Genomic DNA, 72,089 nt, shown 5'->3' on the forward strand with positions numbered 1-72,089 from the left:
TCTCTTTCAGTTCAGCTTTGTCCAGCCACTGGTATGATTTCTTGATATCAGTCACTTCTTCTATCTGACAGTGGTACATACCATGCAGAAACCTGTCCTCCCAAGATGGTTCCTCTTCTTACTCCTCATACTTATTAGATTTCTGCTGACTGAGGTATTCACAAAGCACATGTATAGTTGTGGCCATTTGGCAGAGGACTCAAGCCTGAAGGGTAATGACCACCCGCAGGGCAAGTGGGGAATTTATATATGAATTCTACATGATTACTATTAATAAAAGTAAATAAATACATGTTAAAAACTAAACTCAGAGAAAATAAAACTTTTTGATACCTTGTTGCACATAAAAATACTTCACATCTTTACAAAGCCTTTGCAACACAACACAGTAAGATGTTAATAAAACAAACCAATAAGAGTCAGAAGTAAATAAAAGAGTTAAAAGACTAAAGTTAAGCACCTAGGATAGGAGTAGTAAAATTAATGACTAAGATGTATTTTTACTCCAATAAAAAGTATATCAAAGCTCAAGAACAGAAGATGGGGAAGTTGTTATCTCTAGAGTCCAGAGTCTACCTGGCTATATCTCAAAGCTACAATAAAACACTTGTGATTACTAGATGCGGTGCCAATAACAATTGTGTAACAAAGTAATAAAAAGGAAAAATATTGCTGTTAAATAGCTCGGCTACACTCGAAAAATATCAGTTGTTCTGTTTTTGAGCCACAATGAAGAAGTTGTTGTGGGTCTTTTGTCTGTACATTTTTTGTCTCTGTAGTTGTCAGAGCAGTGAGGTGAATGGAAGGGAGGACTTCATGCTTCTTGCAGGGCCTCTGACAAAGCAGGTGGTCAGAAGCTCAGACAGAAGCACAAATGATGCCTTTGACTGCAGTCATCCCGTTCCTCCTGGCTCTAAGCAGTACTTTGAGTACCTGCAGAGCAGAGGGGTGACCCACTTCAAAGTACCGCTGTCATGGGCTCAACTTCTTCCTACCGGCCACCCCAGCCAGCCCCAGCAGGCTGTGGTTAGATGTTACCAGACCCTGCTGAAACAGCTGCTGGAAGCAGGTCTTCAGCCTCTGGTCATCCTTCATGGATGGACAGTTCCAGAGTCTCTGCAATCAAGGTATGGAGGCTGGGAGAGCCAGGAGCTGGCACAGATGTTTCAGCAGTATGCAGAGTTTGCCTTCCAAGAGTTTGCACCACTTGCACACTCATGGGTGACACTGGATGATGTTTGGCAGGACGGGCAGCCTGCACATGCTCCCAGTTTTCTGCAGAACATCCTTCAACTCAACAAGAACATTTACCAGATGTACCATCAACACTTTCCTGACAAGGGTGAGTCAAATTAACAGGAAAAAGTGAAGATTAAAGACAAAAGTGACGTCACTAAATTTATGCTTTCAGAATTATTCTCTTGTAAATACTTTTCTTATTTCTCTGAGGCTTGAGTTCACTTAAAGTATTGTTTATAAGTAAGAGTCTTGAGAAATCACCTGTAAAAATAGATCATATTTTATAACCAACTGAGGTTGATAAAATCCTTCAGCACATGTTCAGCTGTTCCCAATAGTAAAAGAGCCTTTCATGCTTGCATATTTACAGGCAGACGTCTGTCACTGGGACTGAGAACTAAAGATGTGGCTTCTCTCTCCCACATTAAAGCTTCAACAAGTGTAAGTTTTTTCTTTCCTTTTCTTTATACATATCTTTTAAAAACTAATATATGTATTGTCAGAATTGCACCCCCTTTCATGGTTTTTATTTAGGATCCTAATAATATTTTCTGTATTTGATATTATTTAGATCATCGGCACGACCATGAAAAAAATGTTTAGTTAAAGTTTAACAATGCCTTTCTGTAATTTAACAGCTAGCAATTTGAAACATGTGCATGTGGTCATGTGGTTGGCAAACTCTTCTAAACATTCAACTGGGAGACTCCCATCCTCAAAATCATAAATAAATAAAAATAGTCATTAAGCAGTTAATTTTTATCATTTTTTCCATAATCAAAATGAAATATTTTGTATTTATAACAAGCTCCAGTCATTTATTCAATAAATATATCAGTAACAAAATCCTTCCATGGCCTCAGAAGCGACCTTCAGAGGAAACAGGTTTTGTTAATTTCTGCCAGTAATGGACTACTTCTTGCTGAAGTTTAATCATGTAAGTAATGATGCAAATTTTCTTTGGTTGCAAGATATTTAATGATTTTTTTGCATTTAAAGCTTGTTTTTAAATCTCTCCAAAATATTACAATGCTCAAATTCAGCTTTTTACTGGATTCACCATCTGCTTAAGATCACTATTCCACTGAACGCCCCCATTGATGGCCGCTCACATGATCTTTACCACTCATCGATAATGACACTATATGATAACATATAGTTATGTGGTCACATAAATTAATCAGTGACCATATTAAAAAGCTTTCATGTCTCCCAGAGGCCATTTTTACTGTGGTAAAACAATGAAATCTCAAAATATTTTGATGACAAAACATTATTTCCTTTTTAAAACTGAAAATTAAAACTGTATGCCATTTAGAGCCAAAAATGTGCATAAATTGCACATTAATTGGCTGTTGTGAAATCTATATTTGCCTCTTGTAGAGGGTTTTTCCTTGTTATAAAAATTATTTCAAACCATTTAAATAATTATTTGATCCAATTTATTTTATTTATTTTAATTTTGGATTTGTTGAAGGCATCCAGCGACTCTACACCACACACTCTTAACAGTAATAAGAACAGCAGCACTAACATACCTGAGGTTAATCATTCCCAAAGGAAATTGGAATGATTGTCACCAAATCTGAAATGTTGTATGGATTTCAATTGGTCATATAATTATATACTTTTTTTGTCTCCAATATGATTGATTACTGAATTACTGAATTTTCCAGGAGGAACCCACCTGAGGGATTAATAAAGTTCTATCTAATCTAATCTCTGTTTTTTTGTTTATTTAAAGGATGGAAATGGTCACCTTAATCAAGTCAAGTCTTAGTAAGTCGCCTTAATCAGCTTAAAATGTCTGAAAAATGATGAAATAATGGTTCAAAAAGTCTGTCCCAAAATTTCCTTTTTTCCCCATGACCGTTCCTGTTTTTGCAGGAAAGGTTTACTATAATACATTTCACATTAAGTCTCTTCTCATTATGTCTCAGAATGACGTATGACAACATGTTGTGTATCTCCTGTTTTGAACAGATGGATTTCTTGTCAGTGCACATTGACTACAACTGTGCCATCTCTTCAGAGTTTTATAATGAGCTGAGGAACTTGCAGGTACAGTAACCATAATAAGATGGGTTTTTTTTAATGGTAAATGGTAAATGGCTTGTATTTGTATAGCGCTGTTGCATTTAACATTTTGTTGATACAGCAAAGCTACATATGTTTCATTTTGAGCGGGAACATGCCTATCCTGATTTACAAGATAAGTGCTCATGATTGTTCTCCCAATGATTACAAGCTTCTTGGAGATTTCCTAAATGGTAAATGTCATTACAGCTTTTTGACTTTCCAAATGTAAGATATTAATAATTAATTAAAATTGATTTCCCATAACAGACACAAGAACAATACCTCATTTTGTGAATGTGCAGCTGTATATGTAAAAGAAACAATACGACTTTCAGGTAAATGTCTTAGCAGAGATTCATGTTTTTGTCTACATTAAATACATACTCATGGTGCCTAATAAGCTAGTTACCCAGAACACCAAATAAATATGTATACTTTCAATTCAATTCAATTTTCAATTTTATTTATATAGCGCCAAATCACAACAACAGTTGCCTCAAGGCGCTTTATATTGTAAGGTAGACCCTACAATATTACATACAGAGAAAAACCCAACAATCAAATAATCCCCTATGACAGGGGTCGGCAACCTTTCTGATGATGAGTGCCATCTAAAATTTCCTCAGAAGTCAATGTGCCATATAATTGCATTAGCAATAAATTTAATAATGCTCTATGTCAACAGTTACACACTATATAGACCAACTTTATAGAATTATATTTGTTCGCAGATGTTGTCAGCTATCAGCGAATAGTTATCAGCTATTTTAAAACAAAAAAAGACACTTTTTATCCATAACAGCAAATGAACTGTACAACAGAAAATGCAAATGCTATTTATGGTCTCCTCACAACAATGATAAGAAAAATAAACTGGGCCAATATGGCATGTTTGTTAATACAGAGATACACATGTTAATGTGATCTCTGGGCTCCCACTCAGAGACACAGGTCTCCGAGTGTCCAGCGTTCAGACGGCTACCTGAGAGAAAATCTGCTCACACAGATATGTAGAGCCAAACACTGTCAATAAGGCCTCTGCAATGTTCTGAAGATAGTTAACCTTGTCAGGTAGTGATGTCCAGCAGCTTAAAATGCAAGCTCCATGAACACGCACAGCTATGGATTCCAGCTGCGTTTGTAGTTCTGCAAACTTTGACCCCCACAGAGTCAAGCTTTTCAGTTCAATCAGCTGCATTTCGATGTCCTCTGTGTCCAGCCAGTTAATGCGAGACAAACCCAGCTGCTCATTAAAGCTTTCTGGTTTGATCAGAAAAGAAAACATTGGTCCATACAGCTGAAAGTCCCGAAAACACATTGTGAGTTCTGTCTTGAGTCTACGGATGTATCTGTGTATTTCCATGGTGCTGATGCTGCGCTGAACGGACAGCTCCTGAAGCATTTGAAGTGTTGGAATGTGGAAATTTCAACATCACTTGAAAAAAATGCCATCTAGCAACGTCGCTCTCATTGGCTAAAGTTATTTTTAGCCAATTACAAGTTGAATCTGGTAGTTGGGGTTGTTAGCTAAGATACTGTCATTAAGAAGCAGCAGAACTAATGTGTCTATTCGAACTAATTTGCGATGTGCACCGCTGGCCTGGCCATTTATTTTTTAATGCACCTTCTCAGATTAATTCACTGCGTGTCGTGCCCAGGGCTGGACTGGGACAAAAAATCAACCCGGGCATTTTGACTAGAGACCGGCCCACCAGGTATTATAGGAAAAGCCATAAAGCCTTTGAATGAAAATTAACGCTGTTGTGACAGTGATGTACACTGTCTTGTTGGTATATGTATGATTTCTATACATTTGACATCAGATAAAAACTTTGGTTGTAAGATTCGGATAAGTATTTATTAAAAGCTAGACATTTTAGATGAGAATAAGAAAGAAAAGTATTTCTTTGTGCCCTACCTGGCCCCCTGGCAAAACTTTGCTAGACCCACCCATGCACAGCTACCAGCTGTCAGCTACTTAGAAAAGGATCCTGGTGTTATTTGTCTCTCAGAAACAGTTCATAACTTCCCTTCAATTCATTCATTCAACACCATAATTAATCTCAGTGTGTGAAGAAGACTCTCCATTTACACAAATTGGAGTCTATTAGATAGATATGATACAAACCACTGCAGCACAGTACCTGTAATACCTACAGCATGTTCTAATCACTCTAATAGGATATTATGATCAACAGTATCGAATGCTGCACTGAGGTCTAGCAGGACAAGCACAGAGATGAGTCCACTGTCAGAGGCCATAAGAAGATCATTTGTAACCTTCACTAAAGCTGTTTCTGTGCTGTGATGAGCTCTGAAACCTGACTGAAACTCTTCAAATAAGCCATTCCTCTGCAGATGATCTGTTAGCTGTTTGACAACTACTCTTTCAAGGATGTTTGATATGAAAGGAAGGTTGGAGATTGGCCTATAATTAGCTAAGACTGCTGGGTCTAGAGATGGCTTTTTGAGTAAAGGTTTAACTACAGCCAGCTTGAAGGCCTGTGGTACATAGCCGATTATTAGAGATAGGTTGATCATATTTAAGATTGAAGAATTAATTAATGGCAGGACTTCTTTGAGCAGTTTTGTAGGAATGGGGTCTAAAAGACACGTTGATGGTTTGGAGGAAGTAATTATTGAAGTTAACTCAGAAAGATCAATTGGAGAAAAAGAGTCTAAATGAATATCAATGGTACTGAAAGTAGCTGTAGATAACATTACATCTGTGAGATGGTTATAGGTAATTTTTTCTCTAATGGTTAAAATTTTATTTGTGAAGAAGGTCAAGAATTCATTACTAGTTAACGCTAAAGGAATGGTTGGCTCAACGGTGCTCTGACTTTTTGTCAGCCTGGCTACAGTGCTGAAGAGAAACCTGGGGTTGTTCTTATTTTCTTCAATCAGTGACGAATAGTAAGATGTTCTGGCTTTCTTATAAAGCAACAAACTATTTCTCCAGGCTAAATGATGATCTGATAAATTTGTGACACGCTATTTCCTCTCCAGCTTATGAGTTATCTGCTTTAGGCTACGTGTTTGAGAATTATACCACGGAGTCAGGTACTTCTGATTTGAGGCCTTAGTTTTCACAGGAGCTACAGTATCCAGAGTCATAGGTAGTGAGAAGGTAAAATTATTAACAAGATGACCGACCTCTGTGGGTGGATTATATTCTTAAACTTATTACAGCACTTTCAGAAAGACATCCACTGCGATTAAGTCTGCTCCCCACTGCTGTGTAATCAACAGTGTTGGGTAAGTTGCTTTAAAAAAGTAATTAATTACTAATTACTTAGTCAATATTGTATTTAAAATACTTATCTAATTACTGTGTCAGAAAAGTAACTTAATTACTAAATAAGTAATTAAACTAAATACTTCTTAAAATCCCTACAAATCCTGAGTGGACAAACAATAGAAATTAAACTCTTTAAATAATAAATAATTTTTTTAAAGACGGAGACTCTACAGTATGCAGCGGTAGCATGTCTTCCACAATGTAGCCTGCAATAATTTTTTTAAACTTACCTTCAGATGCTTTCTGTGCTGCTGAAGTAAAATCAAGTTTTGCCTGCTTAGCAGGAGTTGCCGCGGTGTTATCCATGGATGATGAACAAGGATCACTCAGAAGTGTTCGTCTATGCTCTCGTGTCAGGTGCTTCAGTAGATTACTCCTGCTATTAACAGCAGCCGATAGTTTTTTCTCCCCAGGACATAGCTTACATATTACTGTAATGTTCTTGTCTGCTTGTTTCAGAAAAGTGAAGAGACGGGAATATGTCCATTTCATAAAACAGCCACACGCTTCAGCCGAGCCCGACATCTTCCGCTTTAGAATACGACTATGCAGCAAACTGGCGTGAAATGACGTGCAGCTGCACTACAGCGATGTTAAAGCGGCAGAGTTTACTTCTACGTTTAGAAGATAAATTATTGAAATTAAATAATGATATTCAGCGAGTTTAATTATTTTACAGTGTAACGCAAGTACATTGTAAGTAACTGTAATTAAAATACCTAAAAATGAACAGTAATTAGTTACTCTACTTTTTCAGTGGAAAAGTAATTTAATTACAGTAACGCGTTACTTAGTAACGCATTACACCCAACACTGGTAATCAATTATTGTAAATGTAAATGTTATTAGGAAGTGATCAGACAGGAAAGGGTTTTCAGGAAATACTATTAAATCCTCAGTTTCCATAAGTTAAAACAAGACCTAGAGTGTGATTAAAGTGGTGGGTGGGTTCTTTTACATTTTGAGAGAAGCCAATTGAGTCTAATAACAGATTAAATGCCATGTTGAGGCTGTCATTTTTAGCATCTACATGAATGTTAAAATCACCCACAATAATTATTTTATCTGACCTGAGCTCTAAATCAGATAAAAAGTCTGAGAAATCAGAGAGAAACTCTGTGTAAGGCCCAGGTGGACGATAGATGATAACAAATAAGACTGGTTTCTGAGTTTTACAGCTGGGGTGGACAAGGCTAAGCATCAGGCTTTCAAATGAATTAAAAGTCTGTCTTGGGCTTTCATTGATTAATAGGCTGGTGTGAAAAATTGCTGCCACACCGCCCCCTCGGCCTGTGCTTCGAGATTTCTGGTAGTTAGAGTGACTCTAGTGTTGATTCATTTAAACTAACATAATCATCCTGCTGCAACCAGGTTTCTGTAAGGCAGAGTAAGTCAATTTGTTGATCAATTATTAAGTCATGTACCAACAGAGACTTGGAGGAGAGAGACCTAATGTTTAATAATCCACATTTCACTGTTTTACTCTTTGGTTCAGATGTGGAGACTGTATTGTTCTTTCTTTGTGATTTTTTATGTTAAGGCGTTTTTTGCTGGTTTTTAGTTTGTTTTTTGTCTGTTTGGGAGCTGACACAGTCTCGATGGAGATGGGGTTTTTTTTTTTTTGGGGGGGGGTAACAGGAGGAGAGAAGCTGCAGAGAGGCGTGTAAGACTGCAACTCTGCTTCCTGGTCCCAAATCTGGTCTAGTCATATTTTGGGAGGTTTAATAAATTTGTCCATATTTCTAGAAATGAGAGCTGCTCCATCCAAAGTGGGATGGATGTCGTCTCTCCTAACAAGACCAGGTTTTCTCCAGAAAGTTCCCCAATTATCTATGAAGCCCACATCGTTTTTTGGACACCACTCAGACAGCCAGCAATTTAAGGAGAACATGCGGCTAAACATGTCACTCCTGGTCTGACTGGGGAGGGGACCAGAGAAAACTACAGAGTCCGACATTGTTTTGGGAAAGTTACACACCGATTCAATATTGATTTTAGTGACCTCCGATTGGCATAACCGGGTGTCATTACTGCCAACATCAATTATGATTTTACTGAATTTACGTTTACCCTTAGCCAGCAGTTTTCAGTTTCCCTCAATTTCACCTGCACTGGCCCCTGGAAGACAATTAACTATGGTTGCTGGTAGTGCTGGGCGATATGACGATATATATCGTGTGGACGATAGAAAAGTGTCTATCGTGCCATTTGTCTTCTATCGTTTCTATCGTTTCTAACCCGAATTTTACAAATTATTACAAAAAATATATCATTAACCCTTTACAGCAGGTACACTCCGTTTTCCCTAACTATTTTTAAAGCCCTGTAGAACTGTAACCACGTAAGGTAGCGCAATAATGTTTTTTTTTGCATATGAAACCGTAGGAGTTGTACTTACATCTTATTCCATTAGCTTGTCCTAGGTCACGGTTTTCTTCCACATATAGTTTTGCAAAAATTGCATAAAAAGCACTTCCAGCAACAAAAACATAATATTCCAGACTTGCAGTAACAAAAACAATATTCCAGAAACAGGCTTTGCCGATCTGATCAGCTTTTCATAACACTTCCTATGCTGGAATATAAGTCAGCGCGAACTATCGCATGTCCGCCATTACCTAACTACATTTTTCGCGAAAAATGTAGTTTTTTAAGCTTCAAAGCCTATGTTGGTTTTTTAAAAGTCATGTTTGACTTTATGCTTTTCGGTATCGTTTCTGGGATGCTTAGAAGTCAAATTACACTGTTGTAAATAGTTTATTTTGATGCACATGCTGTGTTTTTGCAAATTTGCATTTATTTATTTTCATTTTTCCTGTAGTATATAAAAATTTGTGTATCTCAAAAATAAAACTATGAAGACACTAAAAATAAATTTCTTGTGGTTGTAAACTATTTTGTGCAACTTTTTTGTATTTACAGTTTTGAGGGATAAGCCTCTTAAATTTCTCTAACTAGAAATATATGTAAAAAAAAAAAAAAAAAAAAAATTTCAAAACATATTATTAAAATTTGGGCTATAACGGTTGTATTGATGTATAGCAACTTGAAATGCTCCCAAAAATGGCACTACAGCATGTAAAATGTAAAGATAAGCTCTTGGCGGACTTGGTTCTATGGTAGGTCTTAAAGGGTTAAATAGCCTGTGCAAATATATTAGTGTTGTCTTCTCACTATACATACTCTGAACTTTATGCAAGAGAAAATAAAGTATAAAAAAATGATATTTTTCGCAAAGAAACTCTGTCTTGTGGTTTTGCGACATGGTGCTGCTTTACGTGCACCCGGATTTGCGACATGCTTTACGGTAACTCAAAACAAAGACTGCACCCTCTCCACTCGCTGTTTACAGACTGCATACTTTCCAGATGACCACAGGTCAGGTGGTATATCGTGATATATATCGTTATCGTGATATAAAATAATTCATATCGTGATAAATATTTTTTCCATATCGCCCAGCACTAGTTGCTGGTGTCTCTAGCTTCACATGTCTGAGAACAGAATCACCAATTACCAGAGTTTGACCCCCGGCGGGTGTGTCGCCGAGGGGGGAAAAACAGTCAGACACATGAAAAGGTTGGTGATGTACCTGGGGCTTCTGTTTAAGACTATGCTTCCTCCTCACCGTCACCCAGCAGCCCTCTTTCCCCAGCTGCTTGGGGTCTGCCGGAGTACAGCTAGCGGGGCCTATGCTATCTTTGACTGCACTGCCTACAGGGGTCTGGCTAGCTACGGGCGAATCGAGGGTGCGAAGCCGAGTCTCCAATTCAGTAATCCTGGCCTCCAGAGCTGCAAATATGCTACATTTGTTACAGGTATCATTACTGCTAAATAGGGATGGGTATCGTTTAGGTTTTATCCGATACCGGTGCCAAACCGGTACTTTTGAAACGGTGCCGGTGCTTAAACGGTGCTCGAACCAGTGCTTAAAGAATGGAGAACACAAACTTTGTCCAAAAACCTCTCATGTTTAGCTGTTTTTTTGTAAAAAGATAACAATGTTAGCCTTTTCTGCAGCTATAGGGCATATATGGTATCACTCTTGGCTGGAAGCAGTGCTTAAACAATGGAAAAAACACAAACTTTGTCCAAAAACCTCTCATGTTTAGCTGTTTTCCACTTTTTCTTTGGTCATTTTAGCCTTTTTGGCCAGGGTGAAGGGAGTATCTGCCATCAAACAACAAGACAGCCGCATGTAACTACGATGGTGTTTGCTAGTTTACCTTACATGCATTAATTTAATAACGTGGTTAGCGTACTCAACATAAATTACACACGAACAACATTAAGCTACTCACCCAGAGAAGAATGGCTGCTGCTGCCATCATCATCCATCATCATTTCTGCTACACTGGCAGGGCTAGGGGCCAGGACTCTCCTCTTTGGGTTCTTGGGGGATGTTGCTAACGCCGGGTCCGATAACAGGCACCACACCCGTAGTAGGTACGGTGCATTTCTCGGCTTTAAAAAAAACGCTATGCGTCGCCAGGTGTTTCATCAGATTTGAGGTGTTACCTCCTTTGCACAGTATCACCTTAAAGCACTTGTTGCAGGCTGCTGAGTTTGAATCTTTTGCTGTGAAGTACAGCCAGACTTTTGACCGCTTCGCCTTGGGCATTTTTAATCTGTAACTCTGCTCTAAAAGAACGTGGGCCCGCCTACTATCCTTGGAAGGGTAAAATGATTGGGTAAAATGATTGGCTAGAAAAAAGCACCGAAATGTGCGCTGCTTTTAGGTCTGGTTATTACCGTTTATGTTAGAACCAGTGCCATAATGGCACCGGATACCGGTACCCATCCCTACTGCTAAAGGAGGCCGAGGAGTAACTAAACATCTGACACAATGAGCAGGAAAGTGCAGGAGGGACAGGTGAAGAGGCCATGCTGCTAGCGAGTCGGCTACGAGCTAAGCTAAGCTAGCGAAATAGTAAAGACACAGTGAGTAAATACTTTGGCTATAAATTAGGTGTCAGGCTCAGGAGAGACTCAGACTCAGAGGCAGACCGTCTCAAAAGTTCACAATTTATTTACAAACAGACACCAGGTGCAGATATATACAGGTGGGGGGGTCACAGGAAGAGGGTCTCCGGGAAACACAGGCACGGGAAGGGAACACACGGGCTATGTACACAATCCTCCACTGACGCTCAGGTTTAGCTCGGACTCCGGCTTTTAGCTCACCAAACAGCGGTCCTCAGGCTGGCGAGAAATCAGGCACAGGGAGGAAGAACAGGTAAGTTGCGGCACGAATGAAACTCAGAGAAAGCTCGGACTTGCAATGACACTGACGAGTGTTACACAATAATCCAGCGAAGAAGCGTTCTCAGCAGCCGCCTTAAGAAGTGAGCGTGGTGATGAGGTGATTGCTTGCAGGTGTCAGAGCCAGGGGCTGGAGTCGTCATGACTCCGCCCCGGTAGAGCGGAGGAGAGAGAGAGACGCAACACAACAAAAAACACTTGTAGCCATACAGAGTAAGCCGAGAAGGCAAAGGGACCATGACATTAGGGAATGAGTACACAGAGAGTGTGCTTCAGATGAAGCACGTTAAGATTATACTATGAAAACAGAAGTTATCTAAAAGGTTTTAATTAAATTGCTAAGCAGATAAGCTACTCAAAAACATCACTGTGTGTTGGAACAGGAATAGGAAGTGATACTCTACTGCAAAGAGCGCGAACTTGATAGTTAACATTTAATGTTAAATGTTTATGTGAATTTAACATCACTTAATATTGCATACAGTTTACATGCTATCAAAAAATTGCTTTTTTAAAAAAAGCTATCTGAAGATATTATGGGATGGGAACACAACATCTGGTCAAATCCTCTGGTGTTGTTAACTGAACAAAATACATTAAGATAAAGTTCTAGGTTTTGGGAGTGTTATCGTGTGAGGTCTTCTTATTATGGGACAGTGAGGTTATAGAAGGCACCTGTAGACTTAGTATTTGCTAAAGGAAACAGCAAATGGGTTTTCATTAAAAATTAAGGTGGATTATTTCTAGATGTAATAAAATAAAATTCCTTACATAACCTAACAGAAGTAATTCCAAATTTACAAATAAACTAAACTTAATTAAATAAAATTTTATTTTAAAAGTAATACATTTTTCATTATCACTTATTTATGTAAGTCTTAAAACAATTCATATTTCTTGAACACAACACAGTCTTGATGGACAATGGCCTAAATATTGTGGGGTGTGACATGAAGGACATGTTAGGAAAGCTGGACATGGAAGAAGGTCTGGTCAAGTAAGAGTTCATTTTCTGACTTATATGTACTGGAATTCTGTAATTTTAATTTTTGTTTCATAATTGTTTTAAAGGTTTATTTTTAATGATTTTCATGTTTCTTTCTCTTTCCAAAAGTCCTGGCATTTCACACCACACCAGGATGAAAGGGTTAAGAAACAGTTATCAGACTGTGTGGGATAAATTTAAGTCCCAGACCACAGCAGAACGAGATCTTTTCCTTCAGGAATCATTCTCCTCTGGCTCCCAGTGGGCCACCTCCAGCGTATCCTTTAAAGTTGAAGGTGGCTGGTCAGAAGGCAGGAAAGGAGAGACTATTTGGGACCGGTTTGGTCATGAGGGCTTGGCCTTTGACAATCAGACAGCTGACCTAGCTTGTGACAGTTACCGTAAGGTAGATTATGATGTCTACCTTCTGCGAGGTCTTCAGGTCAACACCTACCAGTTTTCCATCTCTTGGGCCCGTATTTTCCCCACAGGGTACCGACAGAGCCAATCAGAAAAAGGAGCTCAATACTATGACCAGCTAATAAATGCTCTCATTGCATCTGGCATACAACCCATTGTCACTCTGTACCACTGGGATCTGCCTCAAGCACTCCAGAATTATGGTGGATGGACCAATGCCTCCATTGTAGAGGCCTTCAAAGACTATGCAGACTTCTGCTTCTCCAGGTTTGGAGACAGAGTCAAGATCTGGAACACATTCAATAGTCCCTGGGTAGTGAGCCATGCCGGGTATGGTACTGGTGTGCATGCCCCAGGAGTAAAGGACTATGTGGAATCTTCCTATCAGGTGAGAGTGATGTTATTAGAATACTACAATTAATCACTTTATTACAAGTGTAATTATTGCACTGATGCATTTAACATTTGATTTTGCATTATCAGGTCACTCACAATATTCTCAAGTCCCATGCCGAGGCCTGGCATGTCTATAATGACAATTACAGGAAAACACAAGGAGGAAAAGTGGGCATTGCCTTGAACTCTGACTGGGCTGAGCCCAGTGACCCTGCCAAACCTGAAGATGTAGCAGCTGCAGACCGTTACCTGCAGTTTATGCTGGGTTGGTTTGCACATCCCATATTTGTAGACGGAGATTATCCTGCAATACTCAAAGATCAGGTGGAACACAAGAAAAAAGCATGCCCTGACTCTGTACCAGCAAAGTTCCCAGTTTTCACTCCCACAGAGAGCCAGAGGATACTTGGTACTGCTGACTTTTTTGGTTTAAATCACTATACTTCTCGGCTGGTCAGCAACAGTAATGGTGGGTGCACCCCTGGTCCTGAGGGTGTTGGTGACTTCCATGCAACTGTGGACCCCACATGGAGTTCCACAGCTTCTGACTGGATCTATCCTGTTCCTTGGGGACTTAGAAGGCTCCTAAACTACATTTCAACAGAATACCTGCAGCTTAACAAATTGCCTATATACATAACAGGAAATGGGATGCCAACAGATTACAGTGTTGACAGTCTCACTGACACCAGCAGAATGGACTATATGAGAAGTTACATCAATGATGCCCTGAAAGGTTAGTGTTGGGGATTTCCCCAATTTGAAGGCACTTTTTTTTAGAGATAGAGTCAAAATAATTCTGACACTAATCTTGTTTTCGTGTTCATTTTGTAGCAACACTCACAGATGGAGTGGATGTGCAGCGATTCACAGTGCAGTCACTCATGGATGGATTTGAGGCAAACCAAGGCTACAGCCAAAGATTTGGTCTTCACTATGTCAACTTTGAAGTGGGATCCAGACCAAGGACCCCAAAGCAATCTGCATATTTGTACGCTGAGATTATCGAGCAAAACGGTTTCAGTTCACAAAAAAGTAAGACGTTTAAAGCTGCAGAAAGGCCATTAACTCGACGTTTAGCTGCCTTACCACCCTCAGAAGTTCCATCTCAGGCAAAGGTAGTTTGGGAGAAATTCTCTTCACAGTCAAACTTTGATAGAAAAATGTACCATTATGGCACTTTTCCTGAAGGCTTCAGTTGGGGAATTTCTTCTTCGGCCTACCAAATTGAAGGTGGCTGGAATGCTGATGGCAAAGGTCCTAGTATATGGGATACATTCACGCAGACAACTGACAGTATTCCTGATAAAGCAAATGGCAATGTAGCCTGTGACAGTTACAACAGACTTAATGAAGATCTCTACATGCTGCGGGCTCTGAGGGTGAAGTCATACAGATTCTCTTTGTCCTGGTCCAGGATCTTTCCTGATGGCACACGTAAGTCCCTCAACCAGAAAGGCGTTGACTACTACAACAGGCTCATTGATGGTCTTATAGCGTACAATATCGAACCCATGGTAACACTGTACCACTGGGACCTTCCTGAAGCTTTGCAAAAGGTCACTGGCTGGGAAAATGCAGAGATGATTGACATTTTTAATGACTATTGCGACTTCTGCTTTGCTACTTTTGGTGACAGAGTGAAATTCTGGATAACCATTAACCAGCCTCAGACAATTGCATGGTCTGGATATGGACTTGGAAATATGCCACCAAATGTTGTAGACCCAGGATATAGACCATACATAGTTGCACACAACCTCATTAAAGCTCATGCCAAGGCCTACCATACATATGATGACAAGTATCGTCAGTCCCAGGGTGGTCTAATCTCCATTGCCCTCAACGCTGATTGGTTTGAACCTGCTGATGTCAACGTAGTCCGTGAAGTGGTGACTACTGACCGGGTGATGCAGTTCCAACTGGGATGGTTTGCACATCCTATTTTTAAGAATGGTGACTATCCTGATGCACTGAAGTGGCAAGTTGGGAACAAAAGTGAAATCCAAGGTCTTCCACAGTCAAGACTTCCTTCCTTTACTGAAGAAGAAAAGAACTCCATCAAGGGAACTGCTGACGTATTCTGTGTAAATCATTACACTACAAGGGTAGTGAGCTATTTTACAGCTGCGCTTCAGCCTTACTCCTATGAATCGGACCGAGACATGAGAGAAGCAGAGGAACCTGATTCACCAACTACAGCCATTCCTAACCAAAAAGCTGTGGCCTGGGGCTTGAGGAGACTCCTCAACTGGATCAAGGAGGAGTATGGTGATCCAGAGATTTACATTACTGAGAATGGAGCAGCAGTAGAATGGGATGACTTTGAAAGAGTAATGTTTTACAAGGCCTATATCGATGAGGCTCTCAAAGGTGCAGTAATATAAGAATATTTCAGAAGATATTTAAAATTTGCCACGACTGCCATGACTGGTTGTTCATTTATTTTGTGTGTATGTGTTTGCATTTGTGGTTACATTGCAGCCTATGACCTTGATGGTGTGCGGTTGCAAGGATACACAGCAACAGCTTTTATGGATTCTTTTGAGTGGCTGCACGGGTACAAATTTCTATTTGGTCTGCACCACGTGGACTTCACAAACCCAGATCGTCCAAGAACACCAAAGTACTCAGCTCATTACTATTACAAAATCATAAAGGATAATGGTTTCCCCTTGCCAGATGATGAGAAGATGCTTCATGGCCACTTCCGTGAGGATTTCATGTGGAGTACTGCTTCATCGGCCTACCAAGTAACTTACACTTGTACTGCAATTTTACTTTTACTCAATTAAGCAATAGTTGGGGAATGATTTGAATACTGTGATGTTTCCCTTGTTTTCATCTCCTTAAATTTTTGTTTTCCATTGTCTGTGTCCAGATTGAAGGAGGATGGAGGGCTGATGGAAAAGGTCTAAGCATCTGGGACAAGTTCACTCACAGTCCTTCCAAAATATTAAATGATGACAATGGGGACATAGCCTGTGACAGTTACAATAAAATAGAAGAGGATGTTGCGATATTAAAGCAGCTGAAAGTAAGCCATTGTCACGGTCCTGGGTCTTATGACCCAGTGTTTTGAGTTTAGTTTATTTGGATGTTTATATGATTAAGCTCATGACTTTTTCTAGTTCTTTGTTATTAGATTCCCCTTGTGTCTTCCAACCCCTGTGAAGTCTCCCCTGCTCTTCATGTGTTTCATGTCTGTGTCTTACGTTGTCAAGTTCTGGTTGTCATGTCTGCGTCTCATTAGGTTTCCTATTTTATTTTGAAGAGATCTTGTGTTTGTATATTATGGTTTATGTTTTGAGTCCTTTGTTGTACGGTTTCTTGTTTCAGTTATGGTTATCATCGGTTTAGTTCTTTGGCTTCGTAATATGGCTTCCCTATGTTCCATGTTGTGTCCACTGTGACCTTTTTGTACCATGTTTCAGGTTCTTATGTTCTGTCTCCCCAGTTGCTGTTAAGTTACATGTCTAGAGTTCAGTCAGTGTTTCCTGTTTTACTTTGAAGGTCGGTGTCTCATGTCAGTGGTTCTAGTTTTGCTTCCCTTGTCTCGTCCAGTCTGATTACTCCCAGCTGTGCTCTCCTTCTGTGTCTAATTCCCTCGTTATCCCTCTGTGTATTTAAGCCCTGTGTTTTCTCTTTGTCAGTGTCGTAGTCTCCCTCATGGCTGTGTTTCCCTGTGTGTTAGTTATCCATGTCCCAGTTTAGTTTATTTATATTTTTCGTGGCATCCTGCAATAAAGCAGCCTTTTGAGTTTAATTCCTGTGTGGTGAGTTTTGCGTTTGGGTCCTTCTCCTGCCTTTACACAGCCGAAACATGACAGAAGACTACGACCAGACAATGGACCCAGCAGCTCACAATCCCTCCGCTGAGCTCCAGGAGGACATGATTTACGCGGTGGAGTTTCTTTGTCAAGAGTGGTTTGCGCTGCCTTTCAAGGAATACCAAGAGGAGTTAGCTCGCCGGTTGCAGAGAATGATTTCCGGCCTCCCTTGGTTATTCGGCTCGCTACACCCACTCATTCAGGACTTCCTCGTTACCACCGTGCATGTCCGCCCTGAGCAGCCACTCCTGTGTGAAGAGCCGGAGGATTTTCAGCTGAGTCCGCTGGAGGATTCGCAGGCCGACTCGTCCCCTCCCTCTTCCAGGAGAAAGCGGCGTTCACGCCGCCATCGCTCCACAGCAGCTGAGCAGACAACTTTCGTGAGTGAAAATGACTGTGTACCACATTCTGATTCAAAACCTTCTGCCATTTCATCCACAGTTAGTCATGCTGCTCCTATGAACACTTTAGTTTTTCAACCAGCTCCCCTGGACATAAGCAAACCTGCCCTTGTATCTGAGACTCCCTATGTATCACCAGTTTCTCAGCCTATGACCTTTTCTGTGTCTCAGCCAGTACAGGTAAATGGCAGCAACGTGCCGTCTACCATAGGTAAATTGGCTAAAAAACTTGGACTTGATGCCACTGAGCTAATGAGTCAAGTTGAATTTTGTGTTCCACAGCCAGCCATGTTCAAACACACTCACCATGTTTTAGAGTCAGACCAAGTTCAACCTGCACCTCAAGTGACTGTTTTGGGTGTGGCTTCACCCCTGGACTTTACTGCTCACCAGTCAGCTTGTTCTGAAACTGCCTTTGCAAACCTACCTACTCCTGTGACCACTCCTGAGCTCCGCTCTCCACCACCTGTCCCGGCTCCCAGGGTGAGGCCAGCCAGGACACAGCCTACCTCCGCACCCGTACCTACTCCTCGGGTGGGAGCGGCTCATGTCCGGCGGGTGCCTGCACCCATTCCTGTGCCCGCTGAAGGCTCAGGCGAGCCTATCCAGCCCCTGTCCTTGTGTTCTGTAGGCTCAGAGTTAGGTCATCAACCACTACCACAATCACTACAACCCCTCATTTTTTCCATAGTTCAGTCTGTTGCTCAGTTATTAGCTCAGTCATGTGTTCCATCATCAGTTTTGCCTCCAGGTCAGGCTTCAGTTTTGCCTCCAGGTCAGGCTTCAGTTTTGCCTCCAGGTCAGGCTTCAGTTTTGCCTCCAGGTCAGGCTTCAGTTTTGCCTCCAGGTCAGGCTTCAGTTTTGCCTCCAGGTCAGGCTTCAGTTTTGCCTCCAGGTCAGGCTTCAGTTTTGCCTCCAGGTCAGGCTTCAGTTTTGCCTCCAGGTCAGGCTTCAGTTTTGCCTCCAGGTCAGGCTTTAGTTTTGTCACCCATACCTCTTTCATTAGCCCAATCATCTACACAACCAACCGCTCAACAGTCTGCTCAGCACTCCGCAGCTCCCACGCTGCTGCCTGTTCCAGCTGGAGGGCCCGCGGAGCCCGTCCAGCCCCAAGCCACGTCAGCTGGGGGGCCCGAGGAGCCCGTCCAGCCCCCTTCCTCGTCAGCTGGGGGGCCCGAGGAGCCCGTCCAGCCCCCTTCCTCGTCAGCTGGGGGGCCCGAGGAGCCCGTCCAGCCCCCTTCCTCGTCAGCTGGGGGGCCCGAGGAGCCCGTCCAGCCCCCTTCCTCGTCAGCTGGGGGGCCCGAGGAGCCCGTCCAGCCACCTTCCTCGTCAGCTGGGGGGCCCGAGGAGCCCGTCCAGCCCCATGCCACGTCAGCTGGGGGGCCCGAGGAGCCCGTCCAGCCACCACCTGCGGCTCAATCGCCTGCAGCGCCTATGCCGTCGTCTGGTCCAGCTTCTGCTTCGGCGCCTGCTTCAGCACCTGCTTCGGCTTCGCCTGGCCCTGCTTCTGCTTCGGCGCCTGCTTCAGCACCTGCTTCGGCTTCGCCTGGCCCTGCTTCTGCTTCGGCGCCTGCTTCAGCACCTGCTTCAGCTTCGCCTGGCCCTGCTTCTGCTTCGGCGCCTGCCTCAGCCTCGCCTGGTCCTGCTTCTGCTTCGGCGCCTGCCTCAGCCTCGCCTGGTCCAGCCTCAGCCTCGCCTCGTCCTGCAGTTGCCAAGCCACCGCCTCGTCCACGTCCGGCTCAGGCTGCTAAACATCGTCCACGCCTGGTTTGGCGTCAGCAGCCACCTTCCAGGCCGCTGACTGGACTTCTTCGTACGTGCCCACGCCGCCGTCGGCCGCCAGCCAAGCCGCCTGACGGTCTTCGTGCCTGTCCACGTTGCCACCGCTGGCTCCGCGGTCGGCCTCCAGAACAGCTTCGTCTACATCGTCGCCACTACCGTCCGCACGGCCGGCCTCCAGACCTGCTTCGTCGCCACCGCTGGCTCCGCGGTCGGCCTCCAGAACTGTTCAGTCATGAACTACTGAGCCGTTGGCCTCCTGGTCGGCCTCCTGACCTGAGTTTTGGACTGTCCCCTGTGCCTTTATTGGACATTTTGTTTTCGACTTAGTTTTGGCCCTCCGACCTGGACCCCCGCCACCCGCCCTGGGTGGGTTGTTTTTGGTTTTGTTTTCCCGGCTTGGGGCGTCTGGAATCCGCCCTTGAAGGGGGGGCTCTGTCACGGTCCTGGGTCGTATGACCCAGTGTTTTGAGTTTAGTTTATTTGGATGTTTATATGATTAAGCTCATGACTTTTTCTAGTTCTTTGTTATTAGATTCCCCTTGTGTCTTCCAACCCCTGTGAAGTCTCCCCTGCTCTTCATGTGTTTCATGTCTGTGTCTTACGTTGTCAAGTTCTGGTTGTCATGTCTGCGTCTCATTAGGTTTCCTATTTTATTTTGAAGAGATCTTGTGTTTGTATATTATGGTTTATGTTTTGAGTCCTTTGTTGTACGGTTTCTTGTTTCAGTTATGGTTATCATCGGTTTAGTTCTTTGGCTTCGTAATATGGCTTCCCTATGTTCCATGTTGTGTCCACTGTGACCTTTTTGTACCATGTTTCAGGTTCTTATGTTCTGTCTCCCCAGTTGCTGTTAAGTTACATGTCTAGAGTTCAGTCAGTGTTTCCTGTTTTACTTTGAAGGTCGGTGTCTCATGTCAGTGGTTCTAGTTTTGCTTCCCTTGTCTCGTCCAGTCTGATTACTCCCAGCTGTGCTCTCCTTCTGTGTCTAATTCCCTCGTTATCCCTCTGTGTATTTAAGCCCTGTGTTTTCTCTTTGTCAGTGTCGTAGTCTCCCTCATGGCTGTGTTTCCCTGTGTGTTAGTTATCCATGTCCCAGTTTAGTTTATTTATATTTTTCGTGGCATCCTGCAATAAAGCAGCCTTTTGAGTTTAATTCCTGTGTGGTGAGTTTTGCGTTTGGGTCCTTCTCCTGCCTTTACACAGCCGAAACATGACAGCCATTATCGTTTCTCCTTATCCTGGCCGAGAGTCCTTCCTGATGGCACCAGTAATAACATTAACGAGGCTGGAATCAACTACTACCAAAGACGCACTGCATGCTGCAAATATCCAGCCACAGGTATGTATAATTCCTTGCATTTTAGAAAGATACATGGGAAGTCAGTGAATTCAGTAAGAGTCATTTTTCCTTTCCTTTCCTTTCCCCTACAGGTTACTCTGTACCACTGGGACCTGCCACAAGCTATAGAGGATTATGGAGGCTTTTTTGAATGACAGCTTTGTTAAGCTTTTCAGGGACTATGCTGACTTCATGTTTGACAGTCTTGGTGACAAAGTGAAAATTTGGATCACCTTCAATGAGCCAATCATTATAACCAACCATGGATATGGCTTTGGAAGCTTTGCTCCAGGTACGGTTTAAGTAATTTTAAGTATTGCTTTAGTGCTGCATGCTCTCTCTTTCTCTGTGTCAAATGTGTCCATGTTTGTCTCCAGGAATCAGTTCAGGTCCAGACACTCTGCCCTACATTGCTGGTCACAACCTACTTAAAGCTCATGCTGAGACCTGGCATCTCTACAATGACAAGTACAGGGCCAAACAGAACGGCATAATCTCCATCACGGTCAACTCTGACTGGTCCGAACCCAGGAATCCCTATAGGCAGGAGGACTATGATGCTGCAAGACGTGTGATGGAGGTATGCCAATTCTTCTCAAATCTGACAAAAGGAAATTGACGGCAGTTAGTTTCAAATGACTACTGTGTTTCTCTTTGTGCAGTTCTACCTTGGCTGGTTTTCCCATCCCATATTTAATGGTGACTACAGTGAAATTGTGAAGACAAGAATACGAGAACGAAGTCTAGCTGCTGGTCTACCACAGTCTCGGTATTATGAAGGCTATTATTAAATGTTTAAAAGTTTCTTTGTTATCGTTTAAGTAACTCTATAGTAAAATATTCTCCAGGTTGCGTGAGTTCACTGCAGAGGAGATTAAGAGAATCAAGGGCACTCATGACTTCTTTGGATTGAACCATTACACATCTGTCCTGGCATTCCCTGCGGACCATGGAGATGCTGCAGGCTTTGATGCAGACATGTAAGAAGTTAACATTTGCAAAACAAATGCCGTCTTGACCTTCTTCTTCTAGACCTCTTTTTTTTATTGAGTACTTTATGGAATTCTATCCTTTGCAGGGGTGTAGTTGTAGTTTCTGATCGCACCTGGCTGGATGCAGGCTCCGTCTGGCTAAAGATCGCACCATTTGGCATCCGGAGATTGCTGAACTTCATTAAGAATGAATATGGAAATCCACCAATTATCATCACTGAGAATGGAGTCTCAGAGCGGGGCCCCATTGATCTAAATGATGTTCACAGGACCTACTTCTATGAAAAATACATCAATGAGGTGTTGAAAGGTATCAAAGCTTCTCATTCTAAGAAATCTAAATCCAGGAATGTCCTGGAGAGGAAACAAAAATACAGATGTTTTGTGTGTAATATGGATGCTTAAAAATTATTCTGTTCTTTCTTTTATAATAAGAATAATAATTTTTCCTTCCCTTTACAGCTTACTTGCTTGATGGTGTGGATGTGCGTGGTTACACAGCGTGGTCACTATTGGACAACCTAGAGTGAGCTGCTGGGATAGAGAGATTTGGCCTGTTCTACGTTAATCGCTCAGACCCTAATCTTCCTCGAGTGCCCAAGAACTCTGTTAACTTTTAAACCAAAGTCATGAAGTGCAACGGATTTCCTGACCCTGAATCAGGACATGAGTGCCTGAACCCAGAGTCTGGAGGTAAAGTGATAAAAGATTTGCTCAGATACCTGTTTTACAGAACCCAGTTAAACATTTCATCTAATGACAAAATTTATCATGTGAATGTAACATTTTATTTAGCATATAATCCGGTGGCCTCTTAAACCTTTGCAACTTTTTACTTCAATACATTTGACTTCAGTGGTCTTCAACGTAGAGCAGTGTTTCACAAACAAAGAGCAGAGTAAAGCACTTCAAATCATTTTTGTTAAAGAGACCTGATGAAAATAAGTGTCAGGGTACTGTATCTGCTAAGGTTTGGACTGGACTTTACACCACATTTGCTCTACTGATTGTTGCAGTAGTAGGAGTCATTTGTGTTTCTGTTTTCCTCTTTAAGATAAAAAAAAAAGCCATGTAAAGTGAACATGTGGACAGTATCAAAATGAAGTGAAAATTGTAACTGTAAATAAGCTGATGTGCAGTATAGACTCCTGTAAACAGCATTTGATTGCAGCCCCTTAAATACTGAACAATACTTGAACTACTAGGCTCACCAGACATAGTGTGTGTAAGAGTTCCCATAACTAATATTGTAAGTTTATCATTGCTTATTCAGTTATTAAATCCTTGTACATTATAATTTGCTTGACCACTGTTTAAACTCAAAGACTTGAGAACTGATCAAGATTATTAAAAGTGTCATTTCATCCTGTAATCAAAATAAAAAAAGTAATTTTTGTAATAAAAACACTCATTATCATACAGGATGTAAGATGAGCCTCAACCATATTTTTTTTCAAATAAAACACTGTAGAAAAAAATCCAATGAATTATGTCATGATTGCTATTAAAACGATTGCTATTCATTTTCTGATTTGTTTTTTCACTTTTTTGTACAGTGAGAAGTATTGTTCAATATTGATTATGGAAAATGTTACCTTGAAGTAACCAAAATGTCACGATCCTGGGTCGTTTGACCCAGCATTTTGAGTTTTCATATATGTTGATGGTTTATGTTTAAGTTTATTTAGTTATCTGAAGCTCCTAGATTGCCCAGTTATAGTTCATTGTTTATTAGATTCCCCTTGTGCCTTCGCCCCTGTGTTTAAGTCTCCCTCGCCCTTCATGTGTTTCAGTGATGTCTTTGTCTCCCATCTCCTCCTCTTGTTTACATGTTTCTCCCTTGTGACCCATTTCATCTATCATGTCCCCCCCCAGCCATTATGTTCTGTTTGTGCTTAGTTTTGTCCATGTCTCATCTCCAGTCCGCTTTTCCCTCTGTGTGTAGTTATAGTGTGCGTGTAAATCTGCATGTCTTAGTCTGTCATGTGTTTCATGTCTGCGTGTCCTATGTTATGTCTGCATCCCATTATGTTTCCTGTTTTATTTTGAAGAGTCTGGTGTTTCCATGTTCAGTGTGTTTAGTTTTACTTCCACTGTCGTCATTATGTTCATTCATATCAGCTGTTTCCCCATGTGTTTGCACTTCCCCTCTTACCTCTTGTGTGTATTTAGCCTCTGAGGTTTCATTTGTTCCTTGTCTGCCATGCTGCCATGAAGATCTTCATTTGCTCATGCCAAGTCTTCACGTTCCAGGTTTTTCCATGCCAGGTTTTCATGTTCATCTTCCAGATTTTTTTTATGTTTTGGCTTAGTTCTCCCAGTTTAGGTTATTGTTTAGTTTCGCTTTTTTCTTTTTGTTTTCTACTATTAACCAGCCTTAAATAAACGGCTCGCTTCCTGTTAAGATAAAGTTTTGTTTTTCGCATGTCAGCACTTGGGTCCTCCTTCTCACACCACACAGTCAGCTTCAACTAACTGTGACACAAAATTAAATTATCAGTCAAAATGCAGTGTACTCCAAGTCCATCATCACTTGCATTGGTCATGTCCTGTCTATTATAGTCTTCGTCTCTGTGTTCTGTCTTTAGCACGCTCCTTAGTCTCTCTCGCCCTCTGTGTCTCCCTCTCTCTTTCTCCCTCGCCCTCTTAGTGGTGTCTCTGGATTTCATCTCCCTTACCTGTTCCCGTGTTGCTCTCCTTGTGTTTCATTTTGTCTCCCCAGACTGTCACGTGTTTCCTGTCTGCTTGTTTCCTCTCCTGTTGCTAAGTTCTCTTTGTTTGGGTCTCACGGTGCGTGAAGAAGTGCGTGAAGCTACCTTGACTCATGTGTGTTATGTTCAGTTTTGCTTCCCCTGTTCGGTTAATCAGATTTGCTCCAGCTGTGTTTAAACCTGTTGCCCATCCTCTTGTTATCCTGTGTATTTATGTTCTTCATCATGTCGTCAGTCTTGATGTCCTCCCGTCATGTTTCTCCCCATGCTGTGTGCTTCATGTTTTGCCTCTTACTTACCATACCAAGAGTTTATTGTTTGGTACTTTTAGTTTGTAGTTCTCAGCAATCGATCTGTTCATGTTTCACCTCTGGAGTCCTGTGTTTGGGTCCAACCTCTGCTTGCCACATAGCCAGGCCTTGGCAGGTCTGTAGTTCCAAAGTAAATAATTTTAAAACCAAAGGTGATCTTAAAGCCAAACATTTTTGTCAAAAGATGGTAATTATTGAAGGTAGTTAAAAGAAATATAAAAGCAACAACTTTTAATTATAACAAATCTTTCACGACACACCAACCCACTGACATAAATATGCTCAGTGATATGAAGTAAAAAGTAAGTAAAATGCAGTCAATAATAAACATCTGTGCCTTCAGTTTGTTCATTTGTTTTGCTCATGTTCATGTTTTAAAATGTATCGCAACTTTAGTTATTGCAGCAGGTAGCCATGATGAGGAGCTATTATGCAAGAGTTATAAAGTGAATAAATCCATCATTCACCTTCTGTTGCATGAAACCACAACCAGACTGCTATGTAAAGGATGTCCTGCAAAGTTTGAAATGGGGTTTAGAAGGCACATCAGGGTCCAATCAAATGTCACAGTTTATGCAAAACACTGAGAGGCACGACACACTTGAAAAAGATTTTAATGAACGCTGAAATTAGTAACAGGTAGGATTTTGCAGCAGTTCAGAACAGTACTGGAATTATTATCAATATGAAATCCTTTGTGTACAAAGGTATTCTCAATAAGACTGAGACCTGTGTACAAAAAATAATTATAAATATAATATAAAACAACATATTAAAGATGATCACAAATTAAGAAAAAAAACACATGCAAGAGTAGTTAAAAAATGTCAGACTTTAATGTTCCAGTAAAATCAGAGATTGTAATTTTAAAGTTTTTTGTGGCTTGTTATAGGAAGCAAAGTATTTAAACTTGGTTTTTCCAAGTTCACTGTGAAGAAGAGGTACAGTCAGTGTTAAAGTGTGTACATTCAGGTAGGCAGTCAACCTATGCAGTAGAGAACTGTAAATAAATATCATAAAATGTTGCGCTCTATTGCTGAGCAGCACAATCCCTCTGTCAAACAAGATGCAGTGGCGAGTAAGAAAAGAATCATCTGTGATAAATCATGATGTGATACACTAAATCTAGAGGCTTCAAAGTGGATGTAGAAGCATGCATATAAAATATATCACCATAATCAATGTAGACAAAATTGTGGATTAGATGCTACAACATGTGAATGAGAAGCAAGGTTTAGATGTAAAAATCCAATCTTTGTCTTTAATTTTCTTGAAAGGCATTCCATATTGTTTTTAAAAGGAGTCTATCATCCAGCCAGAGTCTGAAGTAATTATAACAATCAACAGTTTCAATTTTATGATCATGAAGGGTCTGAATATGGACTGTAGGCTGGGTACTTTTATGTGCGTGTGTGTGATTGCCGAATTGAATCACACACAGACTGTTAACATTACATTAAAAATAGTGTAAACTTGGAAAAACATACATAAAAGAGGTCCAAAAATAGATCCCTGTGGAACACCTTTGGTATATTACTGGTGAGTGGACTTGACTTTAAACTCAGGTTCTAATAGAAAGATAGTACTTAAACCATTTCAAGAGCTGTTTATCAAAACGAAATGAGAATACTGTTTCTAATTCCAAATTGATCTCCAAATTCCCCAGTTCACTGAGATATTGCATTTAAAAAATAATACAGATAAACTGGAGCTGTAAATGATTGGTTGTTGGTGCAGCAGTGTAATACAGTAACTTCTGCATTAGGAATTGTCATATCTATTTACGTTTTGTTGCACTGGAGTCACCAGCAGTTGCTGGTAACAGATGAATGTGATTTTAATGACATTCATTATGACTAATACCCAGTGTTGGGACTAACGCGTTATTAAGTAACGCGTTACAATAACTACGTTATTATTGTGGTAACGAGCACGGTAACTAGTTATTATGCCAAAACCAGGAACGCGTTACTCGTTACTGGGATTTAGATAGGCTCGTTATTCGTTACTTCGTGTGGTGGATATCGTGGAGCTTCCACAGATTCAGTAACATTAGCAAGTGGTGGAGGCCAGCAGGTGGATGAAGGAAAAGGGAGGCAAGAGGAGAGACCCGAAGCGGCCGCCGGTCCGCGTGTCAGGTGAACTGAACTTCAGGTAAGAAGTTATGACCTGCAGTCTATCGGAGTCAGATATAAACCAAGTTTAGGTGGAGTTTATTTTCGTTATGCTGACATTTTCGTACTGCGTGCTAGCTAGCATGACGGAGTTTCTATACAGCTGGGTGGGTGCTATGTTACTGATGTTGAACTTTATTTTGTTCATACGGTTAATTATTAAGAGTTGCCAACCGTCCCCTAAAAAACAGAATCGTCTGGTATTCAGAGAAAATATTACGCGTTTCGTACTGAGGTGAAAAGGAACACAGTTTGTCCCGGACTTCAGCTACAATGAAAAAGACACAAAGCTGGAGCTGCACAGCTGCCTCTTCTTCTCTCATTCTCTCCTGTTGCTACTTCAATCATGAAACTGATCAGTGATCAGCTGATCGGCTTTTCTCTCTTGTTTGTTTATCGCCCACTTTGCGCCAGAAAGAGGAAACCAGCGGATGTTGCGCTAAACAACAGCAGCACGTTTAAGCTTGATCAGCTGTTGTTAGAATTTATTTAATATTAATTTCTAGTATCAGCTGATGTTTGCTGGAGCCACAGCTGTAAAAGCTGCTGGTCATGATATCAGTTTGGTTATCTGGTGAGAGGGAAACATGAAGATGAAACCAGGAGATGTCCTTACTGAATCATCAGAGCTGAACAGGTGATGGAGAAACAGGTTTACCTTTTAGGTGACATGAATGAGTTGAAGGGAAGTTATGAACTGTTTCTGAGAGACAAATAACACCAGGATCCTTTTCTACATAGCTGACAGCTGGTAACTGTGCAGGGGCGGGTCTAGCAAAGTGTTGCCAGGGGGCCAGGTAGGGCATTAACAGGGAAAGGGGGGGACAAGGAAATACTTTTCTTTATTATTCTCATTTAAAATGTCTAGCTTTTAAAAAAATAATTATCTGAGTCTTACAACAAAGAATTGATAGATTGATACATATATACCATCAGAACAGTGTACATCACTGTCACAACAGTGTTTGTTTTCATTCAAAGGCTTTATGATTTTTCCTATAATGGTGGGCCGGTCTCTAGTCAAAATGCCCGGGACGATTTTTTTGTCCCAGTCCAGCCCTGTATGCAGCTCATCTGCAGTCTGGTGTTACCTACATCTTCCTATTCAGAAGGCAGAATTTCCAAGTTCTGAGTACAATCAAAAGCACCACGACTGCAGTTTTTGTGTTGGATGTAAAAAGCAGGCTAGAATCATGGCGGCGGTCAACGACGGTCCAGGCGTGGGATTTGTCTCGTGGAAATGTGCACATTATCTTTTCCTTTCTGTTGGTAGGTGGCACAGTGCACTTGTGGCAAGTAAGCAAGCTAGAAGACTGGCAGTCTGGCTGGGTATCCAGTTACGGAAGCAACACATTAACAAGAGAATTCTGAGTAAAACCAAAGTTACTTTCCCTAGTAACTAGTTACTTTGAAAGTAACGAGTAACTTGAAGTAACTGAGTTACTTTTTTAGAGAAGTAACTAGTAATGTAACTAAGTTACTAATTTAAAGTAACTTACCCAACACTGCTAATACCACATGCAGTCATTAATTTTGCTTTTCAGTGTCATGTTAAAGTATAGCACACTCTATTTTCACTTCTTCACTTGCCCACCTTAGTGGGTAAGTGACCTTTGGGACCTGTGATAAGCAGTTATGGAAAAAGCACTGTCATAAATACTGTCATAAATACTGTACATCTAATAAATGTGTTCTGGACAAGAAACTAAGACAGAAGAAAGCCTACCAAAGTAACTTTACCTCCTAATTTAGTTTTCAAAAAAGTGAAAACTGAATTCTTTTTCTATGAAAACATGCAGGGTGTGACTTTGCTGTTTATACCCCCAGAAGCATAACTCCTCTTAATTTTCATTTAGATTTGGCCCGTTTAAACTTTACTCTTCCAATGCAGTCCACTTGAGGGCATTCAGGTGCATAGCCTTGAATAGCCTTGTTTATGCAAGTCAGGAGGTTGAGTATCAAGAAGCTGATAATGGTTTATGATGGATATTTTGTTTTGACAGCTCTTGCTGATACTCCAGTTCATCTACATAGAAATTAAGCTGGTGAGAAAAATACTCAATTTTAATTCATTCACCTTGGTCTTTTGAACTGCAGAACTAACTGGATTTTAAAATAAAATATCTTCTCATGCTTGTTTTCTGCTAATTATCTGTTTTTTCCTTTTAACTGATATACTGTAACTCACACTGATATAAAAATTATACATTTTAAAAGGTATACTGCAGCTGCACATTCAAGACTTTTCAGATCACTGCAAGATAGGGATTCAATTATCAGTAGATTGAGTCCAGAGTCTTTCTGACCATATCTCACAGCTACAATAAACATGTTCACTTGCAATAATTACACAAGATACTGATCTTGATTGTGTAATTATGCAATGAGAAGGAACAAAAATTGCCTTAAAGAGCTCTGCAACCAGTGAATATTGTCACTTCGTTCCTTTTTTTTTTGAGCCACAATGAAGAAGTTGTTGTGGGTCTTTTGTCTGTACATTTTTTGTCTCTGTGGTTGTCAGAGCAGTGAGGTGAATGGAAAGGAGGACTTCATGCTTCTTGCAGGGCCTCTGACAAAGCAGGTGGTCAGAAGTTCGGACAGAAGCATAAATGATGCCTTTGACTGCAGTCATCCCGTTCCTCCTGGCTCTAAGCAGTACTTTGAGTACCTGCAGAGCAGAGGGGTGACCCACTTCAAAGTACCGCTGTCATGGGCTCAACTTCTTCCTACAGGCCACCCCAGCCAGCCCCAGCAGGCTGTGGTTAGATGTTACCAGACCCTGCTGAAACAGCTGCTGGAAGCAGGTCTTCAGCCTCTGGTCATCCTTCATGGATGGACAGTTCCAGAGTCTCTGCAATCAAGGTATGGAGGCTGGGAGAGCCAGGAGCTGGCACAGATGTTTCAGCAGTATGCAGAGTTTGCCTTCCAAGAGTTTGCAGCACTTGCACACTCATGGGTGACACTGGATGGTGTTTGGCATGACGGGCAGCCTGCACATGCTCCCAGTTTTCTGCAGAACATCCTTCAACTCAACAAGAACATTTACCAGATGTACCATCAACACTTTCCTGACAAAGGTGAGTTAGAAGAGAAAGAGACAATTAAGATGAGATACTAAGCAAATAGAATAAAAATCAGAAGTAAGAAATCTTGAGAAATTTCTCCAAAAAATTCCTTAAAATAAGCTATTTTTAAAATGTTGTTGAGACATCAGATGCAAAGGCTTTTACAAAGGGAGTTTTTAATTTCACCTTTAAAAACACAAAATGAGTATTGATTTTAAAAATCAAGTTTGATTGGAAACTACTATCAAAAGATAAATAAAACAAACAAAAATAAATGACCATTAAATGTCATATTTGCTGTTTTCCAGTTCTCATATATGTCAAACAGTTACATTTTGGTGTCATAAAATAAACACATAGATGTGTATTTTAGGCATTTTTGTAATATTTCACAACACATCAGATTTTCTGTATGTCTTAAGAAGTTAAAATACTGTTAAAAATACTTTATGGCCAACTGATACTGAAAGCCTTCAACACATTATTTATCGGACATATTACAAGAGACTGTCATGATTATCTCAGCAGCAATTGAATTCACTGAAATAATTTTGTATGCATGTCACTGTACAGTTTGACCCAACAAGCCATTTTTACAGCAGACATTTTATATTAAGATAAATATTAAAAAAGACTTTAATGCTTCTACATTCACAGGAAGACGCCTGTCAATTGGGTTGAGAGCAACAGGTATGACTTCCCTCTCCCACATTAAAGATTTAACAGCAGTAAGTTAAATACTCTATTTCATTATGTATGTAAACGTTATGTATACCTTAAGCTTTATTAAGACCAAGTCCCTTTATTGTTAAAACTGAAAAGAAAATCAATCTGGAAATAACAATGAGACATGCTTATTTGCCCAGAGCTATTAGAAATATGTGAAGCTTTTTGAGGGTACAGGGAGAATCACCTTTACCCTTGAATTGGAGATTAGCTTGCCTAGATAAGATAATCATACACAGCTTGGATCAGCAACCCAACCCAACAGCCCGATTAAATTCCAAGTGATCTTTCTCCATCACACACCCTTTCACCTTGTTGTCACATGCCCACATTCTGCTCATCAGATTTTTCTTGAGCCTAAGCCATGAGCCTGATCACAGTGGTTCGTTCACTGTATGAAACACTGCTCAGCGTGCATGAAGACTCAAGCAACAGCGCATATAGAAATTGAGTTCTCTGTCCAAGATCTAGATGCCTCATATATCAGGAGGGACCAAAGGAATTGGGGTAAAATGACATGCTGTTAAATCCAAACTCTTATTGCCTGGTATGCCAGTCTTGCCTACAAGGCAATGGTTAAAGCTTGTGATTTAAGCAAATCAAAAGCTTGTTGATGTTGCTTAGCATCTCTGAGGCTACAATCCAAGGCTTAAAATATGATATTATGTGGTTTCTTTATAAGAGATGTAGTTGCAATGCAATGAAAAAAGATGGAAAATAACATCACATTTATTCTTCTCATGGAGGGCTGTGTGAGGCAGATAGGATTTTACTCTGAACCCACTGCCAGATACTTGAACAAGAAAGCGACAGCTCAGAGTAGGCTGTATCACCTTTTGAAGCATACTTCCCCTCGTTTGTGTGTTTGGTGGTTCTGAACAGCACCGTCCTGTTTTCCTGTTTCATGCTAAAAACCAACTTGAACCCAGTTTCTGCATGGTATTAATGCTACTTTCAGAAATGATGATCTCCCCCTGGTTTGTGCACTTTGAATATTTTATGTAGATTTTATGTAGATTAAAAAATTATATTTCAACCTAATTTGGTATGGTTGAAAATGAATTGATACAGTTAGCAATGTGTTAAAGGCCCTCAGTTTGAGAGAAATTCCTGTGACAGTTCATAAAGCATAAAGATCCATGCCAAATTATACTGAACTGTCCATTGTGGTGACCCACAAAAGAAGCTTTACATTCATTTATATGACAAATTGACAATTTTTTTAATAGAAATTTTTAAACAATGATATTCTGGCACTTTGTGTTTCACATGACTATGTAATGGTATATTTTTGAAACAATAGTAGTGTGTTATATATACATCAACGAGTATCACATACAGTTTATTTTTTGATCAAGAGGCTTGAGTGTAATAGCATGCTGTTGTGTATCTTCTATTTTTAATAGATGGATTTCTTGTCGGTGCACATTGAATATAACTGTGTTATCTCCTCAAACTTTGAAAATGAGCTAAGGAGGATACAGGTACAGTAAACACATAAAAACAAATTCCTAGCTTTTCAGATTTTGCATTACTGTTAAACTGCTGCCATCTGTATATTTTGTAACACTGTAGATGTCCATTGGGAACTTGCCTATCCTGCTGTACAAGATGACTGCTCATGACTGTTCCCAGAGTAATTATCAGGTTCTTGGAAATTTTTTAAATGGTAAATACCATTATATTTTATGCTGTTATTTTCCATTAAATTACCAATGAATATGAAGAGCTATACAACTAAATTTGTATTTACAGATATATAGCATATTATTAGTTGTCTTGATGCATGCTCAATCATTCAGATAAGAAAATCTCAAAAAGTTGATTCTGTTCATCTGGACGTAGAGTTTTCAGTTGGAGTAACGTTTCATCACTCATCCAAGTGACTTCTTCAGTCTTAGCTGCATGCAGGTTTCCCCAACATTATAAAGAGTACATTTGCATACTGACTGAAACTAGCACCGCTGACTAACAGTGGACCGTGAGGTTTCCTAGCCCCATGAGCTTTCATAAATATGACAGTGATTTGCCATACAAACTTATAGTAGGATAAGAATGTGTCTACCTATAGTCATGCAGAAATTTTCTTTTTCATCTGACTGGAGGTAGATGAAGTGCATTACACTTAAACCAGAAGGTGAAGTTAATATCTTTTAATATGTGGAACTGTTAAGAGATATTAACACCAAAACAATGACCAGCGCCACTGAAACCAGTAGTCACACTGGTAATCATGGAAAAATAAAAAAAATATTAAGTCAAATAAAGAAATCATCTGGTATTTACTGAGGAAAAAACAGATTAACATAAGCTTTTACATTAGGAAACACTGTAAAGATTTTTACAATACTGCTCTCGTAAAGTGGAAGAGTTATCAAGTGAAAGTGATGAGTGTCATGTCATCATATTATGAGCCAGTAAAGTGTTAATAGAAAATGATGTGTTGGAGCACAGTCAATGCTTTCTGCATAACTGTTATGACAGATGCATTGTAGCAACAATATTGGGTTAAATGAAGAATGTGTTTGCATTGTAGATTTTAGTTGACTAAAATTTCTTTGGGTAACCCAAGTATTAGCAAATATAAGCAAATATTATGACCCATTATATTAGGATACACCATCCTAATCTGATATTACATAATGTATTATGACATTACATTCTATACTATTAAATTCTGCATTTTGTCCTCAATTGAGCTGTCAAATGTACAAATAGGGCAGGTAAAATAAGTATTGAACACATTACCAAATGTGTTTCTAAGTAAATATATTTCTAAAGGTGTTGTTGACATGACATTCTCACCAGACGTCTGTAACAACCCATCCAAAAGGAATGCATTTTTTATTTCTTTATTCTTACTGTTTTATAACTGACAAGACATAACTATTTCTTGAACACAACACAGTCCTGATGGACAATGGCCTGAATATTGTGGGGTGTGACATGAAGGACGTGTTAGGCAAGCTGGACATGGAAGATGCTCTTGTCAAGTAAGAGTTTATTCTCTGATTCACATATATTGTGATTCTATTTTTTTTAAGTTCACTTGTGATATTTATGTCTTTTTATTTTCTGAAAGTCATGCAGGTTCACACCACACCAGGATGACAGGGTTAAGAAACAGTTATCAGACTGTGTGGGATAAATTTAAGTCCCAGACCACAGCAGAACGAGATCTTTTCCTTCAGGAATCATTCCCCTCTGGCTTCCAGTGGGCCACCTCCAGCGTATCTTTTAAAGTTGAAGGTGGCTGGTCAGAAGGCGGGAAAGGAGAGACTATTTGGGACCGGTTTGGTCATGAGGGCTTGGCCTTTGACAATCAGACAGCTGACCTAGCTTGCGACAGTTACCGTAAGGTAGATTATGATGTCTACCTTCTGCGAGGTCTTCAGGTCAACACCTACCAGTTTTCCATCTCTTGGGCCCGTATTTTCCCCACAGGGTACCGACAGAGCCAATCAGAAAAAGGAGCTCAATACTATGACCAGCTAATAAATGCTCTCATTGCATCTGGCATACAACCCATTGTCACTCTGTACCACTGGGATCTGCCTCAAGCACTCCAGAATTATGGTGGATGGACCAATGCCTCCATTGTAGAGGCCTTCAAAGACTATGCAGACTTCTGCTTCTCCAGGTTTGGAGACAGAGTCAAGATCTGGAACACATTCAATAGTCCCTGGGTAGTGAGCCATGCCGGGTATGGTACTGGTGTGCATGCCCCAGGAGTAAAGGACTATGTGGAATCTTCCTATCAGGTGAGAGTGATGTTATTAGAATACTACAATTAATCACTTTATTACAAGTGTAATTATTGCACTGATGCATTTAACATTTGATTTTGCATTATCAGGTCACTCACAATATTCTCAAGTCCCATGCTGAGGCCTGGCATGTCTATAATGACAATTACAGGAAAACACAAGGAGGAAAAGTGGGCATTGCCTTGAACTCTGACTGGGCTGAGCCCAGTGACCCTGCCAAACCTGAAGACGTAGCAGCTGCAGACCGTTACCTGCAGTTTATGCTGGGCTGGTTTGCACATCCCATATTTGTAGACGGAGATTATCCTGCAATACTCAAAGATCAGGTGGAACAGAAGAAAACCACATGCCCTGACTCTGTACCAGCAAAGCTCCCAGTTTTCACTCCCACAGAGAGCCAGAGGATACTTGGTACTGCTGACTTTTTTGGTTTAAATCACTATACTTCTCGGCTGGTCAGCAACAGTAATGGTGGGTGCACCCCTGGTCCCGACGGTGTTGGTGACTTCCATGCAACTGTGGACCCCACATGGAGTTCCACAGCTTCTGACTGGATCTATCCTGTTCCTTGGGGACTTAGAAGGCTCCTAAACTACATTTCAACAGAATACCTGAATGTTAACAAAGTGCCTATATACATAACAGGAAATGGGATGCCAACAGATTACAGTGTTGACAGTCTCATTGACACCAGCAGAATGGACTACATGAGAAGTTACATCAATGAGGCCCTGAAAGGTTAGTGTTGGGGATTTTCCAAACATGAACCCATATAGCAGACAGGTCTGGCCCGGATCTGGTGTCAACCCGGCACTGCTGGCTGACTTCTGGCATGGTAAGTGGTATGTCATCCAGATATGGGCCAGGCCTGGCGTAGATGGCACTGTTTATATGATGGCATGCCACATCTGGCCTGATTATGGTTTGGTTTATGTGGCCCAGGCTCATAGAAAACAGGTCTTCCCCTGATCCGGCATCAAACTGGCATTTCTGACTGACTGGTGTCATGGCAGGGTGTATGTCAATCTGATGTTGGCCAGGTCTGGCAATGATGGCACTATTTATGTTCCTATTTTCCTTTTTTAGTTAGATTGCCATGTTGCAATACTATAGTGCTCTGGTATCCAACGTTTCAAATGCAGGTTTGATAGGTACATGAGTGTACACTTTATCCAAAACCTACTGAAGGTTTACTCATGTTTCCCACTGGGTGGCTGTAGCTCAGGAGGTAGAGCAGGTCACCTACTGATCGGAAGGTTAGTGTTTCGATCCCTGGCTCCTCCAGACTGTATGTCGAGAGTATGAATGTAGTTAGGAAGCACTCAGTTTAGAGAAAGTGTTCTTTGGTAAATGTTGTATAGAGCACTTTGAGTGTTCTGTGAGAGTAGAAAAGTGCTATATAAGAATCAGTCCATTCACTGTCTGACCAGAGTTTCCTTGTGTTATTTTTGCACGATTATGTTCTGGCACATGTTGTTATTACATGGCTTGATTAAGGTACACATTTGGCTGACATCTGGGGCCAGAGCTGTAACTGCTCTGGGCCAGCAGTGTGTCTGCAACTAGCCCGTGGCTGCAGACAACTTACACATGGCCCACATACCGCAAAGAATGACGGCCCTTTGGTGGCCCAGATCAGGTTTGCCAGAGGTAATCCACACATGCACCAGCACAGGACCACCAGTGTGTCTGCAACTGGCCTTGTGCTGGTCATGTGTGGGCCACCTCTGGCAAACCAGATCTGGGCCACCAAAGGGCCATCATTCTTTGCGGTATGTGGGTAGGGGTGGGTTTTGATTATCGATTTATCAATTAAAATCGATTCTAGCTTGGATAACGTGATATCGATTCATTAAAATCCTGAATCGATTTTTTAATATAAATTTATTTTGCCCGAAAAGCCAGAATCTCAGGTTAAACCTCACATAATTTCAACAACCACCAAACAGCTAAAACAGTAAATGTGAGCAGGTACACGGATTCTGCACAAAGACGTTAACACAAAGCGCGGACCTGATGCATCAGAATCAGTGAGATGTCGCCTTTCTCACCCGACGGCACGGACACGGTCGGGGCTGAAAGCCGACAGCTCGCTGATTCTGATGTTTCGGCCGGTCCGCGCTTTGTGTTTACGTATTTTTTGCGCTAGATTTTGAGCTGCAGGTTTTATCTCTCTCCAACCAAAATTCACTGAACCAGCAGCAAAAGAAGCAGCAAACTACGCTTCACATTTGAGAAACATCGTCATGAATTCCCTCTTACTTTTGCTGTTTTGCTTCCACCATGATAAAATCGCACTTCATGCACAGCTCTCTCTCTCTCTCTCTCTCTCTCTCTCTCTCTCTCAGTACACTTCAAGAACAGTTTCCCGTCTAAAAATCTGTTTTCTTCATTATTCGCTTGCGCACAAGTCTACCGTTGTTTACAGCGCTGTCGGCTGCTGTTTTTTTCCTTTTACTTACTTCCGAAAAGAAAGCCTCGTTTCTGCTGTGCAATAGGCTACTGAACAAATTTAAACTTTTTAAAATTATGCAAAATTGCAAAACGCTTAGCTGTGTCTCTAATAAAACCTCTGCAACTTTGCTCTGCTTCACTTCAGCAGCATCAGGTACTGTTCATATGTTGATTAATGGTTTTCTTTCATTTTTGATATACTGCAGAATATTTTTAAAAAATCCCAGGCCAGGAAAATCACCTTCATGTTTTTCTGTGTTTTATCCTCAGTTACTTTGACACAAAGGCATCTGCTGTGATGCTTACACCTTTGATAAAGTCTCGCAAGTGTCAGCTTGCTTTTTATAGATATAAAAATATGGAAATGTACTGATGCATGATCTGAATTAAAATATTTCTGAATCGGAATCGAATCAATTCTAGAAATCAGTGACGATACCCAGCCCTATATGTGGGCCATGTGTAAGCACATTGTGTGGGCCAGATCCGGGCCATACCAATTTTGCTATGTGGGAAGCCACTTTTTTATAGACAGACCGTCAAAATAATTCCGATATTAATGTTGCTTTTGTGTGTTAATTTTGTAGCAACACTCACAGATGGAGTGGATGTGCAGCGATTCACAGTGCAGTCACTCATGGATGGATTTGAGGCAAACCAAGGCTACAGCCAAAGATTTGGTCTTCACTATGTCAACTTTGAAGATGCAGACAGACCAAGGACCCCAAAGCAATCTGCATATTTGTATGCTGAGGTTATCGAGCAAAACGGTTTCAGTTCACAAAAAAGTAAGACGTTTAAAGCTGCAGAAAGGCCATTAACTCGACGTTTAGCTGCCTTACCACCCTCAGAAGTTCCATCTCAGGCAAAGGTAGTTTGGGAGAAATTCTCTTCACAGTCAAACTTCCTTAGAAAAATGTACCATTATGGCACTTTTCCTGAAGGCTTCAGTTGGGGAATTTCTTCTTCGGCCTACCAAATTGAAGGTGGCTGGAATGCTGATGGCAAAGGTCCTAGTATATGGGATACATTCACGCAGACAACTGACACTATTCCTGATAACGCAAATGGCAATGTAGCCTGTGACAGTTACAACAGACTTAATGAAGATCTCTACATGCTGCGGGCTCTGAGGGTGAAGTCATACAGATTCTCTTTGTCCTGGTCCAGGATCTTTCCTGATGGCACACGTAAGTCCCTCAACCAGAAAGGTGTTGACTACTACAACAGACTCATTGATGGTCTTATAGCGTACAATATCGAACCCATGGTAACACTGTACCACTGGGACCTTCCTGAAGCTTTGCAAAAGGTCACTGGCTGGGATAATGCAGAGATGATTGACATTTTTAATGACTATTGCGACTTCTGCTTTGCTACTTTTGGTGACAGAGTGAAATTCTGGATAACCATTAACCAGCCTCAGACAATTGCATGGTCTGGATATGGACTTGGAAATATGCCACCAAATTTTAAGGCCCCAGGATATGGACCATACATAGTTGCACACAACCTCATTAAAGCTCATGCCAAGGCCTACCATACATATGATGACAAGTATCGCCAGTCTCAGGGTGGTCTAATATCCATAGCCCTCAATGCTGATTGGGCTGAACCTAAAGATGTCAGCGTTCGCCGTGAAGTGGTGGCTGCTGACCGGGCGATGCAGTTCCAACTGGGATGGTTTGCACATCCTATTTTCAAGAATGGTGACTATCCTGATGCACTGAAGTGGCAAGTTGGAAACAAAAGTGAAATCCAAGGTTTTCCACAGTCAAGACTTCCTTCCTTTACTGAAGAAGAAAAGAACTTCATCAAGGGAACTGCTGACGTATTCTGTGTAAATCATTACACTACAAAGATTGTAAGCCATATTACAGCTCGGCTTAGCCCTGAGTCTTATGAATATGACTGGGACTTCAAGGAAGAAGAGGAAAATGATTCACCAACTACAGCTATTCCTAACCAAAAAGTTGTGGCCTGGGGCTTGAGGAGACTCCTCAACTGGATCAAGGAGGAGTATGGTGATCCAGAGATTTATATTACTGAGAATGGAGTTGCTACAGAAGCACAGACAACTTGGGATGATTCTGCCAGAGTGTTTTTTTACAAGGCCTATATTGATGAGGCTCTGAAAGGTATACTGTCAAACTGATTTCATTAGCTACATTGCATAATCATTATAAGTATTTTTAATGTACCTAATTTTTGTGTGCACTTGTTTACATTACAGCCTATGAACTTGATGGTGTGACTGTGAAAGGATACACTGCAACCTCTCTAATGGATTCTTTTGAGTGGCTAAATGGGTACAAAGTTGGATTTGGCCTGCACCACGTGGACTTCAGTAACCCAAATCGGTCAAGAACACCCAAGTACTCAGCTCATTTCTATTATAACATCATAAAGGATAATGGTTTCCCATTGCCAGATGATGAGAAGGTACTTTATGGACATTTTCGAGATGATTTCATTTGGAGTACTGCCACAGCATCATACCAGGTACCCTAGATCAGGCCACTGCACATATATTGCAATGCTTACTCTATTTTCATTGGTTTCACATTACTGTTTTATACTTATTCCTTTCAGATTGAAGGGGGGTGGAGAGCTGATGGCAAAGGTCTCAGTATTTGGGACAAGTTTGCTCACACTCCTCTCCGAATCTCCAATGATGACATTGGGGACATAGCCTGTGACAGTTACAATAAAGTAGAAGAGGATGTTGCCATATTAAAGCAACTCAAGGTGACCCATTATCGATTCTCCATATCATGGTCAAGGGTCCTTCCTGATGGTACCACCAACTACATCAATGAGGCTGGACTCAATTACTACCACAGACTGGTGGATGCACTGATTGCTGCAAACATTCAGCCTCATGTATGTATAATTACAGCTAAAAGAACTGTACTAGAATTGGTAAATTCAATAAAGTCAGTAAACCCTTTCCCTTTGCTTTCAGGTCACTCTGTACCACTGGGACCTTCCACAAGCTCTGCAGGATATTGGGGGATGGGAAAATGACACTATTGTTACCAAATTCAGAGATTATGCTGACTTCATCTTTGACAGACTTGGCCACAAAGTGAAATTTTGGATAACTATTAATGAACCCTACAATGTAGCCATGATAGGACATGGTTATGGAGTAGGTGCCCCAGGTGAGCTTTATGCTTTAGTATTCCTGGTTCTCTGCTTTATTTAACAAATAGGAATAGTACTGTTACTGAACATGCAAAACTGTATATAAGGACACCAAAATTGTTCAAAACAAAATGTACTGTTACAAACATCAAACAAAATGTCTTCTGTAAAAACAATAAAGCAATCCTTGACCAAACCCACAACAACAAAAAATATAAAGCGTAGAGGCTGCAAATGTGTCTGTTTGTCTCCAGGGATCAGTTTCCGACCAGGTACTCTGCCCTACATTGTTGGTCACAACCTGCTTAAAGCTCATGCTGAGGCCTGGCATATTTACAATGACAAGTACAGGGCCAAACAGAATGGAATTATCTCCATCACAATTAACTCTGACTGGTCTGAACCCAGAAATCCTTATAAGCAAGAGGACTATGATGCTGCAATACGCGCCATTCAGGTACACCAGTTCTTCTTATATTTTAAAGCAATATGTCATAGTGGTTATTTCAAGTGTCTTTTGTGTGTCTTTTTGTGCAGTTCTACATTGGCTGGTTTGCCCATCCTGTATATAATGGTGACTACAATGACATAATGAAGACAGTCATTCGTGAGCGAAGCCTTGCTGCTGGTCTGTCAAAATCTAGGTATTCAAAAAACTACATTTAGGCCCCAAAAGGAAAAAAAAATATTTGCTATAAAGTTACCTTTAAAAGCAGCAGGACATTTTCACTTTTTTTGTTGTTTAGTCCTTTTTTCAACCACCACATAACCTGTTGGTTTCACTTCCATTTTCCAGGCTGCCTGAGTTCACTCCGGAAGAGGTTAAAAGAATTAAAGGCACTTATGATTATTTTGGGTTCAACTATTACACCACTGTCCTAACATTCCCTGTGGACTATAAGAACCTTCAGCACTATGATGGAGACAAGTAAGCAAACGTTAGATAAATATTAATTTAGTAATCTTTCATTTTTCTTCTAATAAAAGAAACCAACAGATTTAGCACAACTGACTTTGTTCTCTGCTGTGGCCGTTTACTGAAATGTGAAACTTATTTCATTGTTTTACTCAAATTCAAAAATCTAACCTTTTTGATCTTCACAGGGGTGCAGGGTCAACTGTTGATCTCACCTGGCTGGATTCAGGTTCAGGCTGGCTGAAAGTCACACCATTTGGATTCCGCAGAATACTTAATTTTATCAAGGAGGAATATGGAAATCCACCAATTATTGTCACTGAGAATGGCATCTCAGAGCGGGGCACTGTTGATCTAAATGATATTCACAGGAGCCACTACTATGAAAAATACATCAACCAGGCATTAAAAGGTATCAAAAATTTATCTTGGAATCTATTTAGGACCAGCACAGTTAGAGAGAAGAAGGCTATAAATATGTCTCAGATAAAATGTGGCTGTTTTTTTTTCTTTCTTTTTTTGGAAACATTAAGAAACTAGATTTTAAGTGCAAAAAAGTTAACTTATCTCTTTTCTCTTCCCAGCTTACTTACTAGATGGTGTAGACATCCGTGGCTACACAGCTTGGTCACTGATGGACAACTTTGAGTGGGCTAAAGGCTTTTCAGAGAGATTTGGTTTTTTCTATGTGAATCATTCAGACCCTAATATTTCTCGAGTAGCTAAGAAATCTGTTTCTGACTACTCTAAAATCATAACCTGCAATGGATTCCCTCACCCTGCGTCAGGACATGAGTGCTTGAATCCTGTGGAAGGTAAATTGACACCATAGATTGTAAATAGTACGTAAAAGATAAGTAAGTAAGTCTATGTTTAGTTTCAGTTGTATCAGTTCAGCATTATGGCTATCACCAACTTGGTACTTTAAAGTCAGAACACACTATATTTGTGTGGGAAATTGTAATGTTTTCAGCTAATGCTGGCTCTCCATTGACACTGTTACATTGCTAAAAACTGCAAAATGCATTAAAGTTAAGAGAAGTGGAATTCCCACCTAACAAGGTGCTTCCACAGTGCAAAAGCAAGCCTTTTAGGACACCTAAACTGGACAGCTGCAATACGATATGCAGTTCCATGATCAGAAGGAACAGGGATACTGAGGGGGTCTTAAATATCTATTCCTGCATGCAAGCATTTTGTAAGTTGAGCTTAAGCGTTATAGCAGAGTTAAGCTTGTGTATTGTATGAATGTGGATCATTTAGACAGATGTAAGATGTTTGCAAGTGTGTTAGTTAACAGCAATAGCTTACTAACAAATAGCTAAAATTAGCATGATAATTAGACACGGTGCAAAAATAATGCTCTGACATAGTGAAAGCTAATGTTTTTATTTTGTTAGTGTTTTTCTTACCTGCTCACAGACACTTGCTACTTAGAGGTGTATAGACATACAAGAAACCTTGTGGTAAATAATAGCATTAAAAGTGCTCAGAATACAAAATTCAGAGGTCCAGTTCACTGACTCAGAATAGGTACAGCCTAGCAGAGTGCTAGCAACTGTAGCTGTAGTCAAACCTGCCACACCACACCAAATAAATTTAAACCTTAATGCAATTTCTGTGGGTGAATTCTAACAACAGTTAAAATAGGGCTTTGATTTATAGTTCCTGCCTCAAATGTTAAAAAATAATATGAAAACTTTGGTTTCTGTGTCTTTTCTGCAGGAACAGCTACACCACCAATCACTGACAACAATGCCACTGTGAGGTTCCTTGGTATGGAGCTCTCTATCCGCAATGCTGAGACCGGACTTAATGTCACATTTGCTCTCCTGATTGTTGCAGTGTTTGGAGCTGTTTGTGCATCATTTTGCTTCTTTAAGCCAAAAAATCAGATTTGTAAAAGTGGAAAAACATTCTAATTGCAGATAACTTGATGTATTATAGAAGCCCTCATATTGACAGATGCATTTTAATTGCAGGTCCCATGTTTAATGAATGTTTATTATTTCTTTTCCTCTTATGTAATGTTGCTGTCACTGTCAAGGTTAAACTACAATTTTAAAAAATGATCTGTGGTCCGTTTAATTTGAGATACCACGTAAGCCAAGTGTATATGTAAAAATGTGTTTGTGTGTTTTGGGACTAATTGAGTAAAATATTTCTTCATTTGCTGTTTAGTATCAGACTTTCAGACTTCTACATATAAGACTGACCTGCAAAAGCCTATTACCTGCTGTGTCAGTCAACAAAGCCAAGTACTTTCTGTTAAAAATCATCAGTTTGTCAGTCAGGGTGATTAGTTTGTCATATGGCTGTAAAATGGGTTTAAAAAGTGCTATTTAGAATATTATGTTGTTTCTTCAACTTTCTGTTCTCAGAAAGCTTTTTAAAAATGGAGTGTAGGAATCACCTAATTCCTCTAGAGGTCACTGGCTGTCTATAGTAGCCATATAAAACGTACTACGCTAGTGCTCAGCTTACTGGCTTGTGGCATGTTCAGTACCAGAAAGTAAATTAATCTGACTTACTGAAAATAAATGTATACCATACCGTACAGCATCAATAATGGTGTCTGTCCAACCATTACCAATCTTACATTATCCTTGTCAGGGTCGCAGGAGGTTGGAGCCTATCCCAGCAGCCATAGGTGCGAGAGGCAGGATACACCCTGGACAGGTCGTCAGCCTGGCACAGGGCTAACACAGAGACAGACAATCATTTGCACTCACATTCACGCCTATGGGCAATTTAGATTCACCAATTAACCTAACCCCACCAACCGCATGTGTTGGGAGGAAACACCCGGGGAGGAGAACATGCAAACTCCACACAGAAAGGCCCGGTGAGGTGGAGGAATTGAACTCAGGACCTTCTTGCTATGAGGCAGTCCCCTGTCTGATTTAAGTTACAAATAAAACCAATCCATAGAAAATTAAATGTATGGCCAAATCCCCAAAAAATTTATTTAATGATAAAACCTCACTGGTGACCTTTTGTTTTGTTTTTTTTTAGGTCACACTCAAATATCTAACTGGCCAATTACATTATACCAATTCAATGTTTGGGCATGGTCAAAACCTGAGCACCAAAATGGAGAAGAAAGGTAGTTTAACTGACTTTGAATATGGCATGGACAGCAGGATAGAGCACCGCGTCATAAAGCTCGGATCACCTCTGAGAGGTTTTCTGTGCACTCAAATGGCCTCCAGTCGCCAGACTGTGCACTTCTGAAAGCGGTAAGTGTAGCTACTCAGGTATCCAGTGAATGTAGATAGAAGAAGTGACCCGACATCAGCTTGGATTAGTCATTTGCAGGTGAAATTGGCAAGTATAAGACCTCACAGACATCATTCAAGTCACTGTACAGGTCATTGATGGAAAGTAACCGAGTTATACTTGTGGCCTTTTTCAAAACATACAAAGATGGATCTATTTAACTGGACCACTTTCCAAATTTTATCCAAGATTGTGGGACATGAGATAGAGCATACCAAGTAAAGATAACATAGACAATATTGTCCAATGTTGTCTAAAACAATATTTGTAAATAAAGGAAAACTAGGACCAAAAATCTGAATTTGCAGGATTTTTATTTTAAAACTAACCACAAAGTTCTATCAATACAAAAAGTATAAAAAGTACAAAAAGCATTGTTCAAAAATAACTTGAGATGAAAATATGAATTGGCACTGTGGGTATTATTCAGAATAGAAAAAGATGGCATCTCATCAGAGCGCGTTCAAGGCATTAAATTCACATTGATTTGATTACAGATCCTGGAACAGTGAAAACACTCATCCAGCAATCAGCACTTTCAGATATCAAACAGATACAGTTTTATCCCCACTTAACCAAAAGAAAAAAAAACAAAAGTTAACATTTCTTGTGGTCATACATGATGTGTACCTAATAAAATAAGAAAACAAAAGTATTTAAATATTAAAGAGAAAAGTGTTGCAATATTATCTCAAACTGTACCAAACAGAATGCACCAGTCCAACAAAATCTGGCATCAGGGAGCTAAGACAGTAGCAAATATTCTTTGAAAAACAGGGAGAAAAACAAAACAATCCCAAACGTGTTGGCCACAGTGACAAGAGTCAAGACAACAACACTTACAACTAATACAAAAATACAGTATTAAATGTTTAAAACAATACAAGTCATTATCAAGAGTTAAATGGTTTTCAAGCATTACCCAGGTTTGTTTATTCCTTTGGACAAAGGCATCCCAAGTGTGTTCCAGTCACCAGTCAGGCACCAGACTTGGGAATGTTGACTGGTGCAACATCATCAAAATAACAAAAACAAATCATTTGACACACTTGAGGGAAACCTTTGTATGAAATGTTACACCTCAAAGTCTTCATCAGCATGACAGTAACTCCAGTACCTTTTCCTTATGAGTGGTGCCGTGTCCATTAACCCTTTGTTTGCATGTAAAAGCACTCTCACTTCTGCACAAAACACAAAATTCTTACAGTTTCAACATCTTTTTTTTTTTTTGCACATCTGGCTTGGCCTTAGAAAAATCCCATTAAGTTTTCCAGTTTTAATCTAATGCAAACTTGAGATGCAATCACTGAACATCCAATGGAGGACAAACTCATAAAAATGACTAATAGCTCTAAGACTTAAAGTTAATTATTAAAAAAAAAATAGCTGCCCTGAGGGAGAAGCACATGGTAACCTTAACTGTTCTTGTTGCACTATGGCAGTTTGTAAGCACTTTGGATCTTCAGACCGGCTTGTGTCTCGAGTATTGCTGGGTTGAGACGACCGTTCTTGCAATTTGAACCGATGCTCGACCACAGTCGGCCATAACACTGGAAGGCTTGGGCTGACTTCATCCACCTCAAGCAATTTCACAACATCCCACTCACACATACAAACTCCCCTTTGTTCAAATCCCTTGTGTCCTCTCACTGCTCCTCATGTTAACTGCCCAGCTGATGAGAATCTATGCACGAAGACCTGCAGACAGATCATCAGGGTTGTTAAGCAATGAGTTTCAAAAACAACCAGAAAAAAAATAAAGGTGTGGTTATCAAGAGACAAAGACGGAAGCCTCACCTTTGTCACAGGTACTGCTCTGCTTTTCCTGGGCAAAGTTTAGCCTGTTCTGCTCCACTGCAGTGCCGTTAGATTCAGGGCTGCTGCTGCGTGACGGGCTGCTCTCTTCGTTCTGGTATGCCATATCAAGATGCTGCTGGGCCAGTTTTAGGTGCCTGCGCAGCCTCTCCAGCTCCCGAGACGATGCCTCGTCCCCGAAAGACTCGCGACCCGAGTCTCCCAGGTTATCTCGAAATCCCAGTTTTCCAGATGGATCCTTCTTTAAAGCAGTGTGATAGCCTGGAGGCGCAGAGGGCTGGCGGCAGATGGAGGACCTCTGGCTGGCCAGAGCTGAGGGTCGTGGGGTGGGGTGCCGGGGTCGTGGCGTGCAAAAGCAGTCACGGATACCACTGATGCCAAGGTGCAGGATCTCCAACAGGGTAAAGAGGAGACACAAGGCGCTGACGGCATACATTATAAGCAGGAAGATCGTTTTCTCTGTTGGGCGTGACACGAAGCAATCCACTGTGTGTGGGCAAGGGGAACGTGTGCATACGTACGACGGTGCCACTTCCAGACCATAAAGAATGTACTGTCCAAACAGGAAGGAGGCCTCAAAGATGGCACGTGATAACAGCTGGAACACGTAGACCTTCATCAGGCCATCTCTCTTGATGCGACGGCGCCCATCGTGCTTTTTCTTGGGCTTTTCCGCAACCTCCTTTTCCTTTTCTGGCTCAATTTCTTCAATGATCATGGGATCCTCCTCCCCATTATCCTCCGCTTCCTCGTAGTCCCTGTTAGCACCACGGCTCACTATAGGCATCCTCTTCCTGCCCTGGGGCCTGTAGTCATCGTCATCCATGCGAGCAATCTTGTGCATAGCAAACCCAAGGTACATGATGGTGGGAGTGGTGATCATAATCACCTGAAACACCCAGAAGCGAATGTGCGACAATGGTGCAAAGGCGTCATAGCATACGTTCTCGCAACCAGGTTGCTGCGTGTTACACACAAATTTACTCTGTTCATCGTAGTAGATCGACTCTCCTCCAACAACCGTCAGCACAATCCGAAAAACAATGAGGAGGGTGAGCCAGATCTTGCCCACAAAGGTGGAGTGATTGGAAATCTCATCCAAAAGGCGTGTGAGGAAGCTCCAACTCATTTTGTCTTTGGAACAGGAACACAGCTATGTCTGTGTAAGAGAAAAAAAAAAGCATATATCAAAGTTAATTTCTGGATGTCTTTACCAAGAAGCTGGCCCAACAACAGAAAGCGCGTGAAGGAATATGGGTCACTAAAATATGACCAAAAAAAAGAAATACAGTAGTACTTAACATTTAAATACACTGTAGTTAGGGCTGCTCAATTAATCGAATTTTAATCGTGATTACGATCTGGGCTTTCAACGATCATTAAAAATGACTGAGCCGATTATTAGCTCCTCCTCTCGCGCTGCTCTGTGTGGCAAATCGAGCGCACCTCTCTGCGTTTCGAACACGCGTCACAACAATTAAGAGGACCCGAGGGAAGCTCGGAAAGCTAAGCAGAAGTTATTTGGTGAGGAGAGGATAATGGCTGCTGAAGAAAGAATGCCGTTGGTTGAAAAGAGAGGTAAAACGACTTAAGTGGTGTGGAAACATTTTGGGTTCGTGGAGTCAGACGTGGATCAAGTAGACATAGTGTGGAAACTTTGCTACGGTGTCGTAGCTGCACCACAGAGCAACACTACAAATTTATTCAATCATTTGAAGACCGCTCACAAAGTGACATACGATCAAACAATGAAGGAACATAGAGAAAAAACTCTTTACAACACCTGCTTCATCCTCACAGACTTCCATTCACGCTACCCTGTACAACGCGACTAAATATCCCACCAGCTCCCAGAGACACAAGGAGATAACAAACGCGGTAACGTTTTCCTCGCCAAAGACCACTGCTCAATTAACACAGTGAACAACCAGTATTATGCAGTATTTTGAAGTTCACTAAACATAGATGTTTACATTTTTCATTTATTTTTTATATTGCAAACATTTGCACTGTTATCAGTATTTGTACACTATTTTATATTATTTTTTGACATCTTTAAAGCCATTATTCAATACATTGTTATTGTTAAATAAATATCGTCAAATAATCGAGATCTCAATTTCAGTGAAAATAATCGTGATTATCATTTTTGCCATAATCGAGCAGCCCTAACTGTAGTAGGTGTATCATGTTTTTGCAACACAAGGTGGTGCTATTATGCCACCCTCACAGTAGTACCCATTACAGCCATGGACTAAAATCTGCAGGCATGCTCAGGCAAGGATCTCTGATATTGTCTGAATAGATGCAATCAAAATCATGTAACCACAGGCAGACTGCTATGTGCAGACAGTCTAACCAGCAGACATGGTACATGGTGTTTATCACAGCAAAAAAAAGAAAAAAAAGCCCTGAGGTCGGAGATTAAAAAAAAAGAAAAAAAAAGCATTCATGTAAGGTCTGGAACCATGCGTGTGTTAGTGTGAGGAAACTTCAGCAAGCAAAATTTCAGTCAAATATTTCATAAGCTCTAACCTTGTGATCTTATCATCGATCACCACATTTCCATGTTACAACACTGCTGTGCAAAGACACTGAAAGCTGTCTTCATCTTTTACAGAGTTAAGTGACATTCGCAGTCATCTTTACGTGTTTAAGAAGTTACAAACTAATTCAGAGCCACATGTGGTTGTTCTTAGCTGAATTTTAGTAATCTGACAACAAGGTAGTAATGAAGAGCTTGTGTGGTTTCACAACATCTGTGTCAAACCTCATAACTTCAGCTGTGTAATTATCCAGAACTATAAACCAAGCTGCTGCACTTCAACCAGCTACATAAAATACAAGTTTCTATTCAAACTCTTATGCTGCTTTTTGCCTCTGCCTTGAAACGACTCTGTTCATATTTTAGATCGGTCATAAAGACTGAAAAGCCTTTATTCAACTACATGAATCATAAAATAAAAAGTAGTGCTGTGCAAAAACCTCAAGTCACCCCTCATTTCTTTAGTTGTTATCATGTGATGTATATACTATATATTAAATATAATATTTTTTTTATCTATGTTAATAGTGAGATCAAAAGTCAATTGTTGTTGTGACCACCTTTATTCTTCAACACAACCTGAACTCTCAGGCTGAGACATTTCTGATGACGAATCAGTGCGCAACAGATGGATCAACTGAAGGGCCAGGTCCCTCTTCGCTGGATTTTTCCTATTTCTCAAGGTCATAACTTACAAATACTGTTAATCACCTGTTTTTTTGCCCTTTGCCCAGTTTTCTCAAATGTTTTAAGCTGAAGCCCTTGCCAACGTATGCCAAGTTTTTAGCTAACAGCCATGTGGGAGGCACTCTGTTGTTGCAAAAACACTATCTCTTGCCCGTTGAACTTATATCTGTGACCTTTTTCATCAACTCGACTAAAGAAATGGGAAATGAGTTTTAACACTGTGTCATCATTATTAGTTTTGTGCTTTTTATTCTTGACAAAGAACAGCTAGCACCCTACGACAACATCAGCACAAAGGAATGGATAAGCCTCGACTAATCCTGACATCACCATGCATTCTATTTATACTTTTTTTTTTTTTTAATTGATTTCCTGCTCAGTGCAACTGATTTATATCCAAGTCTCCACTGCCATGACATGGATGTGAGCACAGAAACACGGCTGGAATGAAAAAAGCAACCGATGAGCTTGATGGAACAGATTCTGGATTTCCATCCTCCCATCCCTACTGTGAATATAAAAGCATGAAGTTTTGAATAACTTATATATTATGGTTACAAAAAGCAAACAAACCAAAAAAAAAAAAGAACATATTCACCACATCATACCACAGAGTTTATATAACATCCAAACATATCTTTAGAGTTTAAAAGTTGAAGCTAACTGCAAGTACCTCAAATCGGCATTCTTTCACATGCCCAAAAGGGGGCGCTCTCTATGGTTTTAAAAAGATGGTTGTATTTTAGTCTGTGGGGAAACTACTCTCAGCTGACAAACTGCTCAGTTTTTCGGTCAAATCAGCTCATTGGTCATGTCGTCTGTGTGAAAGAACTTCCTTAGCTTGAGGTTTCGTGAGACTGTGCCAACGAGTGATGCCGTTATGCCGTCTCTGTTAAACATGAAAAGAAATGCTGGACATGAAAGCCTCAAATTATTCAGCCAGCACATTTTAAGATTTATTGTGCTTCCTTTCATAGCTTGGATTATGATACTTTTCCATCTACCCCATGTTTTTAGCAGTGAAGGAGAAATCACGTTTAACCCTTTAACATCATTTAAATGTTCATTCATAACTACTGATTAAATGTACACATGCACACCTGCAACAAGCCTTTTAGCTGATAATATGCTGTGTGGCTAAGAAAAACTGCATGCATGAAAAGATCAACTAGATCAAATAAGGGAAAAGTGACCCGAACGATTCCAACACCACCTACCACTGAAAAGCCTTCTAAAGATCACACATTACTCCCATAAGCGCTCCAGCAGAACTCAATAAGTGGTTTGTTATACTGGGCAACTCTCCAGTGTGAGTGGTACTCATGTTTGACGCATGGTTGGCAAGGACAAAAAACTAAACTAAACAAAACAACAACTTCCCTAGATAAAGAACATTTTGCATTGTGCAGGAACAACTGGGTAATGACAATCGGATAAATGGTCAGCAAGTCTTTGATGATTCAGTCTGAAACATGAACTACTAAATCAAAGAATTATCTTCCTGTGTTTACTCACTGCTCCCCTCTCAGTATCTCATCTGTGGTTTCTGTTGTTGCTGTATGCAGCAATCTCATTCCTACATGCAAAGAGATGCAACAAAACAAAAGTGTGGTATCTCAACTGTTGGGTTTCCATGGAGATAAAACATACTAAATATTTGTGAGAACTACCTTTATCCTCCATCTAAACTGAGCTATACTGTAGTTTTGTTGATGCAAAGCCAGGAGGACTAAAGGTCAAGATGATCCTCAGCTGCTTGAAATGTAGGTTAATAGATAGTAAGAACTGACATTTTGTTCAAGTCTGAGTGCTGCCTCACAAGCAAGCCTAAAGGAAAAAGCTGGAAGTGGCAGAAAGAGCTGAATTATGTAACTCTCAGCTGCTCTTGATAATTGAGCACTGGAATCAAAGAATGGTATGTAGATGGGCCTGTTGCTCATATTCTTATTTTTAGTTTTACAGCTCCTTCTCAGCACCACTATTCACTCACATGCGAACTGCTAAGTTACCCAACAATTTACCAACTTTTACATAACAAAGATTGCCTAACAGAAACGCAGGACCTCACTGGTTCAAATTCCGAGTGGGGATGGGGATGAATAACAGACTCCATCAAAAACAATTTTTGGAATCAAGCTTATCACTTCCACTCATCAATGCTGGTACACTGCACATAACAAAACAAGGGACCTGAAGTCACGGCAGCGGAAGTGTTCATCCAAATTTTGAGGAGTTTTTGTAGCGTTTCTACCCTGCTTTCAGTCTCCTTCAGCTGTGCTGACTCTGAAACCACTCATGGGCCTACCCACCTCTCCAAGAAACAGTAACGGAATGTAAAATCCATCTATTGTCAATGACCACATATACTAGAGGGGGTGATGCTAACATCAGTATTAACAATTAAGGTTTCATTTTGCAGAGACTCCCTGCATGCTCCCCACTCATCCGTCAAAAGACATCAAATGAGTTTCAGCCTTGTCTGCAGAGCCAGCCCGGGCCTGTCTGTGTGGTATTTGACAGAAAACAGGCTGCTTCCACCCAGTGGAGATTCAACACTGCCCTCACCCCCGCTGAACAGAGAAGGTTTTGTGGCACATCTGGGAGGCTCGCTGCAGTTAACCCTCCGGTACCCCAATGCGCTTAGGCATAGAGGCCCCGGGCCTGGAGCAGGGGGGAGAGACCGACAAGCAAGCAGGGAACGAGCAGACCTGAGTAAGGAGTGACTTCCGGTTAAGTTTAACGATAGAACCGGGTTTGGGAAAAAAAAACACATCCCAAACCATCCGCCCATCACAGCACAGTGAGTCACATCATAAAACCTGCTTAATTAGTAAAACTGAGGAAGAGTAATGACAAGAAAACAAGATAAATCATTTAAAAACCCAAATTCAACGAATTCCAATATGGAATTTTAAGGAAGCTAATCCCTTTGCAGGGAATAAAATTCCTCCTCGTGGCCAACGACGGGACACGTCGTCAGCGCGGTGCCCCGCGTGCTCCGTTAACGTTACCGACTGTTATCAAAGCAAACCGGTGGGCGACATTGTTTTGATAAATCCTGAAAACCGTTAAGAAAGTATCGATATTGCAGCTAATATCCCACATAAGCGTATGTGCGCAGATTCCAGGGGGAAAAAACCAGACGGTTCCTGGCCGTCTCTCCAATCACAAAGTGGATGCAGATAAAAGTCCCGTTAAAACGAGATAAATAGTCCGCGTGCCAACACAGCTGTAACTGCACATGCTGCTGATTAGATAGCTTTGCCTTAATGTGCCGTAAGATTCCCCCTTTTCTCTCTTTAATTAGCGCTCCCTGCTTTCACACTGCGCGTAAACTTAGCGTTTAACGGATTTGCCGTCATTGTGCTGTAACGCACGGCTTATTAAAAACGCTGCAGTGACCTCCGACGCTTTACAATCACAGCCACCGGCGGACAGGCCCGAGAAGTTGAAGATAAAAGTCTAGTTAAAGCTTTTAACTGTTAGCCAAAGCTACGAGAAGATGCTCCCGCGTCCCCGCCGCGCTTTGTCTGTGAAGTGTTTTACCTTCAGTTATGATTCCAGGTCCTCCTTTTCATTAAAGTCGTGGTCTGACGCGGGGTTTCTCTTTTAAATCAAAGTCCTCCCGCTCTTCATATCAAGCCATCCAGGTTTTTCTTCTTTTCCAACGAGGAGCTCGCGTCGTTTCTCCAGTTGTGTGTCGAACTGCTGGGCGAGGACAAAGAATATTCCCAAATCCCCCCTCCCCTCTTTTCTTCTCCTCCCAGTTCCAGCCGGGCACCCCACCCCCTTTCTGCGCAGCCTGGAGAAAAGCATTAAACTGCCAGCATTCCTGATGCAATCTTTGCTTCGACTTATAACTCCAGGCTGCTCAGGGTGAGAGGACCGAGAAATGTGTCGCAGGAGGAGCATTCTGGAAGCAAAGAATAAATCTGTTTTTTTACTGGAAAAAACAGAGAATGTGTTTAGTTCGCCACTTAAATTTTGGCCTCGTAAAAAGGCTTTAATTGTTAACAACAGAGACAGTTTCATTGGAGGTGCTTGAGCCTGTCTGCAACCTGCAAATGGAGTTTCCATTTCTGTCCAAACTGGATAATTTCCAGGTATCCAAACTGAATTAAATGTCTCGATTTAAACCCCAAGTCAGAACAAACAGTTCCAAATCAGATGAATTTAAAACAGGCTTTAGATGTAATGACTCAGTCCATCTCTGCCACTGACTCAGAGGTCCAGAAAAAAATCAAACACACACACACACACACTCACGCACAAACGAGGAGTGACAGGTTCCAAAAAATTATATATGTCATACAGAAAAGCAGATGTGCAGTGCCTTCACAGCTGAAAGTCGTAGTAATTCATGTGTTTTAGATATCCACGTTCAAGGAGCTGATTAAACACATGCACGAGATACCAAAGAGATAAGATACCCATTGAGGAAGACATGCATCAGTTTGTCTCACTGTTCAGGTAAAACATGTCCACACATACACTGCAGTGTATTAAATCAGATCCCACAAAAGCAACTGGCCTGCAGCTAGAAGTCTGCAAACAGAATGATTTTCCTTACTGTCCTTATTTTCCCTTCAAAAATACATCTTTTGGAGAACCAATGATTAAACTAAACTATGGCACAAGGAGCGATGCGTCACTAAAGCTTGTGATGCTTAGAAAACACTGCCATCGCTAGTTTCACAACTGACATCTGGACCTACTGTTGTGTAGCAGACCAAACACAAATCTGTTTTTTCACAGCACAATTACGTAGAAAAATATGTGAATTGACGCAAACTCTCTGGACACTGTGTCTCAGCAGCCTATAAGCTGAGATTCTGCCAATGACTGTAGATTCTCCTTACGCCATAGGCAATTACTAATGGAGGACAAGCTCAGCGTCAGCATCTGTGGGCAGATAAAGCTGAGTGCTTCATCTTCACTTTAATAAAGAGACAGAGCAAAAAGGGGCTTGGAGACAAAATCCTAAGTCTTTCAGAAAGTTTCTTTCATTCATGAGTTTTACTTCTCCTTCTCCCATTGGCCGTTAGGGCTGAATATGGACTATATTTTCCATATGGGCTATGGAAAATATAGCATATAACTGGTATCCTTCATACATCAGAGGTATCGCAGCAGTATTGCAGTATGCCATGAAAAAAGTGGCATCAAGCCATAAAGCAGCTGTCAACCATTGTTTTTCTAGAACAATACAGCCTGTTGAGAGTGGGTGCACCTCTTCCTGCTGATGCCAGCATTCGGAAGTTGTTGCTATCATAAGCCCCCTTCCTTTGTGTCACACTTTCTTTGCTAAGAACAACATGTGTTTCCTGAGCCCCCTTCAACACTTCTTTGAACCCACATCCCACAGTAAACAACATCGATTAGTCGACGTCAAAGGAGAGTTAAAGCTTTTAAGCCATGTTGTGTTTAAATCAAGACCTTCTGTGTGCACTAATCTGACATTGGCTCTAAATGTTCTTATTTTGGGGGAAAATGTGACACCCACCGTGCATTATTGGCTTGCACTTAATCAAACTTGAAATTCCCTGTAAGAGCTGAATTTGCAGTTGGCTGATGCTGCACTTTCGATAGAGAAGTGACATAAATGAGGTATGCACGGTCACTCAGATTAAATATCGCAAGCATGCAGTCAGCATCAGTCTCCCAAGATAGTCACTCAAACTGAATGATGACATTGTTCTCCCTGGATTCCCTGAAATGCCGCTCTTCGTCGCTTCACCGCACCTCTCCAGAGAAAAATGCAGACAAAGCACATCTACTCTACTTTCTGCATCAATGCTGTGAATGCACCGTCAGGCTGGGGGACAGTTGGGCTTCGTCTTATCTCTTTGATAAGTGCTCGTTGCTGGTGAGAGCAAACAATGAGAATTACTTATTGTTTAATATCTGCTGCAAACAGGAGGTCAGTGGAGGAATGCAAAGCCCTTCCCCCTTTTCATGGTGCAGCCCGAGCTCTATTGTGAACCACAAGCGTGCTTTTATTCATGGGGTGTAATGTGGGGTGCTCTGGAAAACCACAGTGCAAATGACAGTGAGAGATAATGTGGAGGCAAGGAAGCCTGGCCTCACGGCCCCTTCAGACCACGAGCTGATGCTTGTCTTCTTGTTAAGCAAACATGCATGTCTGCATCAACAGAAAGCACCAGTGTCTGTTAAATCACTGGCACATTTGCAGTGTGCCTGTCTCTCTTCAGCTCCTTGGCATTCAGATCGGTGTTCACTCCTGTCTGGTCAGCTGGCATGATAGCAAAGAACACTGAAAATATTTGGATTTAGTATCTGGGTGACAATAAGTCTGCTAGGTGCTGAGAGCTCCTCGTCACAGTTTAAAGAAGCATCTGCAAGCCAACAACAGTGCTACAACACAGGAAGTGAGGCCTGTTAGGGAGTCACAACAGTTGGCTGTCAGTTTAACTAAAGCTGTCGATTTGCTGTAAATTAGTAAGCTTGCTGCTGGTTCTGCACTAGGAGTGATGCTACCAGTATGAGCTCTACCACATGAGTTAAAGACAATGAATTACAGGTAAATCTGGACTAGGATGTACATCCTCTCAACATGTATCATCAACACACACAGACCCAGTTCAAAGGTCCTTTCGAGTTGGTAACAGCAGGTAATCGTAAGGGCTCTGTGTGCGGGCAGGTGGAGATGTGGATCCAAGTGCAGGACTCCGAGACGGAAATGTAACTGAAAACCACAGCTTTATTGCTGGCACCAACAAAACAGAAACCAAACATGAAAACACTAACTGGAACACACAGGATCTGAGGGTACAACGCGACACTGAGCACGGGAAAACACAGGGCTTATATACACAGGGTAGTAATGAGGGAATCGGCAACAGGAGGGAGACACAGCTGGGAGAGATCAGGGCTAACGAGACAGGGGGAACAAAGCTGCACACACTAACATAAGACAAAGACTTTCACAATAAAACAGGAAACATGAATCACTACGCAAAACCCAAGCAACTCATAATTCAGAGAAAACCAAACATAAGAACTAATCTCTTAACAAGAATAACTGAAACATAGATTATAATAATAATCAACAAAGCACAATCCATCATTCAAAAAAAAAAACCAAAACATAATAAACTCAAACCGTGACAGTAATGTTGTCATGTAACTGATCAGTTTTGAAACGTATCAAAGCACTTTTAAAAGTAACTTTAATCAGTGCTGGTTAGGATCAAGGTTATTATAGTGAACTCAAACTAGACATGAAAAAGCATCATAGTTAATTCAAATAAAAATAAAAACTATGCTAACTGAAAGAAATGTGTAAATAAATAAATATGTAGAGGATTTTTTTTTTTAGTTTTAGTATCTTTAATCTGAAAAACAGTGTTGCTTCCTACCTGATGAGGTGTTGATGAACATGTATGTCCACTGCTCTTTTGTTCTGTGTTTCTATTGTAATACCTGACCTTATTTAACCAAATCACACCCCTGCTAAATGCCCTCCATACAATAACAATTAAAAAGCTTAAAAAATAACACTGAAACTAATAAAAATAAACTGAAACTGAACATTTTCAAAAATAAAAACTAAAGTGAAACAAGATAAAACTCACTCTGGAAACTAACACAAACTAAACGTGATTAAGAACAAAAAGTCAGAATGAAATAACAATGCAACAAAACCACAGTAGCATTGGTTGGAATACATCCTACAAGTTTGCACATACAAACTGTAGACATTTTTCCATCCACGTCAAACATCTGCTGCCGTGTTTGCCTGTAGAAACCAAACTTTTTCAGAAACAGTGTAGAAAAAAAGTGTTTGTCAGCACTTTTTCTGTGGATGGAGAAACTGGTCTCAGAGCAGATCTTGATTTATGGCTTAAAGCTGCTTGCTCAAGTGGCCTTTGATTACCCAGCGGGGGAGACTTGAACATTCCTGTGTTGTACTGCTGTTACAGTGTGGGCCACATGGTTTTTAAAAAACACAAATAGCTCTAAGTAATTAATCCGCACCCTTGCGGACAAGGTCTTACACCACTTGTTTATCACTGTTGTTGGGCTGTGCGTCTGTCCACTGGCTTTGCTGAAAATCTAAAAAAAAAGAAAGAAAAAAAAGTAAAACACACACACACAGTCACACGCACGCACATACATCCGGTCTTTTGGATGTGGTGTTGCAACATAATATTCAACTAAAAGTGTCAAAGGGCTTTGCTCAAGAGTTGCCCTCTTGTTTGCCTCAGAACCTGAGCCACTCTCAATCATACGCTTGTGATATTTGCTTTCCTGCCACAAACGCACAAACGCACACACGCACATACACTTTTGATGAAAGGGTCAACCCAGACTGGTTTTGTGCTTGAACGCTTGTTTAAGTTCAACTTGGTGAGCCATACTGTTCCTCTTTTGGCAGTTTTAGCAGAAAAAATATGTGTCACTCGGCAGGGTGTACTGATAAACTGTATTTGCTTATTTAACTTTTAGATCAGATATGTGCAGTTAACCATCTTATTAGACATCCAGAGAAGGGATTCCCTTTCCCTCTGCATTAGCACCACCCTGACAGAGCAGATAAACCACAGAAGCAAACAGAACCACACCATATTAAGGTCTTGTTAAGAGTTTTGCTTGCTGCACGCTCTTGCTGGTTTTCATTTTTTAAATCGCATTCTTGTGGCTGTCTCCCAGCTACAACACACACACACACATATACACAGAAAAATGCACAAGGGCGCGACTCATTTTATGAAATGGCATTAGCGCAGGGTTAACGTGGCAACCAACCAGCATGACTTTGGAAAAATAACCACCCTGTCTTCACTGTGGCCCAGAGAAGAATTCCAGTTTCCTGCAGCCTGACTGTCAGCTGTGTAACCTCTTTTGTTTTCTTCTAATAAGTAAGAAATGGCAAGGAGTAATTCACTGCTTTGCACACTCTTTCATACTCTGTGAAACTCTCTTCAGGTAGCTGATCCACCTGCACCTGTGAGGTTTTGGGCACTTACTTAAAATGACCCAGAATAATTCATTCCAGCAGTACCCAGAGTCCTAGCTGTAATATTTTAATTCACAGTACAACAGGGAAGTGGAGCTTCCTGCCAAGAAGACTAATACTTTCCATCTGTGTGTTGTTTAGGAATCAGTGTATCCCAAATAGTGCCTAATAAGGTTCTGCCTCAGATCAGAGCAACTCACTTCCACTCCACCTAATAATGCATCAGTAACAGAATGACGAGCTTATTAGCACCAGACAGGCATTTTAAAAGTTCACAGTTGTGCACATCAACATCTTATATGCATGCATGTGCACAACAAATGAAACAAAAAAAAGGAGAAAAGTATGCAGACAGGCCTAAAACTGTGCTGTATATCACACCTACAGCCCCATACATGGCAAAAAATAACCAGAGCTGTTAGTGCCAGGCCAAATGTAATTACAGCACCATGGCCACAAATTGCTTTTGGAATTAAAAAAGAAGAAAAAAAAAAGTTGGCCTCGCTCTTGAGGCTGACTGGAAGTAATCAGCATGTGCTAAAAAAATATGTCTTATGCCTTAGAATTTTCATCTCATTAATTAAATTAGATCAATGTGTTGTAATTGTATTCATTTTTAAGGAATGTGCAGCTTTAACATTGTTTTCCTTTCACATGTTTATTGATTTCTGTGCCGTCTGAGCATTTGTCTTCACAGGTACTGCTTACTTCCTCACAGGTACGCAGCTCCTATCTGTTCCTCTCATCTCAGTTTAAGAACAATGCATTTTTGGGGGGGTGGTGGGTGGTGGTGGTGGGGAGGTAGAGTGACCAAGCACCCTGGATGGTAAAAGTGGGGGTGGCTGGGTTTCATCTGCGAGGTCACCTTCTCTTGTTTTGGGGGGAGGGGGAGTGATGTTCTCAAAGTGTGGCTCTTTCTCAGGTTTTTTTTTTTGTTTTTTTAAATCTAAATCTTTCCAGAATCTTTTTAAAGGGGAAATTACCAAACATAAAATTCCTGAAAACACAAATCCCATTATGAAACCTCCTGTTTCTGTCATACAGTCAACAGCAGCACGCCTCGTCAGCATGGTCGGGTTACAGTTGGAACAGACTGCACGTGGGACACACAAAAGAAGCCTTACGGAGGAGGGGTACTGAGTTACCATGGAAACAGACAGCCCTACCCCGGAGCAGATGGTGGTGGTTAGGGTATCAGGGGCTGGGTGTAGTGATGGCGGGATCCACAGATGATTATCTGTCCCAGGTTTCTGTTCTAAAACAACAGCTTCTGTGTCTTCGTAACAAAACAGGTGGCTCAGGTTTGTGTTATACTGTTAATGCACAACGCTTCGTGGCCTAGTGGAAAAATTTAGTTAACAGTCAGGCTTCATTTAAGGCACTGGAAGATTTCCAGCATTTGTTCAATTGCATTTTAATAATTGTTTTGATTACAATCTTCAACATATTTCATTTTTTATTTGAGCTAAAACTGGTTTGTCACTACTTGGAAGATTTTCATGGTTAATTTTGGTGGATTACTTAGATATCTACAAGGAACTGAGAGCTGGGCTCACTGCTCTTACCCTGAAGAAATCCTTCTTTTGCATAACAACCCTGGAAGATGCATGAGTCATCAGTTGTTGAACTGAAGGAAAGTTACTCACTGAAAAAACTTGCAGTCAGGAACTTGGAAAAAAAGAGTTTCTGTTTCTCTGATATGCAAATCTGCCTTTTACAAAAATATATTTCTTCCTTTGCTTCCCTGACAGGCTGTATTTTATGGATAATTCACATTAAAAATAGACTAACTCTGAAAGCCATACAGTGATTACTAACTAGTGAGGCCTATAGGGAATTTTACAGAGTAGCAATTGTCTTTAGCTGTTTTCAAGAAGTCAGGATGAAAATGATCAATCGATGAACACTGTAATTATACTGCCAACCTCAGTGATACTTAAACTGTGGGTATAGACCCATTTCAGGTGGGGTATGGCTGACTAGGGGAAGAATAAAAAGTTAATTGAAATAAATGTTATTTCTATCAGAAAAAACAACTTATTTCACTAAAATTCAGTTGGATCCTATTTTTTGTCAGTGTCAACAATTCTGGCCTTTTGAAGTGAAGCATGTCTGAAAAGGTTTGGAAGAAAAACTGGTGTTTCTCAATCTCAAACTATTATATCAGAATCAGAAAGACTTTATTTATCCCCATGGGGCAATTAAGATACAACAGAGCAGCATGACGTTAAAGATAAGGACAGGACATAAACAGGCAATGTATGCCACACATACTTATGATAAACTCTAACTCAGCTTCCCACATGTTATATCCAACCAGTGCATGAAACAACATGCCCGGGGGTTAAAAGGGGTAAACTTTTGGTGCCAAAGGCAGTCATTTGTAAACACTTCGAGGTGCAGGAAATATAGTTGGATGGCCTCTGGGCTCTGCTGCTGCTTACGACACTCTGAGAAGCACGCTTCCTGCCATTTGGATTTTTGGCTTCCCTAAATGTAATTAAATGAGATAGAAAAAAAGAGAGAATTGGTTACATGAATGAAGCATCATATTAAATATGTTACTCGTGTTTTGTTTTTTAAAAAAAGCATTTTTAAGTGCAGCTGTGTGCATATTTCATCATTTGAAATAACTGAGGGGAAAGGTTTTGTTTTACCATGAGTGCAAAAAATGTTATGGGAGTATCACTTATCAGGCAGTTATCTCCATGTGTGCTTTTGCATACTCTCCTTTAACAGATTCTATTTGCACCTTAGTCTGGTTTGGAGGACATGTAACTGTAAATTGTCTCTTTCTATATCTCTATGCTATAAATACCAACCAAATAGCAAAATATGCTAGTAATTTTCCTAAATCGAGCCTCTTAAACTCCCCCACATTCTGGTCACTCTGATGGCGTCATCATGACTGTGCGAAAGACTCAGAAATGCGTAAAAGTATTTTTTTGAGCAAGTCTTTGAGTGTGGCCAGACAGTAAGGAATTATGAGTGGAGTAAAAATGCTAAGATCACCCTTGATTCAGCAAGTACAGAATCTCTCCTCCTGGATGACAGGAAAATGGGAGTATCAATCAAAGCAGCCGTGCGAGATGGCAGAGGAGCAGAGGATTTGTGGCTACGGAGCCATGAAAATACAAAAATGGGGCCAAGCTTCAGTATCACTGCCAAGCGGAATAAGTCAAAATTAAATTACCCTGTAAATTCCTTGTCGTGCATGTTGGGGTAATAGTTAATATCCATCAACCATTTCAAACATGTCTGACTAATAAAGAGTGCTTATTGCCCTTTAACCTTTTTTTCAGGTTGATATCCAGTGACTGATGAGATTTCCGGTGATGAGATGCATGTCCGTAGAGTTATGTGGGTAGCTTGGACGTGGTTTCTGTATCGCACATGTGTTTATTCCATCTGGCTCTGCTCATGTCTGAGTGGTGATGTCATGATAAGAGGCCTTTGGGTCTCACAGCTTCTTATTACACCATAGCGCTGGGTCAAAGTTAGACTTTTGGAAGGCTGTGTTTAAGTGTGGGCAAAATTACTACGTTGAGTTACTTTTCCAAGTGGAAATAGTTCTCCCAACTGTTGGAGGACATGACTAGGGACATGAGCACAGCTGAAACTCAGGGCTGACCGGAAATCTGCCCTTAGTAAACAAGTGACTGAGAAAGCAAGCAAAAGAATACCAGATTGCCTTTTTACAGTTATTCGGTGTGGATCATCCTTACCCCGTTGTTGCTGTAAGTGCAAATAGGGCAAGAGGTGTTAAACCTGATTCTATGCAAATGCCTAATCTCATTCTCATTCCTCTAAGCTGAAGTAATCATTACAGCAGAACCCTCAGAGCATTTTTAAGAAGGTGAGGAAACTTGAAAGATGTGGCCAGAGCAGGCAACTGGGCACTTCTCAAGCCCAGATAAAATGCAGTTAACATACTGTAAGTGTAAGTGTCCACTGGCCAAGTAAGCAAGCATTAAACTTGAGTAGAAATATGCCAGCAAAAACACAGTGACTTCCAGATGAGAATGGGAAATTCTTGTGGCCTTCTTTCAAGCTTTCCAGCCTGCAGAGACCTAATTGTATGAGGATCCCATAAAAAAAAGGCTCTTAAAAGAGAAGCTGGGTATTGTTATTCTAATTTCAGCTTACAAGTGTTTTATGCCTTTACAGAAAAAAGTTCAGATTGACAGCACAAATGCAGAAAGGAGACGCGGAAAATCACTTCCTTTCAGCTCACAACAGCCAGTGGTCACCAAGTATAGCATGCTTCTCCAGCGATCACAGGAAAAAATGGAGGGAAATGCAACGCAGCTGTCAGCAGATTCAAATCAGTACGTGACAGAGCACAAGTGAGTATGCTGTCAAAAATGTGTTATTTGAGGTTTGAAACCCTCCTTTGTTTGGAAGTATCAGTTGGCCAGTTTCATGCTGTCATCCCACCAAACCTTTCGATAATAAAGTAAAAGCAGAAATTCTGCTTTAACTATACAGTCATGGCCATGTAAATTAAAAGGGTAAGCAACAAGTCATCAGCAAGTGTGAGGACTTCTATAAAAGCCCAAGTGTTGACAGTTTGCTGGTCTGGAGCTTTCTGGTGTGAGTTAACACAATGCCACAGAGCAAAAACATCAGCAAGGATCTTAGAGAAGCAACTGCTGTGGCTCATCAATCTGGGAAGGATTATGTAGCCTTTTCCAAACAATCTGAAGTCCATCTACAGTGAGAAAGATTATTCACAAGTGTAAGAGATTCAAGACAATTGCCAGGAGCCAAGTTAGATCTCCGACTCTACAGGCCTCAGTTAGCATGTTAAATGTTCAATGATAGCTGCCGCACAGCTGACTGTGGAGCAAAATGTAAATACATGCAGAATCCAATCATTTGCAAATCTCATAAACCATCTTTTAGTCACAATAAAACATAGAAGACATAGAAGACCCAGCAGTCCTGGGTCTTCTATGCAGTATTTGTTATTTCATGATGATCCTCCAGATGTTTTCAATTGGTGAAAGGTCTGGACTGCGGGCTAATTCAGCACCCGGACTCCTCTACTACAAAGGCATGTTATTGTAACAGATGCAGTTTGTGGTTTTGCACCCTCTTGCTGAAATACGCATGGACTTTCCTGAAAAAGACACCATCTGGATGGGAGTATATTTTGATCTGAATCCTGAGTATGTCATTCAGCAGGTGCAAGCGGCCAATTCTATAGGCACTAACCACCTCCATGCCATCAGAGATCCAGACTTCTGAACTCATCCCTTATAACATGCTGAAAGATTCCTTTCCGCTTTAATCTAGAGAACCTAAGTCTACGAGTGTCTGTGCTTTCCAAAAAGAAATTCAAAAGAATTTCAGAGTTCAATCCATTCAACCACAGAGCTGTTTTCCACTTTTCCTCTGTCCATTTTCAACGAGCTTTGGCCCAGAGAAGATGGTGGCATATCTGGATCATATGGCTTCTTTACTGTGTACTTTCTGAAAGTGGTCCTGAGCTCACACAGTGATTCCCATGACAGAATCTTGCCTGTTTTTTTTAATGCAGTGCTGCCCGAGGGCTTGAAGATCATGGGCATCCAATATTGATTTTCAGCCTAGCCTCTATGAAACAAAATTTCCCAGATTCCCAAAATCATTTGATAATTTAATAGACTGTAGACGATGAAATATCCACAGTCTTAGGACCGTTATTCTGAAATTGTTCCACAATATGTTGAGGTGGGTTTTTTTATACAGACTGGTGAACTTCTGTCCATCTTTTCCTCTGAGAAGCTCTGCCTTTATAAGATGCTATTTTTTTATGCTCACTTACTTTAGCGACCAACTTACCAAATTAGTTGGAAAATGTTCTTCCAGCAGTTTCTTTTGAGAACCACTTACTTTTCCATGAAATAGTAAAATGTCTCATTGTAAACATTTGGTTTGCTTTCTTGTTCTATTGTGAATATATTTTTTTATTTGTTTTTAAAAAAAAATTGAGGTTCCAGAAAAAGAATGAACAAGTATGGCTCGTTTGGACGGGTTGTCATGTGAAGGCCTCTCCTCTCTAAAAAGAACATGACAGCACAACTTAGGTTTGCAAAGTTGCATCTGAACAAACCACAAGACTTAACAAGAGTGAACCATGAATGTCTCTGTATGCCAGTTCTAGAGTCAAACATGTGGCCATCTGTCTCACAGCTAAAACTGGATCATGCAACAGGAAAATGATCCCAAGCAGACCACCAAATCTACAAAACAATGACTGGAAAAGAAAGACTCAAGATGTTGCAATGATCCAGTCAAAGTCCAGACCTCAACCTTATTGAAAGGCCGCAAAGGAACCTTTAAAAAGTTGTGCATAAACCAGTGCCCATAAACCTCAATGAAATGAAGCAGGTTTGTAAAGTACAGTGGTTGAACAGTTCTCCGCAACAATGTGAGAGACTGATAAAGTCATGCTGAAAAAGATGCTGTTAACTACACAAACTTCTATAAAGGCCAGAAAACCTTAAAGAAACTCAATAGTTCAAAACTACAGTTCAGACTCATTGTCTTCTAAGGTAGGGAAAATATTAAATAGCTATATATGTGTATAATTACTGTGTTTAGTTAGTTTTGTTGGTTAGTAAAGTTCCTGTCATGACTGTGTGGGTACTCAGGTTTCTTTCCACAGTCCAAAGACATGTAGTTAGTGGGGTTAGGTGAAGTGCTTATTCTAAACTGGCCTCAGGAGTGAATAGTAGCCTGGATGGATGAATTCTGTGTTTAAGTATTTCTCATCAGCTGATCAATCGCAATGAACTTTTGTTCATGTTCATTCAGTGGAATCAATCTACGACAGTCTGAATATGTTGTCACATCTATGAAATGCTTCTTTCTTACGTCATTTCTGGTCACCAACCAAATGAAAGTCTGGTGGTTCAGAGACAAGCAGAGTTTCCAGGCCAGATTGTCTAAGCCACCATGAGCAACCATGGTCTCACCATGTGACTAACGCAGTGGGTTCATATGAGTTAAACACTTCACCCTTTTATAAAGTCATGTGGAGAAGTTTCACGTAAGTCAGACCAACGAGGGGAGCAGCTGTTTATAAAACATGAAAATAGCTTTATAGTAACCACTGTTTCCACCTCCCGAGCCTGTTTGTACAAGGAGCTGTAAAGTCAGCCTCCACTGATTGATTTTTTTTCCAAGTGAACTGAAATCCTCCCTGTTTAGTTTTCACAACCATTCAAACAGAGCTAACACTAACACAATATTTCCTGTGAGATTTAAACAGGTTAACTGGAGCACACAAATCAGATAGAAAGGGGAGATTCGAGCCCCCCCTTCGGTGTTAGTATTATATATATGTTATGTTATGTATGAGCATCTAAGACAAAGACAGAATTTAGCAAATGTGAAATGAAAATGTAATTTAAACAAAAAACATGTTTGTGACTCTCTCTTATATGCTAATGATCTGGATGTTATGCTTGTTATCCTTGCCCTTTCCATTTCAGTGCTGTTATTCCTGATGACACACACCTCGGCGCTGATTCAAGTGGACAGTATTTTGTAACCTCCTTGTAGAGCGACAGGTACACTGGAAAAACGTATGAGGTGCATAAGCCAGCGAGCAGACCTGTCTGCTGATGCACCTGCGATCCATCACGGTGGCAGCATTAAGCTCCCCAGATGGCACAGCACCAACCAAGGGAGACTGGAGCAGCAAAAGATGAAGTGCATCTGTACAGGTCCACTATAAGGCCAGAGCAAAGTAAATCTTCAGCAGTTATAGACGAGGCTCTGTGTGGATCCTCAACTGTGGAGCGTCAAATGTCCTTGCTTTTAGAGCAGGCTAGCAAACAATAGCTAACTGAAACTACTCAGTAATCAATAATACTCTAGTGTTATATTTTTGACTAATGAGTTTGCCATACAAATGCTGTGCTATTCGACTGTATAGTGTACAAACTCACATGCATCTGTCCTGAATAAGCTGCTAAAGGCTGATAGTGTATGGAAATATGTAGGGACTCATACGGTTCTGATTTTTGTGCATTCTTTGCTACAAAACCCACTTATTATGTTGAGCTTGTGGGATAAAGATTTTTAAGCAAAACCAACTGCTAACCCAAGACAAGGAAGGGTAGAAAGCAGCAATAGAGGAATTTAGTAGAGGGGGGGAAGCAGGTTAACCACCAAAAGTTCACTAACTCAGCAAAGTACTGGGAAAATCAACAAAAGAGAGAAAGAACAAAGCCCAAGAGACTCAAAGGAGCTGAGGAAGAGGAGGTCAACAAAATCATGTACTGACAAACAACAAGAAAAGGCACGCAGACTAAATATGCGCAGGGAAGAACAATGGCAGGAAATAAAACACACACCAGGAAAACAATCTACAGAATAAAATGACTTGAAACAAACACACAGACATACACATGTAGAGAACAGGCAGGTAGGAAGCACAGGAAATATAAAAAATAAAAACTCAGAGATACTTTTAAAACCACCAAATGTCTCTCATTCTTTCTGTTTGTTTTGTGCCACCCTGACTGCAAAAACATCTTAGTGATGATGTTGTCTTTCACCTCCTATCCACTGAAGTTTAACTGCGCACATGTCGACTTATATAAAAGACTGAACGGCATTATTAAAACAAATTGGGCATGTTTATTAGAATGTGATTCAGTGATAACATCCCTATTACTCTATTCAAGCCTAGGTTTTGGTAGCCAACAGCAAGGAGCAAACATGATTATAAGTTGCACAAGAAACACCTGAGGCTCAAACAAAGACAGCTGTTTTGCTTTTGATTCTTGGGAAAGGAGCGTGTGATTAAGTGCCTGTCTTTCCTGAGCTTTTGTAAAGTGGAAATTCAGGAATTGTGCTTGAGCAAAGTTAATATAGAGGGACAAACATGTAACTCTCACAGCATTACCGCAACTATGAAGGGGTGAAAAGTGCATTGAGAAAAATCCCCAATCACAGCCTGTAAAGCAGAGGTGGGTGAATTGATCCAAATATCAATAGTATCGACACTAATACTGGTATTGGTATAAAATCGATATTAGTGCACTAGGATCAATAGCTTGTTTCCAGTGTTGGGCAAGTTACTTTGAAAAAGTAATTCAATTATAGTTACTAGTTACTTCTTCAAAAAAGTAACTGAGTTAGTAACTGAGTTACAATATCCTAAAAGTAATTAATTACTTGAAAAGTAACTATTGCGTTACTTTGAAAAAAAAGTTTAACCCTCTGGGGTCCAGGGTATAATTGGCCATTTTAACTACTTTTGATTTTCCCTCCACATTTTACCTTTAAAAACTATTTGCTTTGCCTTGTTTGGTATCATTCTTTTCAGCACAACCTCACGTGTCTGAATTTACAGTTATGTTTTCATTTTGATATACTGTATTAACACAATTGATCTAAAATCAGACAAAAACCATAAAATCAGAGTAGAAAAAGTTATATTTTTTACTGTAACAACCACAAACATCTTTAATGAATCATATTTCATAACTTTAAATGCAAATATAAATTGTCAATTTTAAAATCCTATGCACAAGTTTACTTTTACCTTTTTTAAAATAACCATTTCAAACTATTTACAGAACAATCAGCTGTTCTTCAGTAAGATGCCACACAAATTATTTGTGCCACTCCAAATATTTCTGTCCACTATAAAGGAGAACATCACAGCCTGATACCTGCAGGTCTGACAGCAGCAGGTGTATCACTCCTTTTTCTACCTGGAGACAGCAGTCACCTCATTGTTCTGACACACAACACAAAACTATCCACAACACTACACACTTACTACACAAGACAACACATTAACTACACACTCCAAACACGCTAAACGTCACAAATCTCTCACATCTCAAAACTCGCTCTCTTTCTTTTTCTGCTCTCTCTCTCTCTCTCTCTCTCTCGCCGTCACTCCTAAAACTTCCGCTGTTTTCTTTTTTGTTTTGCTCATAAGCAGAGAGTGCTTGCTAGCGCTGTCCTTAGACAGTAAACGTGACGAAACTATTGAGGAAAAAACGCCGCCTATATATTGTTTATCATGACTCTGGTTTTACGTGGCCTATCGACACAATTTAAAAACTGGTATCACCTTGTTGCTTTGTCTTTAAGTGGTCGTGTGATTGACTTACCACGACTACTTTATTCTTCCTCAGTCAAACAGCAGCACTCATGCATTGTTTTGCCCCCTTAGCTCCAGGTGTTGTGCAAAAAGTGATCGTGATTTTCGCGTCCGCGGGAGCGCGCAGCTGCTTAAAGCTGTAGCACCCAGATTACTTACAGCTACTTCCGTGCTACTGATATAAGATGCGGTAAGCTGAACACAGCTTCAACCGTCTGTTTGTTGAAAAATAGTAACGGACCGCGTTTCCTTGTTAGTAACTGTAACGGCGTTGTAACGATAGGAATAGTAATTAGTTAGATTACTCGTTACTGAAAAAAGTAACGCCGTTAGTAACGCCGTTACTTGTAACGCCGTTATTCCCATCACTGCTTGTTTCTATCCTTTAAGTTCAAAATGTAGCCCACTGGACTGTGCTAGATAAAAATTATGAGGTTTTTTTGGAAATGAAAAAATAAACCTGAATAAACCCGTGTTCAGATTTTGCAGATTAATGATGCTTCATCTCATAAGTCACGGCACGCTGCTGTTCCCTACATACGCTGCCTTTATAAGTTAAAAGTATCAGTATCTGTATTGGTATCTGTATTTTAATTGAATCAATATCAAAATTTACACTGTTGCACACCACTACTGTAAAGTTAAGTATTAATTAGTTAAGGAGCACCACAAACTGACTGTTTCACCAACAGCTGAAAAATATGGCAAAAGAATAAACCATGCATTAATGCAGATATTACTGTGTAAATAGTCAACATCATTCCAGCACAGTCTTAACAGTTTTAGAAAGGAGGAGATTCCACGGAAGAATGAGGCTTCCAGGTCAGTGACTTAATCTTGCTATTGGTCAGATGGATCTTTTCCTTCTGCATGTCTTCTGGCACAACATGGGATTTATTGAATGTATTTCTGCAATAATTTATTGTATGTGGAGCGAAAGAGTCCACCACATGTCTGACTTTTGTTCTTCTGCCAATATCAATCATTGCTGAATAATCTGTGATGAACTCAACCACAGAGGCACGCCATATTTTTTTTATCTCACTCAGAGAACTACAATATCATGTGACCTGTCAGATTAATGAGGCTTGCTCACTCAGTTTACTGGCTCCCAAACATGGCTCCACCCACCATTATAATGCCTGTGCTCTGACTGCACCCTTTAGGGCATATTATACATGTTCACTATTAACCTTCTCACATTGAACATCAAAACTCCTTCCTTCTCACAAAATCCGTGCCACTTGCTTTTGTTTAGCTGGAGACATATGGGAGGGACAGCTCTTTTCTCAGTCACCTGACACTTTAGTTATGAGTTTTAGATGAAAGGTTGGGGTGAGGGCTCCAGAGAACCGGATATTATTATTACAAACATGTTGTTCTAAGCCTGTAAAAGGATACTTGTGGCTCTGGACGGGACAGAACTAAACATTTTCTTCTTTTGTAAGCTCTTAGATGAATTTGGCTCCATAACTGCACAACAGCCAATTTTTAAAAGAGTTTTTCAAGTGTTAAAAGTTAACATGTTGCATATAACTTTAATTACTTAAGAAGAAGAAGCGAAATGAGGCAGGGCTTACTCATAGTGCCTGTCAGCTCTCAAGACCCTCTTTGCTGCTTTCAAAGGAAAGAGCTGTGGGTTTTGTGGCCAGCCGATTCTCTTTTCATCAGCTTGTTTCCAGCTGTTTTTAGTAGAACAAACTTCTAATAAACTGACTGCTATAAATTGACAGTAAAATTATGCAATTAAAAACTAGAATTACTGCCTTGTGGTTGTATGATTTAAACAGGCAGTCAAATGCAGGCTTAAATTTATGTCTTGACTTATTTAATGGTCAAGGACCTTACTTAATAACTTGCATTGTAGCTTTTCTCAGCAGAGATGTCAATGGAGGAGGCGAAGAAGTGACACGAGGAAGGGGAGTCAAGGCAGCATGCAGAAATGTCTCACATGTAAAGTATGATCACCATTTCCCTTCTTTTCTATCTCACTGATAAAATGTGTCCGTGTCAAACATATGATGTCAGAGTGAAACTGACCTTGTGTGACATTTTGTCAGTGAGTGTTTGAATACTTGAAATATGAACAAAAGTGTGTTTGTGTGTTCCAAGCGAACAATTATAACATAATAACAGATATAACCATAGAACAGATGTTCCTGTAATCTCACGTTTACAACAACTAGACCACAATTTTTTGTGATCACAGTGACTTTGATCATCAAAATGTAATCAGTTACTTCTTAACTCCAAATGAATGACTGCCAGATTTGAAGTAATTCGTTTCAAGACATTCACTATGAAGAGAACCATGGAAACACTCAGCGTCCTTTAACAGTAATATTCACTTTTTGTGAATCTGCAAAACAGGTGGTTTTTTAAAAAAATGTTTTTTTATTTTTTGTTTTTAGTAAACCACTAATTTAGGGTCACTTTTAGTCACTTAGGGCCATCATGTGACAGTATAATCTTTGAATTTGGAAAGTTGTCTGGCTTGGAAGGAGAACATTCTGGATCCCTCTCTTATAACGTGATAAGTCATCCCTATTAAGGCGTCACCCTTACTGTGCTGGGCCACTCTGACTAAATCATGATATATTTTAATCCTCCATGAAAGTAAAGATTAAAGCTCTCTATAAGCCTGTTGTGGGAACAAAGAAGTGGACTCCTGTAGTTGTGGCAATTCGTGATGCCTGGTCTGTACTGCATGTTCTGTACTCATAACCGCTACCAGCAGTTTGGAAATCATCCTACATCCTTCGCTGTGAGGACTGCTTTGTAAAATGACACACCAGTTTGAGTTACAGTGCAGGCAAAGCTCTGGCTCACTGCCACACTGTGAAGCTGTGAAGAAACAAGAAGTGTTTACGAGTGAGGACTGAGTTGGGTTTAAAGTGTCCAATCACTCCGCATCAGTGTGCAAAGGGCTCCAACAGGACATACACAACAAGCCTCAAAGCCCTGAGTCAGTGGCCCCCCAGTCCCAAAGTTTTCCTGTTGCTTTGAAAGACAATGGGACGCTCCCGACACCATCCCCCGTGACACCATCCAGCGGCTCCAGTTCACCGGCTCCACCTCCCCCACTAACCACAGCAGGAGCCTTTGCACAGCTGGCCACCTCAGAGGCTTTATTCATCCCCATTCCCACCAGGAAGTCTCCATTCCAGAGGGATTTATTAACAGATTCTCCAGGAGAGAAAACCCCCTCAAACTAATTGGGTCATACTTTGTCTCACCATCAACCCTGAAGCACTGCACTGCTGATCAACTGTCTCCAGTGTTCACAGACATGTTTAGCACCATCACCAGAGAAACATCACATTCCAGCTTGTTTCAAGGCCCCTATTATTATCTTCATTCCCAAAAAGCCCA

General features: G+C 40.7%; 2 protein-coding genes and 1 pseudogene across 2 annotated transcripts; 2 read left to right on the top strand and 1 right to left on the bottom strand.

Moving 5' to 3' along the window:
• The first annotated feature begins 729 nt into the window (after positions 1-729).
• Positions 730-24,676, top strand: LOC134646397 (lactase/phlorizin hydrolase-like; annotated as a pseudogene).
• Positions 24,677-29,686: 5,010 nt separating this feature from the next.
• LOC135932110 (lactase/phlorizin hydrolase-like) lies at positions 29,687-43,219 on the top strand. Its single transcript, XM_065472034.1, has 17 exons — positions 29,687-30,299; positions 30,945-31,015; positions 32,420-32,497; positions 32,589-32,682; positions 33,922-34,006; positions 34,120-34,774; positions 34,870-35,518; positions 37,822-39,372; positions 39,468-39,736; positions 39,827-40,117; positions 40,200-40,398; positions 40,636-40,838; positions 40,919-41,025; positions 41,178-41,309; positions 41,486-41,709; positions 41,882-42,112; positions 43,023-43,219. Exons 1-17 carry the CDS (start codon positions 29,687-29,689, stop codon positions 43,217-43,219), a joined length of 5,649 nt encoding a protein of 1,882 aa, XP_065328106.1.
• Positions 43,220-44,884: 1,665 nt separating this feature from the next.
• Positions 44,885-53,327, bottom strand: gjc4b (gap junction protein gamma 4b). Its single transcript, XM_063497829.1, has 3 exons — positions 53,170-53,327; positions 46,374-47,550; positions 44,885-46,274 (listed from the first exon to the last, which is right to left on the bottom strand). The coding sequence occupies exons 2-3, from the start codon at positions 47,518-47,520 to the stop codon at positions 46,261-46,263; spliced, it is 1,161 nt and encodes a 386-aa protein (XP_063353899.1). The 5' UTR covers positions 47,521-47,550; positions 53,170-53,327; the 3' UTR covers positions 44,885-46,260.
• Between the last annotated feature and the right edge of the window lie 18,762 nt (positions 53,328-72,089).

Source organism: Pelmatolapia mariae, linkage group LG16_19 (assembly GCF_036321145.2).
Source record: "Pelmatolapia mariae isolate MD_Pm_ZW linkage group LG16_19, Pm_UMD_F_2, whole genome shotgun sequence".
NCBI lineage: Eukaryota > Metazoa > Chordata > Actinopteri > Cichliformes > Cichlidae > Pelmatolapia > Pelmatolapia mariae.

Excerpts from the sequence above, each read along its gene's own strand:
- gjc4b (XM_063497829.1), bottom strand. The coding sequence starts at position 47,520 with ATGAGTTGGAGCTTCCTCACACGCCTTTTGGATGAGATTTCCAATCAC.
- LOC135932110 (XM_065472034.1), top strand. The coding sequence starts at position 29,687 with ATGAAGAAGTTGTTGTGGGTCTTTTGTCTGTACATTTTTTGTCTCTGT. Across the intron at positions 32,498-32,588 it reads ATGAGCTAAGGAGGATACAG|ATGTCCATTGGGAACTTGCC; the intron begins GTACAGTAAACA and ends GTAACACTGTAG. Across the intron at positions 40,118-40,199 it reads CTGCAAACATTCAGCCTCAT|GTCACTCTGTACCACTGGGA; the intron begins GTATGTATAATT and ends CTTTGCTTTCAG.